Source organism: Ixodes scapularis, unplaced genomic scaffold (assembly GCF_016920785.2).
Source record: "Ixodes scapularis isolate PalLabHiFi unplaced genomic scaffold, ASM1692078v2 PGA_scaffold12__126_contigs__length_90152505, whole genome shotgun sequence".
Taxonomy (NCBI): Eukaryota; Metazoa; Arthropoda; class Arachnida; order Ixodida; family Ixodidae; genus Ixodes; species Ixodes scapularis.
In genome coordinates this window covers 75,629,512-75,701,600 of record NW_024609838.1, presented here as the reverse complement: position 1 = coordinate 75,701,600, position 72,089 = coordinate 75,629,512, and the positions used below count along the sequence as shown (strand labels likewise).

General features: G+C 47.6%; 1 protein-coding gene across 1 annotated transcript; it reads left to right on the top strand.

Annotated features, from left to right (window-relative positions):
• Positions 1-13,091: 13,091 nt before the first annotated feature.
• LOC8027855 (peptidase M20 domain-containing protein 2) lies at positions 13,092-45,876 on the top strand. The gene is made up of 6 exons (XM_040501926.2): positions 13,092-13,299; positions 22,127-22,278; positions 29,417-29,566; positions 31,837-31,978; positions 33,939-34,184; positions 45,189-45,876. The coding sequence occupies exons 1-6, from the start codon at positions 13,092-13,094 to the stop codon at positions 45,497-45,499; spliced, it is 1,209 nt and encodes a 402-aa protein (XP_040357860.2). The 3' UTR covers positions 45,500-45,876.
• Positions 45,877-72,089: the final 26,213 nt, after the last annotated feature.

Genomic DNA, 72,089 nt, shown 5'->3' with positions numbered 1-72,089 from the left:
CAAAGACAGGCGCGGTAACAACAAGGAACTGCAGTCCCTTGTCTGCTAATTACGCCAGCTCTCGGCGTCGTCTGCTCGTTCGTTGGCGGCAGTTGGCGTCGCGACCGCTTGCGCCATCTCTTGTCTCCCGTGCGAAACGGCGGCGTGTTTTTTGCAGACCGGTGGCTTCGCTGCGTTTCCATAGGAGCTAAGCCTTTTTCTTTCTTTACTTTTTTCTCAGGTAAGCTCGCTCTTTGCAAATTTTACGAAAAAAATGCACCATCTGTGAGCAACGCTGCACAAAGTCGTAGCGCGATAGGTTAAGAAACCGAATTTTCCGGTCGATTTAAAGAGCCAGGCAACTCCTTGTTTCACCCTGTAGATATTTTGAAGGCCTGAGCCTGAAACGCAGACTTGTCATTCTCCTTCCCAATTTTACTACCAATAGTCTGCGCCGCAGAGACATGATCGAGCCCAAAGGACTTAATATTTGGGCATACCTTTGGCCCGTTGGCAAGCAGATTCTCGAGATTCTCGGACAAAGAAATTCCGAGACACAAGGTTTATCGCTGCGGATGCAGCGATAAACCTTCGATTTGTGCGTGACGTGAACGCAAACGTGAACAAGGTTCACCTTTTTTTCCTTATTTTTATTTGTTACTGGAGACGCAGCTTTTGACAAAAACAATCGGTGACAACGCGAAGAAACATGCGGACGTTATTGCGCGGCGTGAAGCCATTTACAACTATTGAACTGGGCCCTAATCTTTTCACAAAGTTGTACAAAATTTGTTTATGACCTTCTTTTTTCTTTTACGTGCGTTGTAGTGTTTGCCTACCTTTTCTTGATGCGCAAGCAGCTCAATGTTTGCGGATGAGACCAAGGCTGTTAAGCGAGGCAAAAATATGGCAGTTTTAATAATCTACGCCACCAACCGTAATTGAAGATGCGTATGGTTAACAGTGGTATGGTTAGGTGCATCACAGTGGCTAAGGCTTCGATGTCGGCGGCGGCAAGAATTTACGTTCCGGACGTCGAATGAAGCAACACGGGTGGTGCCAACTTCATTTTACAACCTCCTTTTCTTTTTCTTTTTGTCGCAGCCGAGGTAAAAATTTTGTTTTGTGCAAAGAAGCTCGGGGGTCGTTTTGAGAAAGTCACTGAAGTTATTCTGTCAGGGTTGGACAAATCTTCATTAATAGTGCAACATCCGTCAACTGTGCTTGAGGTCAATGCTATCTGAAACCAATTTCAGCCCTTTGACCCGCTTGAAGAATATTGCTGAGGGCAGTTTCTTTTAGAAAAACACAAAGCATTCCACCAAAAAAACCCTCCGCCAGTAACAACTAAAAAAAAAACTAATTTTGAGTCATGTATTTGTGTGGAGCAGTATACCGCTAAACAGTACGACTTCAAGCGTATTCGCATCGAAAAAAATAATTAAGTGTTCTCAAAGATGAAAGGCATGACGGCCTAGTACTGTCGGAGGGGCCTGTGCGCACGCTGGCGACAACGAGCTTCCACAGCGAAGGCATAGGAATTGCTCCGCTGCTTCGTCAAAGTTGTTGCCAGCGTGCACAGGCCTCCAAGAGTTTTGTCAGACAGTTGCGGTAGGTTGTTTAAACTGTTCGTCCACATAATATGGTAAGAAGGCGGAAAGCAGTTGCTGCGCCATCGCACATTGCCCGTACGGCTGTCTCCGATGCCTCCACCGTGCTTTGGTACCGACAACGCTTGCCAACAATAAAATGGCAACGCTGTCAGTGTTGTCAGACCACAATGCAATTTCGCATAAGGCCTATTAGGGTGCAGTAAAGAGACCACTCAAGGTCACATTGTGAGAGTTTTGTGAATATGTAAAGCTGCCACAGTATCACATGACGTAACATCAAGTAACGTCATGGTGCCATGTGACATTATCGTATCACATTATGTAAGAGTGTCTTGTGAAATTATAATGTCAGATGATGCTGTAACATCATTGAGGCTACATGCCACAGACACAAAATCCCTGAGGCTAGTCCTATAAATGCCACTTTGGTCTACGGGGTGTTTCTAGAAACGCAAGCCAAATCGCTCCTGCAAAAAGTGGGCACTGGAAAAAGGTTGATGTCATTATAATCTCTGCCAAAGAGCCTATTCAAGGAAGATAAGAAAAACTCTGTATAATTAGGTGTTTAATTACTTTTGGGTAATTAGCTTTTTTAAGTAGTAAATTTAAAGGTATGGCTCTGTAGTAATTAAAAGAAAATGCGGACACCCGAGAAAATAAAGAAGAGCAAGGCCTGCGTGGGCCTGCGGAAAACGAGGGGTCTTACATGCCGAAGAGAGGCGATGCGGCGAGCACCGGCGGGGCCCAAGGGCGGGAACGCCCGGGAGAGGGGAGACGTCAGTCGAGCTCAGGGTCCAAACACGCACTCTTTATTTAGGGGGAAACAACCCGGGGGCACGGCCTGATGGGTGTACACTAGTGCCACCTGGCTACGGGTATTGGTGTGGCGGTTAGTGGCGCCATCTAGTAAGTGTGGCGAGTGACTTAATTGAAAAAAATTGAAATACTATACAGGCTTTAATTAGAAACTTTCTGGGCATCGTCATAAAGCACTAAATCGGAGCATTCTACATGCATACTAGTATATGGCATGCAGAGCATTTTACAGCGTCTATGAAAAATATCTGGTTTATATATGCCAACAATAAAAATGCTCGATTCATCTTAACCCTTCGGTTGAAGTTGGTGTACGCAGGATCTGTTTGTGTTGCATTCTTCTTGGTTTGCGGTGGACATTGCAATTTTGTGTGTGTGTGTGTGTTTTGGTTTATAGTGTGCTTTTTTTCTTCCAACCTTTGTTCTCTTTTATTTGACAGTGAGCACGTCTTGAATTTCCTTCTCGTGAAGTGTTTGAACGCCAAACTCCGGCATCCAGCGTTCGCGTTCGTACAGTTAGTAGATACCACCGTGGTAGAGACAAATCCAGCTAGCTTTACGTGCATTCAATAATTAGCACTAATATTTTTTTTTAACTAATTAGTTCAATGGTAGAATGTGCAGCTCACACTCGTGGCGTCATGGGTTCGATGCATTACGGGAAGTAAAGCCCTCAAAGCTCTTGAGCTCTGCGGGTCTTGTTTCCCTGCAGCTCGCAGGCACTCGGTTAGTAGCGCACTCAGCGGGGCTAACCCAGAGCTGTATACAGAGAGGGTTTGACCATTCATTGGGAAGTACGGGAGGCAAATGAGGAGGGGTGCCATTGACCGAAAGCGGGCTGAGCGTCTTCACGAATTCGAATGTGGCCAACCAGAAGCCGCGAAAAATGCCTCAACGGTGGTCGCGAGCAATGAAATTCTAATAAGTGGGTCAGAGTAACTCTCGATGACCGAAAATTTCATTGCCCAGCTGCGATCCCCTGACCGCTGTATTGTTGTTCGATGTCAGCTTGACAGGACTTGTAAGCTTCTTTGTGCTATGCGCATTTGACGGTGTCGTAGGAGTCCTTGGAATGCCCTGCTTCGGCATGCCCAAGGCAGCTCATGACTATAAAATGTGGACATTATCGAGAAATTTACTGAAGTAAGTGCCTCGTACAGAGTGGTAGTTTCTTGACACCTTTCAAACTGAAAATGAATAGAAAAAGTACTGTACAACAAAGAACACCTTAATTTTCGTTCGTCTGCCGTTTCAGAATAGATACTAAAGTTTAATCGCCAGTAGCAAAAAAAAATTTTCAGTGATACTTGAGGCATTAGATGGCACTGAATTTCTGAAAGGGTCTTTTGAGTTGAGTCAAACCTGAAAAGGTCATGTTCTGTGCAGACCCACCATGATCAAGTATGGGATCAACAACATCCGTGACCTTGTGGGACCAAAGGTGAACCTGCAAATGGTCTATGACAACCCTGTAGTATTTCAATTTTTTCATTTAGGTATTTCTCGCCACACTAACTAGATGGCGCCACTATTACAGCATTGCCCGTGTTATCAGGGGCGCGTCCCCGTGGCGCTCAACGTTGTTGACCGTTAAATAAACTAGTTACGATTCAACCACCGACTTCGTCGGACGTCTCTCTCTCTCCGTCCGGGGCTCCCGCTCCCGGCCCGCCGTTCACCTCTTCGGCATGTAAGACCCCTCGTTTTCCGCAGGCCCACGCAGGCCCTGCTCTTCTTTATTTTCACGGGTGTCCGCATTTTCTTTAATACAACATTTTGGCGACGAAGAATTACTACAAACCCCATCTGCAGGATCAACAAATAATGCCTCCCTGGACACAGCCCTAGGTACTAATAAACTGTGCAAAATGCTCATGTTTGATTATTGTTAGTGGCACACCTACAAGGTACAGACGTGTTTAACTCTTAAATGTAACCAGCGAGCGTGGTTAGGCTAGAGTAACTACCACCTGCCTTTTCCTTTTGCTACCAACTCCTCATTGGCATACGCCAAAGCATATTTGGCGCATGCCAAATATGCTTTAGACGTAGTCGAACCCGGATAAATCGAATTCAAAGGGGATCTTAAAATAGTTTGATATATGAATAATTGATATACAAAAATATGTTAAATTAAGCTTGAGATTTCTTGGCATCTCTGCTAATATTGATGGTCGGGACAATCGGGAGCTTACCAAATAGTGCATCCAAGAGCCACTATATCCAGTAGAGCGTAGTTGGCGGAGACCGCAAACACCGCCACGCTTACACGCGCACCTCAACACATCACCAACAACAAAACACTGAAATAATTTTCTTTTTAATTAAAGAAAAACGGAAAGGAGAGACGAGTAAAAAATATCTTGGCCCATAAAAAAATTTAAGCAAGCAGCAAAAAGAAAGTTTACTAAATTCAAACAACAAAAAAGAAAGGTAAACAAAAAACCACTCTGGTGAAGAAGGAAGACCAGCGAAGCTGTACGCTCGTCCCGTGTGTTTCTTCTTCGTCCTCGTCTGTTTTGCGCGCTGTTTCCTATGATGAATTCTTACCAACTCGCCCAACTATCCATTCTTCTATGATAGTGGGAAAGGTTGCCGCCATCTATGAGCGACGGTGGCAACCAGACTGGTTGTCTGGTTACCGCCGTCACTCATAGATGGCGGTAGCTGTCCAGAGTTTTGTGTCGACATTTGTTTGGTACCGGACATGAAACTGGGGAAACTAGCCCTTAGCAGCTCCGCTGTAAAAAAAAAAAAAAACAGGCAAAGCAATAACGGCGAAAGGTAAACGGGAAGGTAAACGAAGATAAGGGGTTCAAAGTGTGATTGCACAATCGTTGTCAACACACTCGACGTGCCGAACTTTTTTTTTTTTTTGCTTGTTTTTTTGGGGGCTAGGGAGTCGCGCAGCATCAGCAGTGTTTGGAGAAAGGGCGCAGTCTACCGTTCCAACAGTGGACACTCCCTGCTCTCCCTACGCGCGTGCGCGTGCCCTTCCCCTCGCTTTCGCCATTCTCCACTTTTTTTTTTCGGTTTATTGCTGCGTTTACATGAGTGCGACTTATACCCTTGTTACACGGGCAGACTTAACTGCAGTTAGGCTAAGCCGCAGTTAGCGCACAATACTTGCCGACAACATTCTGCGGCTATGCAGTCAAAGCTATGGGCGAACGTGCACTCGAGCATCTTGAGCATCTATCAAAGCAGTGCACGCGCGCTCTTCACTTCTTCTGAAATAGCTGTCAGAGAGTATAGTGCGGTAACTGTGGTGCCGCGCAAAAGCAGTTAAGCTGAGTTAACCGCGGTTAAGTGTGCCCGTGTAACAGGGGTATTAAGCGCGAAACACATGTACGACGAAACCGTCCGATCCGACGTGCGGACTGCCGGAATGACCTTGGAGGGAGAGGGTTTTCGTAGCATCGGAGAGCGTTGAAAACCCTCGCCTCCGACCGTCGTATTGCGCGGTCGGACGTTGGATCGGACGGTTTCGTCGTACATGTGTTTCGCGCTTTAGTCGCGTCGAATCTGCAGTTGTCGCACTCAATGCGGTCATGTAAATGACATAATGCGCTAGGGAAGCGCATCGCATTAAAGTCGCTAGACAGAGGTGGATCGAGATGGCGAGTGCGCAATGCGCATTCATCCAACCCATGCAAACGGAGGTCGCATCGCATTTTGGAACGGGGACGATTATGGGAAAGCGCTTGCTGCACGAGCGAGTAAACAGCTGAGAACATGGCGGCGGCCAACCTTGTCGGCGGCGGCTGTTAGCGGCCGCCCAGTTTTTCCATGCGAGCTTTTATTGTCATCGTGAGGGGAATGTCGCTGAGCTGCTCGGTGAGGGTGGCTCCTTTCAAGCCTCGCGAAGTACGACTTGTGCGTCCGAGAAAGTCCCTGTGAAGGCTTCGGTGCTAGCACGAACGACGTTGAGAGCTCCGAGCACTCCATGCAGGGTGTCTACCAACCGGGAAAACCGGGAATTCTCAGGGATTTTGAATAGTCTGGAAAATCTCAGGGAAAACTCGGAAACTTTGTGCTTCTATCAGGGATTTTTTTTTTTATTTTTAGAAGTGTTACAGGTGGACTTTCACAGTCCGAAATCCTTCAGATATCAATGGAATGGGCTAAACGTACAGTCGAGCCCGGTTATTTCGAATTATTGTTTATATGCAACAGTCCAAACATCCCCTAGAAAATCACATTGCTTTTCTGTATCGAGCGCCCATAACTCCCATGGCGGGGACACTCGATGTAGCGAACGAAGACGAAGCACGGCCAAGCGCGGCCGTCCTTCGCTTCTCCCGGGGTCGGATTGCGCCGGCGGGAAGCACATAGCTCGGGTTGCGGGGCTGGCAGACCGCCACGCCAGCATACGCGCACGCGGGGATACGCAGCAAAAAAGCAATTGTATGAAAAATAAAAAAAAGCCAATAAAAACAAAAAAAGTGGAGGATGGCAAAAGGGAAGGGCACCCGCGCCACAACAAGGTGGAAAGTTGGGCGAGTTGGTTGATGGTCATATTGAATGGGTTAAAACAGCGCAAAAAAGACGAAAGGCGGGGAAATACGTGTAGCCACGTGTCGGCTTGAGTGGAGGATGACGTGATTTCGGGCCGATTGCTTGTATGTTTGTCTCCCTTCAAGTTTACTTGCTGAATGGCGCAACAGTAAATATTTCAGTTGTAAGTCAGCGCTGTGTCTGTGTGTTTCCTTTTACTGGTCCTTCGTCTTTTTTGCGCTGTTTTAACCCATTCAATATGGGCACCCGCGCGCGTAGGGAGGGCAGGGAGTGCCCGCTTTTGGAACGGTCGCGTGCGCTCTTTTCTCCGAACCATATCCCGAACACCGCTGTCGCTGCGCAACTCCTTAGCCCCAAAATAAAGTGAACAAAAAAATAAAGCGCAGCTCTTCTTTTTTCGGGCAAGAGCGGCGTCGCCGTCGGCGTAACCGTACGGTCACGTGCCCGCCCCCCCCCCTCCCCCCCCCCCCCCCCCCCTGAGGTTACGTGACCTCGCAGGTTTCGGGGGGGGGGGGGGGGTCACGTAAACATCAGTTTACCTTTTTTATGTTCTATTCGCTATGAATTTTACTAACCACTCCGTTCTGTTTTCTTTTTGAATCTAATAAAAGTTACTCGTTACCATTAAAACTGTATTATGTCCTTTATTTTATAACATCTTTTTAGAGAGTGACAGCATCTGGCGACATGGTGTCAGCCCATCTTGACCTAAAACGAAGTTCTGTGTCACTCAGGGAATTTCACAAAAGTACTCAGGGAACTTGATGCAAACACGTTATTATCAAAACCCGGAAAACTCGGGGATTTTGAAAATGTCAACTTGGCAGACACCCTGGCATGGTAGCGCAGAACGAGCAGCTCCTACATCGGTGCCATTCCTGGCTGCGCCGGAACCTTTCGGTCTCGGGTCCGGTAGGTCGGCGAGGTTTGGCGAGGCGAAGCGCAATGGCGTCCTCAAAGCGTTTGGAAACGATCTCGCTCGTCGGGGCGTGCGCACAACGTCGCCTCTCGTAACCTCTTGCACAGCACCGAAGACAACGGGCACGATCTTCGCGCTCTCTGAAACAGTCGAAAGGCCTCCTCGTGCAATGCCTCGGGAGTAGTGGTGGAAAACTATCGATAGTATTGATAGTCGCTAGAAATCTAACTATCCATAGCAAAATAACTATCGATAGTCGACTATCGAAAAACTACCGATAGTATTATCGATAGTCGACTATCGAAAAACTATCAAAAGTCGACTATCCGAAAATTATTGTTAATTGACCATCGGGAAACTCGAGAGGTGACTACCTTAAACCTATCGAGAGTACTGTCGCCGGTTTACTATCAATATTTTTGCGACACTACTATACTCGTTTTCACCTCAAGAAAAAAGGACGTTTTGCGCATTGTTCATACGCTGGGCGAAGTAGTTCTTACAAGATTTGGTTGTCGGAGGAAGAAGCGATCCTTTTGGCGTTTGAAACGTATACGTCTTGATTAGATATCATATATCTAATCTAAGATGCACCTACGTATATATTAATTCTCCTCGTTAAAGGGAAAATTAGTAATGCTCCGCGAGGAGCCGGACTCTTTTACTTCGGTTCTTGAGGTGAAAACGGGTATAGTTTACGTTGCTCCCTCTTCTCTTTTCCTCGCTTTATTTATTTATTTTTTTTTTCAAATGGGACACCAACTAGCCCAAGCACTCACCATTCCACCTTTGGTTCAGCTTCCAGTGATGACGAAGACGGCAGTCTTGGCAAAGAGAGGGGGAAGGGAGGCGAGTGGCTGTGCGGCAACTGTGTTCGCTCTAATGGTGCAAAACCATGGAGAATAGAAGGGTAGGAGAGGGCATGACGTCAGCCGCGTAGCCTCCACGAGCCACGCTCCCTTGACGCCTCGCCTCTTTTATTGAAAACAATTTTATTTCACAGCCGTGCCTGAGTTGAGACGAAAAAAAACATCTACTAAAATTGTCTAATAGCAATGAAACGGATATAAATATTACCGTCTGAAAGTCTTATGCGGGATACCAAGGTACTTGGCGCAAACACGTTATCAAATATCAATGCGCCATGAAGTTTAGCTCGGAAGTTTGCACCTTTACGCCTTCTCCACGCACGCAAAGTATAATGGCTCGTTTCTGCTTACTTATTTTTGTTTTATCTTTATTAAAAAAATTTTCATACATTTTGGCAAAGTGCTCCCTTTACTTAGCGCCGCCACGAGATGGTTCGTTTTGGGCACTTCTGGTGCTATTCCTGGGCCTACTGGTCGAACTACGTGGTACAGAGTCTTGACTCCCCGATCACAACCCAGGCTGACGAGTTATCTACACCTAACTTCCCCGAATGAAAGCCAACTTTTCTTAACAACGTTGGCTTAATACGCGCGTGACCTTGAATCGCGATGACGTCTGCTCCCGTGGAGAAAATCTCCGTTGTGCGAATACACGCACAAGTAATTTTTTGTTGGATTTTTAGGCATCGGAAAGATAAACTGCTCCAAGAAGCGCCTGGTGTTTCCGGAGCGGGCGATAAATATAGCATGCTGGCACGATGCTCATCCAGATTGAAACGGGCGACGGCGTAATTCGAGCCCATGATTCCTGGGTTCTGCGGTGCAAGTTTTCCCTCCGCGTTCTCCTCCTGATGTGTTTAGGTTTGAAGGCAAGTGTGGCAACGAACAGGTCTGGCCTCGTTTAGCGGTTGGAAGAACCACTTCCGGGCTGTACAGGGGTTTCCCAAGAAATCGAAATTAGGGGGGCGTCCAAATTTTAGGTAGGGGGGCCTTGAGAATAGAGGAGTCGTTGCGAATTAAAGGGGTGCCTTCAGAGAAACAAGGGGGGTGTACACCCCCCCCTTGTTTCTCAGAAGGGAGGAAAGGGGGAGGGGCGTACACCCCCCCCCCCTTTCCTCCCTTAGGGGATGTGTAGAGAAATCACTCTCAGAAATTTCCAGTTTAACTAGAGACCCAGCTCATGAGGCCGCCTGCCTGTAGGGACTTGATAGGCGAAGAGACGAAGTCCTATCAAGTCCCTGTAGGGACTTGATAGGACTAAGAGACGAAGAGGTGTTCCACATCTTCGTCTCCTCAAAAAAGAGAAAAAAAAAAAAAGAAACGAGTTAAGACAGACATGCATCTAATTATTCTAAGCCAAAAAAATGTTTCAACAGTCTCTCTACAGTTGTTTCAGACAAATATATTGGAACACAATTTCAACCCCAGTGGTCCGGAAGGAGAGTCGGCGCCAGTTGTGCGCCGAATAGGACTCCAGCTGGCAAGTGGGAAACAACAGCCGTTGTAAATGACCGCCATTTGGAAAGGCGGCATAAGCTCCGACAGACAGTATAGCAATTTGCTCCAGTGCTCTCTCTACCCGAGCTCCAAGGTAAGTAACAACATCCGCAAATTCCGATTCATCGCGGGGAAAACCAATTTCGCCGATCCTCGAAGGGTTGCGTACAATATGCGTGTCCGATACGGTTTAATGACAAAAGATACTACGTGAATGTTTCGAATCGTGCTACTCCAAATAATTTGGCTGGAAGACTACTAATCAAGATGCTATCAAGTCACTCAATGTTAATCTACGAGTAATATTGCTTTGTTTATTTCCATCAACAAACATCGATGGTGGAGGACGAGGAAAAAAAGCTGTAAAAGTACAGCTTGACGAGGCCCTCGCCCCCCTACATAAGCTTAACTGCAGAGGCATAGGAACAGCTGACATAATAACAGGATGTTCAATAGAGACACCGAGCAAACTAGAAAAAAATCTTGAAGTAATAAATGAAGGACAAAAACACTGCTACTTTACCCATCAGTATTTCCGAAATATTTTTTAAAGTTGTTTCGATAATATTTTAATTAAACCCTTCTCGCAATCATCTCATTCGTCAAGTAATTTAGGCATCCTATATCCAATCATCTGAGAGTCGTAGTTTGTTCTCCACGCAACCATATACCAATGTTCCGCGTTACGAGTGGGGTACACTAGTTCTTCCACAGAAAGATGAGCCAGATTTCCAAGGAAACGCGTATTTCTATTGTTTCTTGTTATGTAAGTATTGCTAAGTCCCTCATTGAAAAGGGCCTAATATACTTCCTTGGGTAACACCAAGGAAGTGTATTAGGGAACATCAGGTACTGCTGATGGGGATCCCAGAGTTCGAAAGCATATTCGAGGATCGGCCTGATGGGAGTGAGCTATAGGGTATTTTTTACTTCACGTGGACAGTCTTTAAAATTACGTTTGATAAATCCTAGCATTCGGTTTGCTTTAGCTCCCATGTAATTTATATGGTGGTTTCAGGAGAGATTGTGTGAGAAACAGGCACGTAGCCAGGGAGCTGGCCCATCGGGCCCGCCCCCCCCCCCCCCCCCTTCCCGAAATCTTCCATCTTGCTGGGGACTCCTGTCCCCCCTCCCCCTCATAAAGCATTTTGTCATGCGCCGCCTTCCGAAACAAACTCCTGGCTACGTGCCTGGTGAGAAATATACACCTAAATAATTTACGTGCGATGACAAGCCATATCTACGTTATTGATGTATTTCTCTTTCTGACCAACCTTACTAACTAACATTTCATTTGATCGCCATTAAAGCAATTATCTTCTAAATGCTCCACTAAGGGAATAGAGGACTTCACGCACACACCGTAGTTGGGTGCTTGTAACAACAATATTCATTCTTAACATCTTTTTTTTTTTTTAACTTAGCTTAGGGATTTATTGCTGGGCAACTGGTGAAAAGACACGCCAGTAGTCTTCCCAGAGTTTGAATAGCGATTCGGAACACAACAGTAGACCATCGCAGAGCTAACCGTTCACTAGGAGGGTGGAACTGTTCAGTGGCGGCCATAACTGAGCCCCTCGCTGCTGAGCACTTGGGATGCAATAGGTAGCAGCTCGCTCTGAGCATGCGCTGTGGAGTAACCTAGAATTGGCTTGCAGCGCCTCCACGTTGATGCTGCTCCTGCTTTCTTCTGCGACTGAAAAGGCCGCAAGGGAAGAAGCGATAGCGCGTATCCAGTCCGACCGTGGGCGTACCTACTAGTCTTATCTGTTTTCAACAAAACCAAGCTCTTTTACTGCAGTCCATATTTTACCTGCTCTATTTTTTTGTATTTCGTTCCTCACATTAAGCTCAAAAGACCCATCAACCAATCTAGATATTCTGAAGGCCTCAGCCTGAAACGCAGACTTGTCGTTCTCCTTCCCAATTTTACTACCAATAGTTTGCGCCGCGGAGACATGATCGAGCCCAAAGGACTTAATATTTGGGCATACCTTTGGCCTGTTGGCACGCAGGTTCTCGAGATTCTCGGACAAAGAAATTCCGAGACACAAGCAGCGCTGTGTTTGTGTCTCTAATCTGCTTGACCCCGTGTATTTTTTTTTTAGCTCTGTTTTATTTTGTTACTCAAAGAGATGTTGGCCAGATTTACAACGACACGTTCATCCCGGAGACAAGATTCCATGTTCTCTGGATAACTCTGTCTGGTTTTGATCCAGTCTTGAGACTAATCAACCAATTTGCACGGCATGCTTTTGTGCTGATCATACTCCTTTAAAGTGTTGGGATTCCAATACAGAACGTGTCTCATACACACCATGCACGCTTATTTTTTACTTTCATATTATTTTATGTTTTGTGTTTTTACTATTTTTTCCCTCTAAACTTGGCGTAGAAATGGGATTTTTGTATTATTTCTTTTAATCATTTTGTTGACCACCTTACATCAGGCGACGTGACGTCGATTTCTTCGCTAAATTTAGCAGGGGAAATTGACGTCACTGGATTGGTATGTCGGTCACATATCGTCAACTGCCCCACTAAATTTAGCGTAGAAAATGGATTATCTTTTCGGTCACGTGACATCAGGTGACATGACGTCGATTTCCTCCGCTAAACTTAGCGGGGAAACTGCATTGGGGTTTAGGTTACGTGACGTCACCACGACGTCAATTTACGCGCTAAATTTAGGGGGGAGCTGGATTGTGTACCGCACCTAGCGTGTCTCTCGTTCATGACGCTCGTTCATGACGATTGCTCATGACGCTCGTTCACGACGCTTGTTCATGGCGATTTCTTTCATAAAAACGACACATTAAACACATTGTATGTTAAAAAAACATTGCAACATAAATATATTTATATACTTTTTTTTTTCAGATGGCTCATTACATGAAAATTGTAAGCGATATTGTGGATGACAAAGCGGATTCTCTTAATGAACTTGGCCGATACCTGTGGAACAACCCCGAGACTGCTTTGAAAGAATTCAAGGCCCACAAACGAATTTCCGATTTCTTGGAATGTGAAGGTTTTACAGTACAGAAGAATTATATCTTACCAACAGCATTTCGAGCGGAGTTCGGGGGTAAAATATTTTGCTCTTATTATAATGTTGTTTAATATATTTATTATTGTTCCAACTTTTTTATTTCCGATTAATTCAATGATAATGTGTGTATGGCTTAAAAAAATAATATATTTAGTTTCCAAAAGCTGCTAGCCTGATGTAGGAATGTTCAAAGCTTCTTTCTGAAGGCTTTAAGGCAATATCAAATTAAAAAAAAAAAAGACGGCGGTGCTTTTGTTATTTATACTGATATTGTATACTGGAATGCCTCAGACGATAGATGCGTAATCGTCTCAAGCACGAAGGCCAACAAATAAAACACATATTTTACAAAACAAAAATATGCTTTTAACGTGAAACGTTTATAGGCTAGGTTTTCAGATTAAGTGCAGCCTAAAAAAGCGTAACCGGGAATTTTCCCGCTAAATTTAGCAGAAACATTTAGAGAGGAAACTGAATTTGTGTGTACAAGACATCGTCATAATTTTCCCACCTAAATTTAGCGGGCTATCGGGTGGAGAGGACTCAATGGGGTGGAAAAGAGTGGAGAGTCCTGGAGGAAGAGCGCGAGAAGAAATGCTTGGAGGTTAGTAGCGCTAAACCAAGAACGTTTCACGTTGCAGCACGATTGCAGGCCAATTTGCAATCTTTTTTTTTTTCTTTCAATAAAACCTATGTCCTTAACAAATCAATTATCAAGTATCAGATATTAGCAAGGAGGTATAGGCTATATTACAACTATGTGTGCTGGCACTTGAATTTGAATATAGTTAAATTATTGTTGTTTTTTTTTTGTTATTATGTGTTAAAAATGAAATGCGGTTACCGCTACACAAGGACGTTCGAAACAAGATGCAAAATAACTTGTCGTCCTGTCACTTTTATTCGAATTTACATGTCAGCTCTGAAGACTACTAAAGCGGTTTACACTAAAGTATATGCTTTCCTACGCTTATTTTCCACACAAATTTCAACTAGCACTGTTCTATTTTTTTAATCCCTCGTTTTCAGTGCGCCTTATTTACGTTTTTGTGAATGTTTATATAGTTTAAACCTCATCTGTTTGATAGTCATGAATTAGTATGGGTCATTAACATTGATAGTACCATCTACGTAATAAACATTGCAATTCCAAAAAATAAATTATTTTATCGTTCCAGGTATTCAACCAAAACTAAAACCACAATTCCTGAGTTCTCTAGCTTTGTATTTAAAAATGTCGACGTATATCACATTAACAATATTTAAGAAAACAAATTTCTGAGAAGGCCCGATGCATAAAACCTTCTTGACTGCGTACTTAATAAATTGATCACAGAAATATATAAAAAAAGAAGTTAATATTGCATTGCATCGGTTCATACATTTTTGAACTTTTACCTTATAATTGACAGTGTGGATAGAGGAATCGTTACCAAGTTAGAGGAAGAGTATCACAAAGAAATATTTTAACAGTTCAAAAATGCAACGATGAGCGTAAAAAAACACAGACAAGCCGGTGCACTAAAGGGGAAGTCCAAACAGGAGACAGCAGACGACGCGCACGGCACCTACTCTGTCCTGTTTGCAGAGCGTGCGCGCATTTTCGGTGAGGACATCAACCACGCAAACGGCACGGCTTTCCTACTCGCCTTTTCTATGTCGTCTGCTCCCCTCTCTTGTTTTCTGGAGATTGGGGACCGACGACAATAACGCAGGCCTCGACCAAAGCCAGCAGGGCGTGTGAGTGGCCGTACGGACCCACGTGGTGAGCAGGCGTCTTTGGAAAGCCTCTGTACAAAGACGCAAGAAGAGCGAAACCTTCCCCACGAAAAAGAAAAGAAGAAAAAGACGTGCCAAAGCAGACGGCCTATTGGAGGAAAACCTCCACTTCGGGTACAGCAAATGCTGTGTCCGCAGAAAACGTGTCCTGATAACGAGCCCTTCACTCCATTAAAACTGGCTGGTTGTCCGTAACTGACAACTAAATATTTATTAAGAAACACCCAAGGAAAAAAACCGCGAAGTCACCATAGTGTCCAAACGTACCCAAGTAGGCTATCTCTTTTTTTTTTTGTGTGTGTGTGTGTGCAAGTAAAGAGAATTTGGGCGTACGCATCCGTTTTTACCCTGCTTATTTATCTTATATTCCTCTATGGTCGTTGGCAGGTGAAGCAATGAAACTTTGGTTGGGTGCAGGGCTGGGCAGTATCGTGATGCAAATGTATCGCGATAGTAACTTTGAGAGACTTTCGAATATCTGTATGTGTGTATAGAGATACATTTGAAAAAAATGCATTAGTATCTCAGTAGTGAAATATGTTTACAATGTATCGCTTGTATTGCGATACTTTGCCAGACTTAGGCATCTCGTTACATTTGTTGCACTTTTTAAGATAAATTTAAAACATAAAAACATCGACTTGGTGTAAGTTGCTTCAGAATTTATAATATGAACCCGCCTTATAACATTTAGGGTTCGGAGTTTTCGGTTTAAACCGATAAAAAAAAACGATAAAAGTACGCCGAATCCATTTTCGGAAATTCGGCTTTAACCGAAAAAAAAATAAGTTTGTAGGTTCGGCGTTTTCGGTTTAAACCGATGAAAAAACGACAAAAGTATGTTTTTAGGGCCTCGTCGAAGGGGGGGCGGGGGGGGGGGGGGGGGAGAGGGGGCTTTGTAAGGTTCGACATTGTGTGACGTCTTCGTGATTGCCCTCTTCCAAGGTTCAACATGCAACAAAAAAGGTCTTGGATTGGCCTTCGCGGGACATCTGTGTCCTATCTGTGATCGGGCTTAGTGTGTCAAGTTTCCGGTCCTAAATAAACAGTTCAGATGTGGGCTACTATAAGGTTTTATCGCTTCATGCACTTAAGGGGACATCGGGGAAAGTCGTTAATACCTTTCTTAGCATCCTCCCTCAAACTTCTCTGTGGTTGAGAACATAAATACAATGAATTTGTTTTGCCATTCCGCTGGTTCCTGTACGGTCATCAACTCAGACGGTCACGTCGTCAGAAGGGGAAGGAAAAAGAAGCGCGCTGAAGATTATGCCCGCGAATTCCGCGATTTTGAGGTGTGTTCTGACGGAAATCGCAGCGAAGACCATTCTTTGAGTGATCAAAAATATGAAAGCTACTAGGATCATCTGTTCCGATGATGTTTCTTTCATATTCACCGAAACAAAAACACAGTAAACTTTTCAAAAATATATATACACCGAAAGAAACCAAAACTTGAATTTTAAAATTAACACCGAAAAAAGTACGCCGAATTTTGAAAAAAAAAAAATAAAAACCGAAAGCGCAGAACCCTAAACATAATCAATCTCAGTCACCAACATAAAAAAAAGCTGTAGTGTAAAGAAGGTTACTTGCAAGAATAACAAAATCAGCTCCTCTTACAAAGCCCTCCACTCTTTCCAATTGAGCAGAGCGAACAGCGTAAAGGAGTTGATAGGAGAAAAGATATACGGCTCTGTTGTCGAATCTCCTCACACTATGGGCGACTCAGAAGCATATAAGATGACAGTTGGAGATGTTCCCTCACAGCAAAACTGGGTTCATTTCGGGCAGAAGCCTTTTGTCAAGCATGGTACGTGGTCTTTACCGTTCTGTAACTATGTGGTTCAACGGGGGTGACACGTCTTAGGCATTAACCATAAATAAAGAGTTCGAGCTAGGGGTAGTGCATAAAATAGCACAAAAAGAGGGACACAAGCATAACTTACCATTCGCAATCGCTACGAACTACACCCTGCTTACGTAACACCCTACAGGGAATAAAGGTCTGTCTATAGGTATCTGTATCCGTATTCCAGAATACTTTCTCGCTTATTTTGCGGAAGTATCTCAGGAATATCCCGTTGCATAAAAGACAAACGTATCTCAGAACCTGTATTTTGGGCCTTAAAACACATGTATCACAGGATTTGTATTCCCGAATAATTTTTGGAGTACCTCTGCGCATCCCTGGTTGGTTGTAGTTGGTTCATACCATTTCAAAGGTTAAAAGCACGAACTGAACCACGAACGAAACAAGAAACACGTACTACAAGGACAGGAGTCACTTACAAATGACTTTATTGAAAAAAAAAACATTCACTCAGCCAGATTGTCGTTCACCATACCGATAACAGGCCATAAACCGTTAACACATCGGCAATCTTATATGAAGCCATCTGAATAAGACAATTCATTATCCAGCAGAAAAACAGACGGCATGCTCGCACACTTTTCACCCGCTTTTTTAATAAAAAAATTAAGTTTCAACGATTTCTCTCTCCCAGTTTTCATTCGCTCTGTTCACAAACTTCGTGAAATCTAAAAGCGGTTCGCAACCGCAACGCTTACGGCTCGTTCACAAAGTTGCGCTCGACTACGACCGACTGAGATAAGACCGGTTTTCATGCGAAAGCATGGAGCAAGCTGACGTCATCAGCTTTGAAGGCAAACGGCAGCTAAACTCCCCTCTCCCAATGGAGCGAACTGAAGCAACACCTCCTAGAAGACAAGGCGGTAGCGCTCTTCTCGTGACGTCGCAAGGGAAGGCTATCGGGGACGCGCGTCGAAGCGAAGGCAACGCGCGTGGATCGACCGTCGTAACGCGTTTTTAGTCACATACGCGTGTCATATTAGCTAAAATGAAAGGTGCACATAGCAACGGGTCTAGAAAACATTTTATTACACGAGCAAAATATTACGCCGCTAAATAATCGGTACGAAATGGCACGAGGTATGCGTATAAGACGTCTATAGAAAAATGTGATTGAGTCATGCAATTATTGTTGTAGGAATGCATATTTTATACAGAAATACTTCGACAAAATGGCGAGACACGCAGTGATTTGGAAACAGCAAAACAGAACAGTTAAAAATCAGGTAGACGTATACAGTCAACGCGGACAAGGCAAGTGTTTCTCACGATCATGTAAGCGACGTTATTGCGTGCAGTCACTGAATTCTTGCATCATACCCCGGCCACATGGCAAAATTAATGTAATTTCGATCGAATGACATTATGGGGTCGACAAATCCGCTTGCGGCGCTGGTATAATCACTCAAGACCGCGAGCTGATTAAATCCTATATGACTGAATGAAAATATATTAACTTTTCCGTGTGGCAGGTGTACTAAACGTACTACTTAGTCTATAATTTACCTCTCCCTATGGGCTCGAGCTGCCTTAGAACAAAACATAACTTATTTTGTATATAATAATACTATTACCTTAATAGTTAAGATTCTAGTATAAACGCGGTAAAGGCAATACAATAACCTTACTATAAATAAACACAGAACCACAAACAACACACTTTCAATAATCACACAAACTTCTTGTGTGATTAAATAGACACTGTCTATTTACAAATGTCGACGCAACTGCATACGAATAACGACAAAGAACAAAATTGCAATCTATCATGCGATTTAAAACAAAAACGATTGCAGCATTTTACTTGCGTCCTACATGACCAAGAAAGCCCGTAAATAAGTTGTTTCTCACCTGTCGATCGTATCCATACGTCCCACAATATTCGTGACGAACACATTTGAACACGAAGCCAAAGAAGCCTCTCTCTGTCGAGAGAGGTCTATTGATTAATCGACCAGAGTCTTCGTTGGCTAGTTGTCATACGTCACTCAAACCGTAGCCAGGACTTGTTTCACGAATCCACGTAAATGCCGTAGTATCCAAGCGAACACAAAAAAAAAAAAAAAAAAAAAAAACCTACCCGAGACTACGGTGATGACAGAAATACGACGGGAAACAAGTCTCAAAAGTACCACACATGACAGCAGCGGCGACGAAAGGCTTAACGTTGTCGACCCATCTCTTGCTGGTGTGCGCTTCCTGCGACAACGACTGGATTTCTTTTCGGTTTGCTTCCCTTCTGAGATGTCTCAGCGTTCCTTTTCAGACAGTCAGCAGCACACACACAACGTAAATTTACCAGAATCGGAGCCATGTGGCATCGGCAGCATGCAACGTTGGCAGCATCGCAGCCGGTCCTTTCGAAAAGTGTGGGGTGCTGCGGAACTGCACGTAGTCCCGCGATTACGGGGATACTCATAAATATAAATTTGGTACTCTCAACCTTGGTAGCGCGTTGTATATTACGTTTATATTATATATATATAATAAATTGTACAAGACTGCGCCTTTAAAACGTATATTAATGGCGAATAAACGCGCATGAACGAACACCACCGCGCCGCTCGTCAAGGAACATTTTTTTTCACGTCGATAGCGTATTCTCACGTAGTTGCGCCATGGACTTCCTTCCTCCACCATTGTGACGTAACCTCTCAGAGCGCTATGGCCTTGTCTTCTAGGAGGTGTTGACTGAAGCCGCGATCTAACGGCTCTCAGCTTTGAAGCCGCGCAAAAAAAGCCGAGCCAAACGGCAGGTAAATTCCCCTCTCCGAGTGAAGCCAAAATCTGATGGATGGGGCTCCCAATGGCTGGCGCGCGTGTCACGGTTTCAAGGAACGAGGCTCCCATTGGCCGAGGCGCGTCAGTTTCAAGGAGAGCCACCCCGTGGCGCTACGAGCCCGCGCCAGAGCGCGTCGGGAAAAGGAAGCGTTTGGCTGGCGGGGCCTTCCAGAGAGGGCCGGCTCGAGCATACCCCGGAGCGCGGCGCTTCGACTTCACGGGAACGCGCGCAAGAGCGACGTTCATGCTTTTGCATTCACAACTCATAAGAAGTGCTTAGGTGGGCCTCGAGCCTTTTTAAGCCTTCTGTAACGGCATATGACCGCTCCGCATCTGGTCGTGAGCCGTCCTACGAGGCTTGAAAATCGGTCTTGTCTTAGTCGGTCGGAGTTAAACGGAAGTGTGTGAACGGGCCTTTACAATGCCCCGAGAGATGCCCCCCCCCCCCTCCCTTCAAATCGTTATGTACAGCGAGTCTGTACTCCCTCGCTCTATCATTAAAACGACGTCCCGCCTGTCCGACATAAACACGACCCGAACTGAAAGGAATTTCGTACGCTACAGTGGTCTACAAAATTCCTTTCAGTTGTGGTCGTATTTATAAAAAGTGGTCTGCGAAATTCCTTTCAGTCGGCGTCGTGTTTTTATCGGACAGACGGGACGTCGTTTTAATGGCGGGACGGGGGAGTACAGGCTTGCTGTACATAACATAGCGGGAAGGAAACGGGGGGGGGGGGGGGGGGGGGGCATTGTAAGCGTCGCAGTTGCGAACCATTTTTAGATTCTGCGAAGTTTGTTAAAAGAACGAACGAAAGGAGGGAAAGAGAAATCGTTGAAGGTCTTTTATAAACAAAAATACGGACCCTTAAGACTGCTTACGTGTAGGAATCCGAAAGCATTCGTACACGCAGCGCATTCCTACAAACAGCGCGCCCCGCTGTCCTCCGCAGAGGCAGGCCAGGGAGCAAGAGGCGTACGAAATAAATAAGCGGGGGAAAACAAACCTACTTAACCAAACTTCCATTTATTTGCACAAAAAAAAGGTAGCCTTTTTGGCCGCGTTAGTGGTAGTTTGGTAATTTACTTCGTTTTTTTTTTTCAACAAATATTTAGTTGTTTGTTCAGCGATCGTCCTGTGTACTGAACAGAATAGCTTGCTGGGCTGGTTGGTTGAACGACATATTAGAAAACAGCGCAAAAAGGACGGGACACAAAGTAGAAGAAGGACACGTATATGTGTCCTTCTACTTTGTCTCCTACTTCTACTCAGCGTATGTCCTGTGTCCTTCTTCTACTCTGTGTCCCGTTATTTTTGCGCTGTTTTTTAATAGAGAGTTTTAGCAGATCGTTCCGATACCTCCGATAGCCCCGATAACGATACTATGCATGCACAAGGGAGGCGGTGGCGGAGTATCGGGTATCGTTATCGGAGTCATGGGAACGATCTACGAAAACTCTCTAATATCTTGTCCTGTGTACTTCTTCCCTCCCGTCTTTATTGTTTTGCGCGCTGTTTATTGCTTGAAGATGGACCAACTCGCCCGCATCGACACTCTAATTCTTTAGGCATGTGTTCCTTCTGAGAGCGAAATGCGGATCCGTTGGAATGGATCTATGGTAGCTACAGTCATGTGACAGCTTAAGAAAGGCAGGGCGAGTCTTGTTATCGCTCCGCTGCGGCATTAGTCGATACGAAGAACGAAAGCATAATAAGGCGGGCCTTTTTATTAGGCGGTCACTGACCAAAATGTCCAACTAAAATGACAAGTTTATCTTTGCGTCACGTTGCTACGGCAGCGACAAAGCCAAACCTTGATTTTCGCGCCCGCGTTAATAAGCTATGAAGCGTAGAAAGCTGAAACTCCGTATGAATGTAACACTATACAGTGAGAGAACGCGAATGTTTTGGAAAATGACGTTACCTGCAAGAAACAGTAATACAACATTTCTATATGAGCCGACGCCCACCTAAGCCCAGCATTGGTCAAACCAAGAAATGACATTGTAGGTGTCTGTCGCATTTAGTTTTGCAAAAATAAAGTTACCAGAGCGAATTTTCTTTAATGCTTATGTTTTTTTTTGTTTTTTTACGGAAAACAATTAGCAGATGCTCATAATGGCATGCCACGTTTTGTACGGGGAATATGAGGTCTAGGTGGACTTCTGCTCATGAAAGTTTTGATTCACTGTTTTACCTTTCATACAGGTAACGTAATGTTCTTACATTTTCGTATTCTATACGTATAAAAACCCAAAACTCCTTGTAAATCGGCCGCTAGCGGCCGATTTATACGGAGTTTTAGATTTTTGTGATGCGTATTGTATTTACACGGGACAAAAAAAACAGGGTTTTACTTTTTCTACCGTACTTCGTGCAGTCAGTGTCGGGGGACTTCCATTTACTTTACAAGCATTTTTCCCAATGACCAGGAAAAGGACCAGTGGTCGTTTTCATGTGCGAATATGATGCCCTTCCTGAAATCGGACATGCCTGCGGCCACAACCTGATCGCCGAGTGTGCGGTGGCTGCCGGCATTGGTGTGATGCAAGTGCTTCAAGAAAATTCATCGCTCACTGGAAAAGTGCGTGCACTGTATGAAATTTTGCTTCCCCGTGTCTGACTTTGTGTTTTATTACAGCGGAGCTGTTAAGGTCTAGTTTCCCAAGGATCGTGTTTCCCGCAAAGAAATGAAGACACCAAACTCTGGACACCTACCGCCATCTGTGAGCGACGGCGGCAAGCCACGTATCTGGTTGCCGCCGTCGCTTATAGATGGAGGCAGCCTTTTTTTTGCGGCCGGCCATTACTTTCAATTGTACAACTCCGCTGGTCTTCCTTCGCCGCCAGAGTGGAAAGGCTGAACGTTTTTGAGTCTCCTAGTTAATTATAGACGTACAAAAAAAAATGTTGCATAGAAAACCGATTTATCCAGCTTAGCTACTCTTCGGCTGTCTGTTCTGAAATATCAAGCAGAAGTTAATATCTGGGTATCGTCCCTGAAGAAATTAGCTCAGAGTAGAACTGATTAGAAGTGTCCTCCACGTGCTGTCTGCGCGCCCATCGGCGTCGTTCTCGTGGTTCCTGGCACATGCCTCAGTCGCACCCACGGTGTGTTCGCACTTCTACACTACTCCATCTCAAGGAAGCGAAAGTGTGCAGGCGGGCTGGTTGGGAAACATCATAATCTAAACCCTGAAACAAGAAGAAATGAAATAAAGGACAAGGCGACACCTTTGGTGTCGTCGGTATTTTATTTCTGCTTGTCGCGGTGTTTATATTATGATGTCTCTCTCAAGGTTTCATTATTATTAATATTAGCGCTACATTTCTTATAATGCGTTCGCTCTTCTCAACAACTTCCCACGTTCCCTTAAAGCCAAGAGGTTTTTTTTTCTTATGTGGTCTAACTCGTTCTCACTTACGCACACACAAAATCCCAGCCAACGTCGCAGTTGGCTTGGATTTTATAGACCCTTTCAGGGAGTGCATTACACAAGGTAAAATCACTCGTGTTAGTGAGAAAAAAAGTAAGCGGGAACAATATAAAGAAAAGGTGACGCAAGATAGCTACATGGGCAGATAAAACCGAACAAAACCGATGTACACACTGTAAGAACACTTGTTGACTATGAAGCAGCAGGGAGCATGGTTTAGCTCAGCTGCTTTTTGAAGTGAATTTGGTTAGATAAAGAAACAACGCTGTGGGGAAGGTCATTTTACTTTTTAGCTGCGCGCGGAAAAAATGAAGCGGACGAGGTTCCTTTTTTTTTGTCTTTGGGCGCACTACACTAAATTGATGACTTGTCCGATAGCGGTTATGTGGAGATGGGCTGATATATTATGCGTTTGGTTGAAAATGATAATAGAACTTGTGAAACAGTGATAGTGTAAAAAAACCTTTGTCTAAATGATAGATCATCTAAATCTACACGCTCGTAAACCCGTGACACGTCTTTCGTATAAATAATTAAAGAACATGAACCTGACTGCGCCATTTTCAACTTCTTCTTGTTGATGACTAACGTAACTCTGGCATGGGTCGCATATATTGATCACGGCAGCATACTCTAGCTTTGGTCGAATGAACGTTTTGTAGGCTGCACGTTATAGGTTCGATGGTGCGAATCTGAGGTAATATTTAACTCAGACTGCGTTTACCGATTACATTCGGTAAACGTCATGTTTACGTAACGTTTACCGACTACATTCGAAGATGACGTGGTTAACATGAATGCCTAAGATAGGTTGCCATAGAAGTGTACCCCTGACTATTCATAACTCGATGCTGATGGAGTGATGGTCCCATTGAGAGCATTGCTATACGTCCGTGGGTTTAAAGGCCATTGAATGAAACTATAACGTACACTGATTAATTTTTAAAGACATTTGCCAGAGGTGGCCCCATGTATGAACGGTGTTGAGATCATTTTGAAGTAATGCCCGATCTGTCTTATTAGTAATGTCACGATACACATCACAATCGTCGGGAAACAGGCGGATATGGGAGGAAATAGAAGGCAAGTCACTAATATAAATCAGGAAAAGAATCGGGCCTAAGACCGTGCCCTCGAGCACGCCGGAGGAGACGGGTGCGTAATGAGAGGAGCAGTTATCAATGTGTACAAACTGTTTCCGATCTTGCAAGAAATTGCCAATCCAGGTTATTGGCCCGTTCACACTCTTGCGACCGAGTACGACTGAGAGAGAGACGAGATCTCTTAAAACTTCTTAAATGTTTTTAGAATAAGGGAACACACTGGCATGGTGGCGCCATCTATTCGGTGACCCTGGAACTGCATTTCACAAGAGCGAAGGTTTTGCGGGATTTCCGAGGTCAAATGTGCGTAATACTCATAGAAAGGCTCGTTTATAACATTGACAAAAGTTTTTCGAGCCAAAAAAGAAAGGATAATGCGCGAGAAATAAAAAAAAAAAATATATGCCGGACCGCCGAGTTTACACTGCTTCCCAATAGATGGCGCCAGTGTGTTCTCTGGTTTAAGAAGTTTTAAGGAACCAAGGTTTAAGAGGTCGCAAGAGTGTGAACGGGCCTTAAGCTAAGTTACGAATGTTTAAACATTAGATGTCGATGGGGAACCTTGTCAAATGCTTTTAGCGAAATCTAGGAAAATGACGTCTGTTTGAATATTGTTACCGAGGTTGATATGCAAATTATGGGTAAGTTGCGTTTCGCATGAAAACCCTTTCCTGGATTCATGTTGCGACAAATAACAAAAATTACTAGTTTCCAAAAAAAAACGCGCCGGATGGGAGTAGATGATATGTTCCATAATTTTGGATGATACGCAAGTTGTACTACAGGTTTGACTTGAGGTAGTTCGTGCATAATTGAATAGGATCAGCTGAACAATTACAAATTAGAAAAACCCTGAGATGAAAAGACATACACCGCGCTGACTCTCAACTTGCTTCCTTTAATATAGGGTGATCCAGGTCACCAGGCTCGATCTAAAATAGACCGTTAAAATCGACGCCTGCACGTAGCAATCTAAACTTTTCGTCAAAGGTCTATTTCCCAGGTCGGGTTTTCTTGTAAAATTACAAAACTTAGCTCTCTTTCTTTAAAAAATAAGGCTAAGAATTTTGCCATTGTCTACGGCGGGCAGCGACGCAGACGATAGGTGCCCTGTAGCGGGGTGTGTTTGGCGTTAGCATGACCTTTAGAAACGCCATACACGTTCCCCTATGGGAAACGCTGACGCTGACCTCTTCACTTTTTTCTTTAGACTTTCTCTTTTGCTTCCTCTATTTTTTGCTGCCTCTTTATGGCCTTGTTATGGGGTGAGTGTTAGCGTTTCCCAAAGCGGGTTACTTGTGTGGCGTCTTTTAAGGGTTATGCTAACGGATTCAACAAGAGTCCTCCACTGGATGCTCCTGTAATATTTGAAAACCTTTTCTGTACTCTCTGCCTGTCAGAGTGCGTCGACGCCCTTAGATACGGTCCTCCCATATCACTCGTGGAAAGAACCGCATCTATACCTGTCGGAGAAGTAACTGCAACCATACCACTCGTGGAGTGAGCCACATCCATCGCTTTAACTACACACACACACAACAGCCCATGCACCGCTACTACGGAAACCCAGAGCGAAGAACAACCGCCGACGGCAGAGCGGCAATTGTGCATGTGGGCACGGTGGTGTCACAAGGGTGGGATGTGGAGGGTGAACCGCCCCAGGTGCAGCGCTCAGGGGTGCAGCTGGGCAGGGAAAGGCGGGCCACGAGAGGGGAGGGGAGGGGGATCGAGGTGGGCTGCCGCCCACCTCGTGCCGATGACCCTAGTGAAGCCACTGTGCTCTCATTCCACCGCGCCGCGGCACAACAGCCCCTTGATAACAAAGCCGTAGTGCTGAATGAGATGGCGTCATGAGAAAAGGCAAACGCTTCCCAGATTGGACACGACGATTACGTTTACGTTTGGCTCAAACTTTGACTCAAAGCCGAGCGTAGACGCGGCACTCTTTTCCGATCTGTGTCCTGCGTTCGTTTTCTCATATGACGCGATCTTATTGAGTACTAAGGCTTTGTTATCAAGGGGGTGTTGCGCGGCGCCTCCTCCTCTCCGGCTCCGCGCCAGCTGTGCGCGTGATTGTGACGAAACCAAAGGACTCGTTTTGACGAAAACCCGGCGGTGTCTTTCAGTTTGTCAGCTACGGGGAGAGAGAGAGAAGGAAGGGGAGAGTTTGGCGTGTGCTGACGTCAGCGCTTCGGACCAATGGGAGCGTTGTACGCGTTACCCTCTCTCCCTCCTCCTCCCTCTCTCTCTGTAGCTGGTGAACGAAAGACACCGCCGGGATATCGCCAAAATGAGCGTTCTAATGCTAGCGCATTAAAAAAATAGTGTTGTATTTTTGGTATCATGTATGTAAACGTTCTCTATTTGGTGATACAAGTCCCATGATTGAGCTGATCCCGACATCGTAGCCTTCCTAATGCACGCATCTTTTTATTATTCAAGCGCTTTAGTTTGGTGTTAAACCATGTTGGAGATGAATTACTTTGTATGCCTATCGATGGTATTTGTTGCTCGACAAGTTGCCGTATTTTATTTGCGAAGATTTTACTTTTTTGTTAACAAAAAATTCCCAAAATCCTTTTCAAACAATGCAAGGAAAGTACACTCCCCCCCCCCCCCCCCCCCCCTCCATCCCATTCCGCGTTACTATAATCACAATTTTCGTAGAGTTATAGGTGGCGCGAAAGAGGAAAGTTATAGATGGAGTGAATTACTTTGTGATCAGAGTGATTTCGCGAAGAATTGTGATAGATGTTAAGCTATCAGGCTCAGATGTCAAGATCAGATCGAGTATGTTGGATGAATGCGTTGTAGTTCTAGCGGCCCATTGACGACCTGCGAGAATTGAAATTATGACAAACGTCAATGAATCCAAGACATTTTGGTTGGGTAGGCGGCTGATAGTATCGATACATCTGACCACTGAATACCTGAATGGTTCAAGTCTCCAAAGAGCAAAAACTTGGACGAAGGAAATTTGTTAGTAAAAAGTTTAGGCACTCATTGACGTATGATGGGAAGAATATGTCACTGCTAGGAGGGCGGCAGCATACCCCAACGAGGATGGCGGAAGTAGCATAGATGCAACGTAACCAGAAAATTTCAAGGAAGATGGCATATATTGATAAGGGTGCAGGCGATATGCTCTTTAACTATTAACCCCCCCCCCTCCCCTTCTCACAACCCCTACTGATTGTTCTGTCTATACGGAAAAGTTTGTTTCCGGAAGAACCCGGAAGTTCCTCTGCATCGTCAATACAAGAGAAATGCCATGTTCCTGTGAGGACGACATTGCAACAGTCTGTAGAGGAAATTAGACTACATACTTTTTCGGGTTTCGGAATAATGCTTCGAATAGTAGTAATAAGAAAAGATAGGTTGAGGGGGCTCTGGTTTGTAGTCGCCTTAACAGTAGTTGAGAATTGAGGTACTGATAATTTTTGCTATTGATTGAACTTTTTAACTTGAGTCAAAAATATAATGCGAGTTTCCAATGGCGAGGTGATTGTACCGGAGTTGAAAAGAGGTGGTGTGAGCAAGCAAAATATATGATTTGTCTGCGGGCCAGATGGGTTTTAGGTGAAAAGTTTTCACTCACGCTCTAATGAGTGCTCTTATATCTGAATCCCTTTGACGGAATATGTTTTCTTATTTTGAAGGATGCAAATAAGATGATTACAGGTCTATTATTTCCTTGACAAAGTTTGCCAATGCAATGAGAGCGCTCGATAGAGTTTGGATCAATCTGTATATCAAGAGGCCGAGAGCAGTGTTTAGCAATAAGGTGCTCCCATTCCTTCCAAGGTTCAAAGAATGATATTGTTTCGACAAGATCGATTTTCAGCATCAGCAACACGCGCCGTCAAATCTGCAAGTTTGTGTGCAGTCTTGACAGTCATCGAATTGATACTGCGAACATCATCACGGAAAGCAGGAAGGGTGCAAGGCTCTGATTTTGCTGGAGCCATCGTATTTGAGAGGTCACAGTTTCTTTCCGTTCGTCACCAATATGCCAGTTTCAATTGATTGAAGTTTTATAATCAGAGCGTCTTGTCCAGCGTCAATTTTAGCTGAAGCCGCAAGGACTTTGAAAAAAAAAAGCGCGGTACACTGGGAACTAGTACTGCGGGTCGTACGAGTTTCGCTGTAGAGTCCGAGATTTTTTTTTTTTTTTTCAAGATGATCAGGTTAGTTAATTACTTCAGAGCATTCGAAAACAATTTCAACACAGCACCCTGGGCTCGGCAGCTGTACTAAACAAACATTTTAATTTATTTTTTGCAAACAAAGTGATAGAAGTACGCACGTGCAGAGCAAAGACGAGCGGGCTGTGAGCGAACCGTATCGTAGCGCAGCCACCAAGCCCAAGCAGCGGTCCGTGCTGCGCTGCGGCTAATACGTGTTCCTGGTGTGACGTAAAAAATGACGCTCTTTTGAACGATGACTGGTAGGTGGCCGGTGCTTCAGCAGGAAACTTGGCATGTGCGTTGTCGTTCCAAAGATTGTCGCAGCATCTGGCCCTTGCTTGATGCTGAAAGACAAGGGCGTTTGTTAACTGTGCCTCCGAGCAGGAGACAGAAGCGAGTAATACCTGCAGAGCAAAGACGAGCGGGCTGTGAGCGAACCGCATGATGGTGCAGCCACCAAGCCCAAGCCAAAGTTCCTCTGCAAATAAATGCTCTCGCATTTAAAACAGGTTGTTCTTCAAACCCCCGAACGACTCCCTAAAATAATAGCAGCAATAGCGCATAAAAGACAACGACAAAAAAGGAGGAGACACACAGACGGACGGACAAGGGGGCTGACCAGTGTATAGAGATCAGTGGTGCTGACCATGCTGACTTAAAACTTATGTTTCTTCTTTCTCTCCTTTGGCTAAAGTAACAACGTTATACCGAAAAAAAAATATCCCTGAAATTTGCGCACATCCTATCGGCCATTTCGCCTAATAATCTATATCTTGCCAGACAGAAACACGAAGGGGCCGCTGACACATCAGTCATCGAACCACGCTATCCTTTCAGCCTAAAAAAAGAGATTCCTATGAGCGGATCGCCACTCCGCGCCAATATAGTGCATTTTGTGAAATATGGATGACTGTTTAAACTACGTTCTATGCAATATAGGACTATTGGAATAGAGCTCGCTGTCAAATGTTATTTACTCTCTCTCTACTATTCAGGTTGTTGTCCTCGGTACGCCAGCTGAAGAGGCGCAACAGGGAAAAGTGGACCTCCTGCGAGGAGGAGCCTTCGATGATGCGGACATCGCATTGATGGCACACCCGTCACGGACCAACTCTGCGTATGCCTCAACATATGCCCTTTTGCAGGTAATATACGGTTACACTAATTGGAGATCCCATCGGTGGATTGGGAGCGGTATCTTATCGGGCGCACAAGCGCGCGCTCGCATCTTGACTGCACTGAAGGCGCGAGCATGGAGTGCTTTTGTATCACTCCAGATCCACCAAGAGAATTCTTCTTAAGACGGGTTCGCACGTGACCAACACCACCTAGAATAGTCAAAGCCTGTGCACTAGCGTTTCGACGTCATCAAAGTGAGATCGAGCACAGACGCTGATTGGATACGACCGCTGCGTCAGTGTTCGACCGGCCCTCGTGCCCAGTCAATGCGTAGTCGGGCTCGGAGAAAATTTTTGAGTGGTCGTAATACTAGAATAATGACATTCAATCGATGAAAAGGGGGTAGTTCACAGGCCTTCCCTATATGATTCATCACACAAACATCTATAGTGCTGAAAAGATAAACTCTCCAGCCTGGCTTACTTTTGTTTTCAAGAAAGAGTTGAAATCTGGACCGATTGAACTGTTTTCGTTTGAAACAGATGACACTCATGTTAAGAAACAAACAAAAAAAAACTCATATCGTTGATAATATATTGATAATGGCTAACACATTCGACCGACATCGCTAATGGTGTTCATTCATTGTCGTGGGCGATGAACGCCACATTTTATGTTTAATAAGGAAAGCTTGAAATATAAAAAAGACAACTCAGGTTACCTATGTAAATTGTTTTTTTTTTGTTTTTTTTTAGGAATGCTTACAAGGCCGGTCACATACCGACGTCCTTCAAAACCTTTTATCTTTGTATCTTCTTTCGAAGTAAGAATTATTTGTTTATAACACACGCTTTTGGGGAGGATGAACGGAGACTTATTTGGCGCTACTTTGTAATACGAGACTACAATGAACCTCATCTCCAACACTCGCGTCTCGGAAATACAAGAAGCTGTCTGTGAGATGCTACGCAATGACAATATTGTCACCGGGTGGTGACCAAAAACAAGAAATAAACAGGTAGAAATAAACGTTTAATGTGGCGAACTTGTGCCAAAAATAAAATGGTACAAAAGATAATAACAGAGCGTCGCGGGCGTCGAAGTCGGCGTAACACCAGAGTCGACCGCTGGGGCGAGACTGACTCGACAAGGTCGCGGGCGGCCTCTTATCTAAGGCGAGTCACTAGGGAGTTTTAGTAGACCGTGTTTCCCGCTCCGCTAGCCCTCCGCTACGAGGAATCCGCCACTGCGCCTGCGCGCCGATGGCCTTGGCTGTAGAGTTCCGGGTAGCGGAGGGGCTTAGCGGAGCGGGAAACACGGTCTACTAAAACTCGCTAATATCTGGAAGATTCGGCGGAGAAAGTTCGAGCGTAGCGCACTCGGAGCGAGAATGAACACGCACTTTCTAGAACAACAAAAGCAGGGATAAACGATAGAAGTTACATCTGGTACAAGAATAAACGAGAACTTTCTAGAGGTCCGTGATCGAGCGTTGCTTTCTCAGCCCTGCGCGCGGCAATATATAGGTCCTTTTGAAACATTAGATTATTGTTATGGCCACAAAACTTTCTGGGAAATATTTTGTGGGCTCATGAATGTCACCACTGGACATTTTATCTTTTGAAGAAAAAATATGTATGCAAACCATGACAAAGTAATTTAGATGCGTGCTATACGCCAGAGGTTATTAAAAATCCTCGGAAATATTACGTTCTTTTTTTTTTATTATGATGCGCACAAATGTAATATATTGCAAAGGTGACCCGTAGAACATCTTGCAAAAATTGGTCGAAATATGCACTAAAAATATATACTGTAAACGACTTTTTTTTTGCGGGCTCAATATTTCGCAATTTCAGTAAAGCTGAAGTTTTGAAACACGACGCGGTGGGATCTTAATATAGATTCCAATGTGTTTACATTTTAGCGGAATTGTGCGCGGGACCTATTTTTCCCGAATAGTAGGCGATTCGCGAAAATTAGGTCCTCCCGAAAATGAAGTCGTTTACAGTATAGGTTTTTATTTGTGTTAAATGATATTGTAATATTGTCGGCTATAATTTTTTCGGAAAATATAATAAGTTCTGCAGTTCGCTTCAAACAAATTTTTGCAGCGTTTCGCCAAGAACTGTCCAAGAGGGCGCACAGGCTGAATGTCCCTTACGAATACAGTTTTAGAAAAGGCGTAGATATGGTTCTTATAAAAAAAAAAGTGCTCACTCTCTCTGAAAAAAAAAAATAAGCCATACAATAGACTCACAAATTATGTGACGGAAATACAATCTTCTCTTTTAAGATTGGTGTTGAATACGAAGGGCGACCGTCTCATGCCGGTATAAAGCCATGGGATGGAGTTAATGCCCTGGACGCCGCGGTTGGTGCTTACGTGAACGTTGGTTTGCTCAGGCAGCAGATGAAGCCAGACATGAGAATTTCAGGTGAGAATGGCGGCGTCAAAGTCTAAAAAAGATATACCAGTGTACCAAAACAATTATTCGCCCCTATGGTTATCTTAAGAGTTGTGTTGGCCGCACTGGTTTAACAGCGCTTTTAGTACGAAGTCGCTGTCTTTCCGGTTATAGCTGCGCAGTGCACAAAACACTGGCTGACCGACTTGTAATTTTCACAAGTGTTTCTGTGTGTGTGTGTGGGGGGGGGGGGGGGGGGGGGAGCCGTTGTCTTTGTGGTCTGAGGGTGTAACTGGGGCCGATATTTATCAAACACTTTGTGCACAATATAAAGGAACTGTTTTGTCCCAAAGAAGGATGTTCGAATGAATAGAGATATTCGAGGAAGCAGGCACAAATGTCAGCCGTAAAGAAGGAGCCGGACGCCAGTTTGCGTCGTTGACGACGACAATGGGCGTCCATGTGAATTGATTCTGTCAGATACACAAGTGAGAGTGGATGATGGGATAAATTATAAAAAAATTGCGCAAATCAACCAAGGCTTTGTCTACGCAATAATCAATTACAGGTTTGTGTTAAGACATCGTTTTGAGGAAAATAAATTCTACAACCTAAGTGCGGATCATTTTAATCACCTATATATATATGCTATAACGACGACATCACCTTTCAAAGAACTAAATCTGCTGCGGAACTTAGATGACAATATCTCGTTTGGAGACTATACGATTAACTGCAATTCACATATCCAAAACATTCGGCAGGAAGTAGATTTCAACCTGCATCGCAAGGGCCTCCTCGCATCAAAGATACATAATCACGTGTCCGAAACTCATTATGTATGATATCGTTAGATTCTTTACCGCAGAGCGGTTCAAAAACCCTAACTAGTACAACCCAGATGGTTTTAAACGTTGATTATGCTGTACCGTCAGGATACGGGTACAAACGAACGAATAAATAAAATATAATTTCAGCATCTTTAAAAAGGCATATTATATGTTTGCCTCTATACAAAACGGATATAAAATTTCAGAATGAACGAGATAAAACATGCTTGTATATTTTCTTGTTTTTAGTCAGGTTACTTGTATAAACCCACCATTTAGCATATTGCCACGCGCGATGCCAAGTGAGCGCGTGCGTGGCCGAGTGGTTAGCGTCCTTGGCTGTCGCGCGAAGGATCCGGGTTCGATTCCAATCTTTTTTTTTTTTATTTATTATTTCTACTTGGCGTTCTCGTAAGTTCGAGAACCTTCTCGTCCTATCCAGTTACGAATGTTTTACGAGCCGAGCGTTCTAGGCCGAATTTTCCAGAGAAATACGCGAGCCGGAGTCAGTCTCGCCCCAGCGTTCGACTCTGCTGTTACGCCGACCTCGACGCCAACGGCGCTCTGTTCTTATCTTCTGTTTCCTTTTTTTTTTTTGGGCACAAGTTCGCCGCATTAAACTTTCCAGATTCTTCAGTTACCAGTCAGAAGTGCAGGCTTTCAAGAGTCAGATGTTTGCTCAATTATGGTTTGCACCTAGATGAAATCGCAAGTCGAAATGTCACTATAAAGAATAGAATGGCTGGAGATGAAATATATTATAATAAAAGTTGAGAAATTAAAAGAGGTAAATGAAATGCAATCTTTATAAAATAAATAGGACTCTGAGAGGCTGCGTACGTTTTCTGCTTTCAATACAGTATCACTCTCTATCATTATCTAGAACCGATACTTCGTGAACGAAAACGAAATGCTCGAATCAACCTTTGCCAATATAAACAGTTCCATTCCTGAGTGCTTTGTTTTATAACGCTAAAAAGTTCTTATTTTATTTTTAGTTTTTTTTTTTTTTTTGGGGGGGGGGGGGATTAAGTTGGAAAGAACCGAAATCGGGATTTTTTGTCCAACATACACTCGTGACATTGGGCTTCCTGACTACATGTAACATCCCCGTGATGTCAGTCTGGTGCCTTTCAATGCTATCCCTTCTTTCCGTCCAGGTATCATAACAGACGGCGGAAAGTTGGCCAATATCTTACCAGCGGAGTCAAAAATGGAATTCGTTATCAGAGCCCCAGAAAATCACGAGCTTAAGTCGTTGAGGACAAAGCTGGAGCGTTGCCTCCGATCGTCTGCGGAAGCTACTGGCTGTTCCATTGCCATTCGAGACCAGTCGCCTTTGATCGAGGCTCTCAATCAAAACAGAACAATGGGGAAGATCTACCAAGAGTACGCGCAAAAGTTTGGTAAGTTGATCGTACTCATTCATCGACGCCACCCGTACTTCGTTTCACCTTAAGTTCAGACGCAACCGCCGATACGAGGTAATAGGACCACTCAAGCAGCGTCAAAAGCACAAGTCACTAGGCCTTCTTCGCACATCATTGGCCCAGCGATGATAAAACGAACACTATGACTTTTGAGGCTGCCTGATTGGCCCCATCAATTCGTAGCGTCGGCTGCGACTGGACTTAAAGTGAAAGAAAATATAGGCCAGCGCCTTTCCCTCCTTTCTCCCACCTCTTCCATTTCCAAACGTGGTCACTATGCGGAGACCAAGTCGTCTGCTTCTCGCACAGGAGTTTTCGATAATGTTCAGAACGCCGAACTCTTATTGGCTTATTTAAAAGCAAAAAAAAAAAAAAAAATAGTGGGTAGACCACAAGGCATTTAGCATTGAGGTCTACCCACTATACTTTCATTCAACACCAATCAGAACTCGATGTCGTTCTGACGTCACCGCAACTCCAGTGTACGAAGCAGACGACTTGCTCTCTGCATAGTCAGTGACAGGATAAGAATTCAGGGGAAACTCCTCCTACCCCTCCTTTCCACTTCAGCAGAGCGAAGGCTGGAGAACAGGCGACCTCTTCTCCAGCCTTCGCTGTGCTAAAGGGGAAAGAGGTGGGAGGAGCTTACACTTTACTCTTAACCTGTCATCGACAAGAGTGGACCCAGGCACCCCCCCCCCCCCCCCCCAGCTCTTTTTAACATGTAGAAAGAGGAGACACATAAGGGACGATGCAGACAGGACAATCTTGAAAGATTGTCCCGCTTGTATCGTCCCTTATGTGTCTCCACTTTCTACATGTTTAAAACGCACCAAGACGCTCAAATAGTACAAGTTTAAACTCTCTAGCTCGTGTCAGTGTCACCGCCAGCGCGTCTTGCAGTGTCTCACAACGAGCGCGACGCCAGCAAATCGGCGACACCAAGACGGACGCGTCTGCCGCCTTCTCTCGTCGAGCTTAAGAGGGTTTGCCGCTTGGGGGCGGGTCAGAGATCTACTAATGATGACGTCATGCGCGGGACTTGTGCTCTAGGTGGTACTGATCATAGAGTTGTTATAACGGACGCTAGAGGTGCAACTGGCGCTACTGTCTATGCGACTTCCGGGAGGCAAAAATTGAAGCAGTCAGCAACCAGTCTACTTTTGCACAGCTCTTGTGCATTCCTATGGGAAAAGGCGCGTGCATTTTGTCTCTTCGCCGGAAAATAACGTGGAACACTTTTGTTATTTTGGTTGGACCGACTAATGTGTACCTTTATTAACATAGTAAAAGTGTAATTGCTTTATGGTCTTTGTTTACCCCTGAATGATGTTAAACTTCGCTATATTTCATGCTTAAACCTCTGTTCCAAAGCGGGTATGTAGAAACGAGCGACGATTCTAAGTAAAATCACGATCGGAAGGAATGTAGAGTGTGTTCAAGGTTCGCCAGCATTCCGGTGGCGCTTATAGACTCCTAATATGCACGTCCCGTAACTCTATATCAAAATTATACCATCGTGCATCTTCACGAGCGGTTGAAAAATTATAAACGTAAAGAATAAATAATGTGGGCTATGAAAGGTCTGCTTTTTTATTACTTTCTATGTCGCCCAAATTTTATTGGGGAACTGTTTTTTTTTTGTTTTTTTTTTTTTTGTTTTAAAGGTACCGAGGGTGCGGGTGATGTTTTGAACGCAGAACAAGCATCTTCGCACATATTCATGAGCAGAAAAAAATAAAGAACTACTAATTGCAAAACGGACTATATTATGTAGCCTTCAATTTCTTGGGATCACCTGCATGCACAAGAACTTACTGATCCACTGTTACTGCGTAGGTCTTGCCGTCTCTCTTGATTTTCCCCATGTCCTTCGTTCGTTTGGAACGTACGTTCCACCCTGCTGGAAAGCGCCGACGCCGTGTTCGTGGAACAGTGTCAGACAGTACACATAAATACATGTACGAAGCCGTTTTAGCACCGTTTTAATGCCATAATTTTAAATAAAAACTTCGTAACTTACCTAATATTTGGTCTGCGTGACTGAGAAATGTTCCAATTTACCTATTACGTACGAATTATTCGTGATATTTGCTGTTATAATCGAGCGTAGGAAGAAAATGCACTCGCTTTTTCCCATAGAAATGCATTCCTGGAAGTCAATTTCGGACTGGTTGTTGTCTGCTTCAATTGGCCACGGCACACTAGCGCCAGTTGAACCTCTAGTGTTCATTATAATAACTCTCTGGTACTGAAGTTCACTTCCTTTTTAAAGCGAGTGAATATTCGTGTGGTAAATCCGGTGTCACACAACGTGAGGAACATTCTACTTGACAGATACGAAAGCATTCGTTTCAGTGATAAACTGCCTAAGTTTATCAGCCAAGATATTTGCTGTCTGATAGCTTTACGTTACGTACTAAGACAGAATATAAAAAGGAAAGTTGGCGGCGACCTCTACCTTTAAAGTGCTATAATGCATAAAATGCATCATAGGGAATTGGTATGTCACGTGACGTATATTTTCCCGCTAAATTTAGGGGGGGAAACTGAACGGTTGTACAGGTCACGATTTTCCCTGCTAAATATAGCGGGGAAACTGGATATAATTCTAGCTCACATGACTCGAATTTCCCGCTAAATTTAGCGGGTAACTGTTTTGATGTATGGTACAGGTGACGACAATGTCCCGGTAAATTTTTCGGGGAAGCTGAATTGATCTTTTGGCCACAAGACGTGAATTTTCCCGCTAAATTTAGTGCGCAAGCTGATCTGACGTATAGGTCACGTGCTGTCAATTTATTCTATGTACATAAGCCACTTTGCGTAACACCACTTTCCCGCCAAATATAGCGGGGAAATGAAAAAGGTGTATTGGTCACGCGACATCAATTTTTCTTCTAAATTTAGCGGGGAAAGTGAATTGGTCTCTATGTCCCATGACGACAGGTCACGTGAAATTAATTTTCCGCCTAAATTGAACTGAAGAACTGATTTCGAGTATAGGTCTCGTTTTATCGATTTGCTTGATAAATTTAGCGCGAAACGCACGGACGGGCGGACGGACGAGATTTTGGGATTGGGGGTAGCGTTAAAAAGCACTTCATGCTTTAATAGAGATTGCCTTATCTTATCGGTATCATGTTGCCCTTGTGCAATCCGCCACTCTGAACCCTGGTTAGGTGGCATAGCTCTCATTTTAGTTATGGCCTCCTACTAAAATTACTTATAGCATAGATTTATCCACCATCGATACAACAGCCTGTCAATCAAAAGAGTTCAAATTTTTTGTTACTTGTCAAACGAATGATAATTACATTAGAGCTTTTACCGTTGTATTTACTTTTGATACTTGCTACTGTGGTATAATTTGTTGCGTTCACCCAACACCTCTGCTATTTGTAACCTGAAAAGGGAAAATACTCATCAATTCACCAATCACTAAATGTGAAGGGGTCCTACCACGGTCGGCACTGATGAAAGAGAAATAAAAACTCAACCTCTTAAAAGAGGAAGAAACTGCTGCGGGTCAACAGTCATACCCGCTTTTAGAAGAAGCTACTCGTCAAACGGCACGTCGCCCCTGATGCAGGAACCGAGTTGTTTCCGAAACGTTGAGCCCCTTCACATTTAGGGATTGGTAGGTGAATATTCTTCATTTCTCATAACTTGATCCCCACACTCTAAAAAAAAGCCCGTGCATCCGCTTTCCCGGACAACACTCGGAGAGCCAATCACGGCGAGTTACGAAGGTAGCTCAGCGAATGACGATGCCGACACATATGTTTAGACTAAAAAACGCAGTCTGAGTTGTGACTTTAAGCAATGCAAAACGTCACGCTTGCATTGCTTAATGAAACAATTCAGACTGCGTTTTTTGGTCTAAGCATATGTTTCGGCATCGTCATTCGCTGAGCGCCGTGATCGGCTCTCCGAGTGTTGTCCGGGAAAGTGGACGCGCGGGCTTTTTTTAGAGTTCACCAGACTACTTCTGCGTAACATATTTACTTCTAAGTATTTATAACCTGTATATGTAATTCCACTTTTGCTGAAATTTATAGGGCACTGGGAACCTGCTAAGCAATTCCTACAGCTTTTAACTCCAGCCACCATAGTTATTATGAAGTTACGACCCCGTTGGCTTGGCATTTAACATAATATTGACGTCAGTGAATAATAAGGCTTTTGCGAAAAAAAAACACGGTATCTCTAGTGTACCCTTTGCAAAAACTAAAACTAATAAAGCTAATAGTAACTCAAAGTAATCAAAAGAGTAATCATAACATAAATTGAGCTTATATTGAATAATTTGTTAGAATATTACCTCAAAGCAATAAAAAAATCCTAATAATGCCAATTAGACAAAAGTAAATTCAATGGGTCGAAAGTAACTTAAGTAGTGAAAAGCGTAATAATGTGAATTGAGCTAATGATATATCAACTGGGTGCATAATAACTCGAAGTAATCAAGAGAGGCACCACAGCGTCAATTAGCTGAAATAAATTCTATTGAGTAAATAGTAACTCGAAGTAATCAAACTACTTATCATAGCATCAATTAACTTTATAACAAATCAATTATATTAATATCAGCTTAAAGTAATCAAGTCATCAAGATTTCAATTTAGGCGAAATAAAGTCTATCAAGTCAATCGTAACTCAATGTAATCAAAAGTATAATCATAATGTGACTCGTGCTCGTAATAAGTCGGTTAGTTTATAATTTGTTCAAAGTAAAGTCAAGAGTAATCATGATTTAAACTCGACCGATTTAAACTCGACCGTATTAAACTCTATCGGGTCAATAGTAAGTCCAAGTAATCAAAATAGTGATCAAAATGGTAACTGAGCTGTGAATAAATCACTCGATTGTATAAAAGGTCAGAGTAATCATGAGAGCGAGGATTCCAATATTTAACCAATATAAAGTGAAATAGTTCACAAGTTACTCAAAGTTATAATTATAATGCAATTAAATGCAAAGGTGCAAGCGAGCTGGACGAGAATGATGAAAATAATCCCTGGAGAAGGGGAATAAGAGGGACAAAGGACAAACATAAATCTCCAAACACAGCTAGGTGACTGGTGAACGTCTGAAAAAATCCGCCTGGTCCGGGTATCGAACCCGGGACCTGTCCATTACAGGTGGAGCGCTCTACCAACTGAGCGCTCTACCAACTGAGCTTTTCAGACGCTCACCAGTCACCTAGCTGTGTTTGGAGATTTATGTTTGTCCTTTGTCCCTCTTATTCCCCTTCTCCAGGGATGATTTTCATCATTCTTGTCCAGCTCGCTTGCACCTTTGCATTTAATTGCAGTATAATTATAAGCTTAAATTTGCAAACTTCACCCTTGTTGGTGTTAGACTGGTGGCAGCTGATAAAACCCGTTTGCTCTACTGACGTCTAACCCCTGATTGGCTCAGTTGGTAGAGCGCTCCACCTGTAATGGAGAGGTCCCGCGTTCGATACCCGGACCAGGCGGATTTTTTCAGACGCTCACCAGTCACCTAGCTGTGTTTGGAGATTTATGTTTGTCCTTTGTCCCTCTTATTCCCCTTCTCCAGGGATTATTTTCATCATTACTCAAAGTTATCAATATGTCAATAATGCTGATATAAACTCAGTTATGTGACTAAACTCCTGCTAAACTGCTTATGTGACTAAACTCTGTGGCACAAGCAGCTACCTTGCTCTCTGCTTGGAATACTTGCACAACAGCACTGCTAGTGCGCTGTTAGAAGCGACGCTGCGTATACCTGCCCCAAATCTCCACGCACTGCGGAAATAACAAAGAACCGCTGACAAAGTGCAATCGGTATAAGGCGCCAACATAAAGGAATGTAGCAGCGTATAATGGAACCTGCTAAAGCAGCGAGTCGAACTTGTGATTATTCCGGCTCGGGTTCGGGTTCAGTAGCATTGAGTATTGTTCCGGTTCGGTTCTGGTCCAGTGATGCTTTTGAAATACTGGTTCGGCTACCGGTTCTACCAAACGCATACCAGTTTAAATAGTTTTTTTTTTTTTTACAAATTTTATGCTGTCATTTTTTGTTGAGAAACGGTTACTTCAACACAACGTCGTCCGCATTAAAAAAAGTGAAAGCCGTTTACAAATCCCTGTAACGCCGAATTGGAGCGCAGCTCTTGAGGAGGAGGAGTGAAGGGTACTGAGGGGGGTCACGTCACCTGCGGGTAGTCACGTGACCCCGGGGGGGTCACGTGATCCCGGGGGAGGGGGGTCACGTGACCTCAGGGGGGTCACGTGATCTCGGGGGGGGGGGGGGGGTGTCACGTGACCTGGAGGGGGAGTCACGTGACCTCGGAGGGGGGGCACGTGATCTCGGGGGGGGGGGGGTCACGTGACCTCGGGAGAAGGGGGGTCACGTGACCCCCCCCCCCCCCCCCGGTTACGCCGACGCCGACGCCGACGCCGCTCAGGCTGGAAACGAGCCCCTAAGAGCTGCGCTCTAGAACATTAAGACAAGCTGTGCTGCGGAAACGAGGACAGTAAGACAAATGCATGCCTAATTTTGTCTTGTGATTTTAAATTTTTAGAGAAAACACCGTTCAATGAAAATTACTTGGTTATACATGCGCTTGCAAACAGCTTCAAAGTATAGAAAAGTATAGTAATCACGTGTGGAGTCAATCAGCCAACACGCTCAGTGACACCATACCTGTAGCACGCACCATACTCGCAAACCACCTACAAAAAACAAAACAAATTAGTCGTTGTTTAGACAGTAGGAGTAGTCTAGCTGCAAGAGTATGGCGACATTGCTACCCACTGTAGGTGATAAATTTTATCCAGTGTAGTATGAGTGCTAGCGTGGTGTTTTTAACGGATATCACGCAGTAGTGATACACGACCGCACGCCGGTGCGATGCTCATCCAGATCGAAACGGAAAACTACACTCTAAAAAAAAAGGGCGTATTCTTACACCCTTTGTTTCCTATAAGACACCCCAAAACTTCAGTTGAACGTACAGCGCACTGACGTCAATCTGACGGTACTAACTTTCATGAGGGGCTTGACAGCCATGTGGTACAACTTATTAAAATAGCTAATGTACGTGTTAATGACTACAAAATAAAAAATCGGGGGTTTTCTTGTCCCTAGTGCAAAACCTCAGTGTTTCCTTTTTGTGGTCTTTGATACGTACTTTAGCTATCTAATAAGCTATATCGCACCGCTATCAAATCCCTCGTAGAATTTGGGACCGTTTGTTCGACCACAGTGCGTTGTTCGACGAACTAAAGTTTTGGGGTGTATTATCTGGGACAAAAGGATGTGAGGTGATACTTTTTTTTTAGAGTGTACCCACACGACGCGCTTGAACGAGTTGCTTGAACGACTGAGTTGAAGAGTAGAAAGACAGGGAAGGGCCCATCGAAAGACGATTAAAACAAAGCAAAAAGGACAAAACATGCAATGGGCGACTTGCTGTTTCTGGAAAACGCACCTCACACACACACACAAAATCACTTCTAGCAGCGTAAAGGGCTTTGGGCGACTGGCGCCCCAGTGCTGCGCTAGTCGCGGCTGTGGCCATTGGTGCCTACAGATTTTTCCACAGCGGAACAAACGCGCCAACCAACGACCGTCAACTTTTAATGTGAAAGCATTAACTGTCCCATGGAGCGACCCGACCGACGTCATCAGCCGCGCAAAACGGCAGATAAATTCCCGAAGCCGCGATCTGAAGTATCCGAGTTTTGAAACGACGCAAAAAACCGCGCAAAACGGCATTAATATGAAGCCGAGGCGCATAAGTTTCACTTAGCGCCACCCCATGGCGCTAAGTGCCCGCGAAGGAGCAGAAACGGCCGATGCGCCGAGGGCACCGAGAGGATCAGAAGCAGCCGCGGCGCGAAGAACGACGTTCACGCTTTCGGATTCACAACTCATAAGAAGGGCTTAAGTGTACCTCGAGCCTTTTGTGTTTCAATTTTCACGTTTATGTTTGCTTTCTCCTTCCATGAGGTATATTTCTAAGCAGCAAAAAAACACACACAAACAAACGCGCGCGCATTAAGAATAGCTTTTTTTAGATTCTCAGCATATTTTCTTTTAATATACAAGTGTACGCCTCCACATCAACTAGCCGACGCCCATTCGTGCTGTACCTACTTGAAATGCTAATACTTTCTTGTTGCATTATAAATGAGCTGTCTCCATGTCGTCGCTCTCCTTTGTTTAGTCAAAACTGAGCTTCTGACGCCACCGTCGAGAATATTTACTTGACCTGGCGCCGCCACCCGCAAGAAGGCATGGCTAACATTTCATTACGTCGAAACGGTTCCCATGAATCGGTAACCGCCAGATGAGATTACGGTTCCGTTACGGTTCAATATTAAATGTCTGATGACGGTTACAGTCTTGTTCTGGTTCCGTTAAAAATAACGGCTTTGCTCTGGTTTTCGGTTTGGTTCGACACCCTGGTTAACAACTACATGCTAATCGAACCAGATTACAACAGCCGCGTTGTAGCGTCTTGCGGCGCCAGGAACGACACCTTGTTCGTCTACAACTATTCAATTTTGGTTGCTTCACTGAGGACGCGCCAATTTCATCCTTGAAGGAGCATAAGCTAGTGAGACAATTAAGCCGTCAGTCATCTCCAGTGCAATAATGCAGTTTCGAGAGCGCACCTACCATGCGCTAATGAATGACGCGATGAGCCCGTGGTCTAGATGAAAACCGACACAGCTGTCATAAAAACCGAGCCCATTCTCCATTCCATTCCTACTCCATTCCGGCAAAAGGCGTCGAATTCTATTCCCACTCCATTCCCATTCCATTCCCATTCCATTCCCATTCCATTCCCATTCCATTCCCATTCCATTCCCACTCCATTCCGGGGTCGCGAAAGTACAGAGTGATATCCGGAATCATTCCAACTCCGAAGTGGCGACCACGCAACACTGGTGTCAATAATAGCTATCTAACAAAAAAGTCACCAGACTGTCAAATGAGGTTCTACGAGGTTACTTTTTTGTCAATAATTCCCCGAAATAATCGAGAAAGTAATAGAAATGTGTGTTAAACTTTAAATATGTAAATCGTGTTATTAATAAGTCGAAGTAATTAGAAAGGGAAGCGGTTTTAAGTCAGCGGTGCTTATAATAACACGAAGTAATAGAAAGAGTAATTACAAATTTCAAATTGTACTTATATCATCTGAACTGTATCAATAATAAGTTGAAGTAATTATGAAGAGTAAACAAAACGTCACATCAGCTAAAGTAAAGTTGAGTGCACCACTGATAACTCGAGGTTACCAAAAAAAGTAATACACATGTCGATCGCGTGACTTGTAACTCCAAGTGATCGGAATAGTGGTCAAATCATTAGCAGTCCACAACAAACTCTAATTGTATAAATAATTACTCGAATTTATCAAAAACGCAAGCGAAACAGGACCACTGAAGATAAAAAAACGTGCATGTATATATTGCGGATTAAATTGACCGGCCCCGGGATTCAATCGGGAGCGCTGTGATTAAATTGAGTTGCGCTTGAATTAAACTGAATGGCACTTGGATTAAATTGTCCACCATAGGGATTAAGATTAGCGGGAAAACTGCATAGGCTCCCTGCGGTTCCTGCATAGGCTCCCTACGGGAGCCAAAGTTGCGGGTTCATCCCCGTAGCGCCGGCTTTCCCGCAGGGTACGGGATTCTGCTCGTCACGTGACTGAATTCCGCGACTAGCGGCGCCACGCTCCTTCTCCTCCTTTCCTGGAAAACAGGAAACGACGAGGGGGGAGGGGGGGGGGGGGGGTTAAAAGCAGGGGAACATACGCCGGTGCGCGTGCAACGTCGGCGAAGTGGCCGTGTCAGTGGCCTTCCTGCACGGCACTTTGATTTCGCTCCTCACGCGATCGAATCTCGGCGGGAAAAAAGTGTCGATGTTGTTGTTGTCAGTGGCTTTTTTAGTATCGCTTTCCAGCCAATGAGATTCCAGCATTGGCTGATAAGAAAACCGAACTAATCCCGAAGCAATGAAAACATAGCAGGCTTTTTTTCACCTGCCAGTCAGTATAGCTTACCTTGCCAAACGTCGGCGGGTTCTCTGAGCCTTCCAGAAGTACTTTACCTCCTAAAACATGTGTTGCTTAATTTTTTTTTTCTTGATAGAAATGCTTGTTGTAACTTTCTACGTCAACATTTTTAAGTTGTAAATTACTTTGGAAGTCAGTTATAAACAGTGCCTAGATATTTTCGATTAAATATCAAACCGAAGGAGAGTAAGAATTGCAGTAGAATAGGCGAACAAATTTATATGCGTGCTTATGAATTTATATGATCTGGTACGCTTGGTTTACCCTGATATACGAATAGAGTCGGTACATGCGGAATATTTTGGTTTCGCTCGCTTACCGACTCTCCTACTGCTTTTTTTTAAATATTTTATGATGGGAAATCACCGTGCCATTGTTATATTTATATACAAAAACACATTCAGTAGCAAGGAAACTATTGGATCATATGTTCTGACGGCTTGAAGCTAGACTAGCTGAGTTGGTTCATTGTATGGTGCTATCTGAACATGAAGCCAGGTTACATAGAGAAAGGGACAGAAAAACAGAAAAAGAGAAACAGAAAAGAGAGACAGAAAAAATTTAACAGTTGCTAGTCCAGTGGTGTGTTTGCCTTTTCTGTTTCTCTCTGTAACATTCCTTCATGTTCAGCATGCACCATGCACATAAGCAGTGGACCATAAATCTTGGCACAGTGGTAGAGCATCAAAATCAGAATCTTGGACCGTCGTGGGTTTGATTCTCTTTGGGCGGACGTGTAGAATTACATTTTTTCTTCTCTGTGTTTCACTATCTTCATTTTTCCCGTAATCCGTGTGGAACACTTCGTTGGGGTCTTTGCCAGCGTTCCGTCACAATTTCTTTGCGGATGTCAGCCCTGGAACATATTTTCCGTTCATAATTAATATGTATGAAACCAATTTATTCGTTCCAGGCATCGATTTCTCCGAACCAGGCAATGAAACCAAGATCGCGGCATCGACAGACGCCGGAAATGTGTCTAACGTGATCCCTGTGCTCCATCCCGGATACAAGCTGGAAGACGCGACAACATCGAACCACACCCCCGAATTCGCGAACGCAGCAGTCACACCAAAATCTTTCGATGCAACTTTAAAGGTGGCAAAAGCGCTCGCACTCACCGCTCTAGAAGTCCTCAGCTCTCCGGATCTCTTAAACAATGTCAGAATGGAGTTTGACGCCAGCATAGCGGCTTCGGGGATTAAAACCGACCCAAACCTGTAACAAGGGCGTTTTGCAAACATGGAAAAAACTGCATTCCATTATATTAACGAAACACTAATAAGCTTTTTTGATAACGTATTTTCATGCGGCTTTATATTTTTATCTATATTCCGGAATAAACCCTATTCTTATCCTTTTCATTCGAAACGATTGAATTAATCAGTAAACTGATTATTTTTTGTTTTGCACTGCTAAAGTTTACAATCTAGGACGAAGAAGAACGACACTCACATACGAAAGGCACGGAACAAAAGATAATGAAAATACCAACCAGCTCAAACCCAAGCTTTCGTAAACTGATGTTACTTGTTCATACACAATTTGATCTACAATTGTTCTCAAGGTATTTATAGATATATCAGTGGAAAAACAGTTAAAACTCCTTCATGTGAATAATTCTTTTGGTATTCTAATTTTATTTTAAACACAACGTTTTTTTTCTCAATTTAGCCACCCACAATAAATGCTTGATGCCACAGTAATTAAAATAATAAATTGTATCTCCCTCCGTCTGACATCGTCATAATACTAAAGTTTGTGCTTGAACATTTCATTTCAAATTGCCTGCCCCAAGTGGCTGGCACAAGGTGGACTCCCAAAGGGGGACCCACGGAGGTCCCACGTGGGCAGCCCACTTGTGTCCCAAGTCGGTTTTGCAACTCGGGCCCAAGGCGTCCAAACTTGGGCTGCCCACCGGGCTTCCCTCGTGGGACCCACAGTAGGCCTACTTGAGCAGCCCACAATGGCTATCTTCAAGAAGTCCACAGAGGGCCTGGAAAAAAATTCAACATGGGCCCCCTGGTGGGATTTAGAGTGGGCCTACGTGTGCAACCCACATGAGGTCGCCCCGGGAGCATCATTTTGTTCGCTTACATTTTATCATTTCCTTTCTGTGTGGGGTATTACAATGCAAACCGAACTGAGCATGCCTCACTTTCCCCGTGTGCTTACTGGAAATCTTACCATTTTTATATATTAATAAGGCGTCTTGAACAAGCCCAAAACAATTAGGCATTTGAAGTGTACAAAATAAGAAAAACTTCCGCACATTTTTATATAAAATTTAGTTTGACAGGTAGTCGGGATAGATAGCCAGCTTCAGCCGTCTACAGACACCGAATTTTGTACGACATTCCGACGAGCGTATTTTGAATTCACTCTCAAATTTAATACTCCGCGTAAAAAATTCCACCGTACGTAAAATGGCCTTCTCAACATCAGTCTTAGGTAACTTACATTTAAAAATTAATTAGTTGCAGTTACAGATAGTTTCTCAAAAATGCATTTTAGTTACATTTAGTTGCTTAGAAATAAAAGTAAGGTGTTACATGTACAGTTATATTTCGTCTTATACTTCGTTACTTTCAAAATACTTTTGTTTTTATTTGCTTTTTTTTAAATTTTAACTACTAAGGCATTGAAGACAAAACACAATCACCATGGTTTATATTGCCCCGCGCCAAGTGTGCAGCGCGGCCGCAGCCTATCGGTTATCGCGCTTGCCTCCCACGCGAAGGGCCAGGGTTCGATTCCTGGCCGCGGCTGCGCATTTTTGTTTACACTGTAATATGATGTTCTGGTGAGTTCCAGAACCGTCTAGCTGATTCGAGGTTAGAATGTTCTGCACGTCGAACCTTCTACGTCGAATGCTCCAGAAGCCAACGTGTGTACAAAAGCGGCTCCGCGGGCAAGCCGGAGTCAGTTTCGCCCCAGCGTTCGACGGTGCTGCTACGCCGACTTCGACTCCCGCGACGCTGTTATTATCTTAGCACCCTTTTATTTTTCGCACAAGTTCGCCACCATTAAACGTTTATTTCTTCCTGTTTATTTTATTTCCTGTTTCTCTGGTCACCACCCGTGACATTTTGGTGGAGGTGCGGGGAACTATACTCTACAACTGAAAATTAGTGCCTTGCTGTCGTCTGGGCAATAACAAAGTTTCGCCCATATCTGTATGGAAGTGCTTTTCGCGTGGTCACGGACCACCACTCGCTCTGCTGGCTCGCGAATCTGAAAGACCCCTCCGGACGCCTCGCCCGGTGGAGCCTACGACTGCAGGAGTTCGACATGACCGTTGTGTACAAGTCCGGCCGGAACCACAATGACGCCGACTGCCTGTCAAGAGCTCCTGTCGAGGCCGGTCCGGCCTGTATCGAAGACGACAACGATGACTGTTTCCTCGGCGCTTTGGACGTCAGCGACATGACAGCACTCCAACGAGACGACCCTGAACTGCGAGCGCTCATCGAACACTTAGAGGGACAAGTGAGTTCGGTTCCCCGTGCATACATTCTCCATGCGGAAAGGGGTGCTGTACAAGGAGAACTTCGTCAACAACAACACAGCATGGCTGTTGGTTGTTCCTGCCAGCCTTCGAGACGAAATATTCCAAGGATGCCATGACGACCCAACGGCTGGACACCTTGGCTACAGCAGGACGCTCGCCAGGATTCGAGAAAAGTACTACTGGCCGAGGCTACCGAAGACCGTTCACCTATACATTAGATCATGCCACGTGTGTCAGCGACGCAAGAAACCGCCGACGAAGCCGTCAGGACTTCTGCATCCGATTTCTCCCCCGTCTATGCCGTTCCAGCAGATCGGAATGGATTTACTTGGCCCTTTCCCGCCGTCAACGTCGGGAAACCGCTGGATTATCGTCGCCACCGGTTATCTCACACGGTACGCCGAGAAGAAAGCCCTTCCAGCAGGCACAGCTGTTGAAGTCGCCAAGTTCTTCATCGAGTCCATTGTCCTCCGGCACGGCGCCCCTGAAGTCCTCATCACAGACCGTGGATCTTCGTTCATGGCCCAGCTGACGCAAGAGATCCTTCGTCTCAGTGGCACCGGCCATCGTCGAACCACTGCATACCGCCCGCAGACCAACGGGCTGACCGAGCGCCTCAACAAGACAATCGCCGATATGATCTTTATGTACGTCGACGTAGAGCACAAGACGTGGGACGAGGTGTTGCCCTACGTCACGTTCGCCTACAATACGGCGGTTCAGGAGACCACTGGATTCATCCCTTTCCAGCTGGTACATGGTCGGAAGGTAACGACCACGCTGGACGCAATGCTGCCCCATGAGGCATCTGACAATGAGAGCGACGACGCCCAGGCGGTTGCTCAACGCGCCGAAGAAGTCCGCCAGCTCGCCCGACTCATGATTCAAGACCAGCAACGCGTCGACGCGGGCCGCTACAACCTTCGTCGCAGGGACGTTCACTTCCAGCCCGGAGACAGGGTGTGGGTGTGGACGCCCATCCGTCGCCGCGGCCTCAGTGAGAAACTGCTCAAACGGTACTTTGGACCATACAAGGTGCTTCGTTGCCTCGGCGAGCTGAACTACGAGGTGATGCCCGACGGAACAAGAACATCATCACGCCGCCCACCACGACCTGAAGTCGTCCACGTCGTGCGCCTGAAGCCGTACTACGCTCGATAGGACTGTGGATCTTATGTGTTTCAAATGACTCTTTAGTTTACCGTTCTTTTTTTGTGCTCTGTTTTGTTTTGTGTTGCATCGGGGCGATGCACTTTTTAAGGGGGGAGTAATGCCGCGCGCCAAGTATGCAGCGCGGCCTTAGCCTAACCATTCTGTTTCCGGCACTCGTATCGAGCGGACGCAGGGTCATGAGCTCCCAAGGAGCGGCGATAGCGGCCGTCGCCGGCCGTGGTATCTCGGCTAAATCATCCCCGGATCCTTATCGAGTAGTACTGCCCCCCCCCCCCCCCCCTGCCATCAGGAGATATGTTTTTGAACTCGGTGATTCTTCACGCCGACATTACAGGACGGCCGTACAAAATTGAAGATTTCAAGGGCGAACTGCAACGCTTGGGCGCCCTTCCTGCCCTAAAAGCGGGAGGGGCGTACCAAATGAATCATGTCTGGCTCTTCACGTTCCAGTCGCCGGACGTCCCGCGGAAGCTGCTCGAAGCCCGGGAGCTGCAAGTGAAGGGCAAGAAGTGCCTCGTCGTAGATCCCAACGACGGTGAGGTACGCCTAAAGCTTCACTGGCTACCGTTTCACGTGAGCGACGACTTGGTTCGACGAGCGCTCGAGCCGTACGGCAAGGTGAGCGAGGTTACCCGCGACACGTGGAGAACGGAAGGCTTTGCGGGTGTCCAATCCACAACGCGGTTCGTGAAGATGACACTCAAGAATGGCATTACCAAGGATACTCTTCCGCACCAGCTGCGTGTGCAGGGAGGTAATGCGCTCGTGTTGGTTCCCGGTAGGGCCCCCCTAAGTCTTCGTTGCAAGAGGACGGGTCACATCCGCAGAGACTGTCGCGTTCTTCGCTGCGATGAGTGCAACCGCGTCGGACACGAGAAAGAGAACTGCGCCCGCACTTACGCAGCGGTGACAGAAGTTGCCGTAGCAGGGGACTTCGACGAGCACGCCATGGACGAAGAAGAGGCTGAGGCAACCGCGGCGAGCACCACGCCGGGAGGGTCCGCTGCGGTGGTTTCGACGCCGTCCGAAGAAGTAACAGAGAAAAATGCACCGGAGAAGGGTGACCCAAGCCGCACGATGGAGGCGCCCCCGCTCATGGTACCGTGCAGCATCCAGCAGACCAGACCACCCAACAGCGAGCCTCAAGGAGACACGGACCCGGGCGACGCAGGCACTCTAACCGACGGCGAGTCGGAGATGAGTGAATCTGAGGATGCCGTTTTCAAGCAACCACCGGAGGTCCGCTCTGCAGAGGCTTCCGCCGCAGTGCGAGCAGAGCTGAAGTGGCGCACGGCGATAGCACGGAGAGAGCGATTCAACCCCAAGCCGCGAATACCTACGGAAGAGCGCCGACGGGCTGCACCCCCGTAGGTAGGTCCCCTCGGCTTTCGCTCTTCGGTACCGGTCCTTTTCTGGCAGACGCGCAACTTGCAGCCATTGTCCGCGATTGCCGGCAGAGGGTGCTTAACTTCCCAAAACACACGCGCTGGGGCGTCTAAAGCTTGCCACCCTTAACAGTGTAAGCCTGATCGCACAACAGCGGAGACAGTGGGTCCTTAACTTACTTTTGCAAAAGAAAATAGACGTTGCTTTTCTGCAAGAAACCAAACTTAGTACTGATAAGCAGGTGAAAGACATGGCTCATTTTGTGAGAAAGCACTATGACTGCTTTACCTCCAAGGCGAACGCACAGAGTGGCGGGGCGGCCATATTGATAAAATATCCAGAGGCATCACGATTTGCCCTGAATGGGAAAATGACCTTAACGGTCGGGTGTGTGCGGTAGAAGTTCTGTATCAGGGAGAGCTACACAAGCTTGTTTCGGTCTATGCCCCAAACGAGATAGCGAAGAGAAAGCAGTTTTTCTCTACTCTCCGGCAATACGTTGACACATCGTGCAAAATTGTGTTGGCTGGCGATTTTAATTGCGTATTGCATGTCGCAGACAGCTTGAAGGCTTTGCGGTCGGATAGCAGCCGCGTGGAACTTCGCAAGATATTACGGGACTTCGATTTGCAAGACGCAAATGAATTTGCTGCGGGCCCATGCTTAGAGTACACCCACTGGCAGGGTACATGCCATGCAAGGCTGGACAGAATTTACGTTTCAAGCGAACTTGCGCAACCAGCTCGGCATACGAGGTTCACCCGCTGGCTTTCTCTGACCACGCTCTCGTAACGGTTGCTGTTGGGAAGGTGGCTCCCCAGACAAAGAAGACGTCATGGTGGAGTGGATGGAAGTTGAATGAAAGCCTTTTAGAAGATGAGCTGCTGCCCGCAGAAATTAAGAACATAATCGGGGAGAAAAGCGACGGGAAGGTTGTGGACGCAGTGATCTGGGAGGAGTTGAAACAAGATATCAAACTGGCATCCTTTAGGTTCAGCCAAGAGAAAGCCGCCCGAAAAAAGGCGGTGAAGTGTTCCTTGACACACAGTTTACGCACTCTTATAGCTGAGGAAAACAAAACGCCTGGAGTGTTCACGAACGACATTAGAGAGTGCAAAGGCCGAATTCTTGAGCTCCTCGAATACGACTATAAAGTTGCCATGATTCGAAGTAGAACCCTCACCTTGGAAAGGGACGAAGAGCCCCGTAAGATATTCAAGACGCGAGAAAGACAGCGCGCAAGTCGTAACCAGATCACCAAGCTACAAGTCGGCCAGAACACCGTTACGCGGCAAGAGGATATCGAGGCTGCCTTTGTGAATGCTTACACCACTCTGTTTACAGCGGACGGAAACGAGCAAATATCTGCAATATTCAAAGGATCGTTGCCAAAGGTCTCAGAGTCTATAAGAAAGAAAATCAACCAAGAGATCACGGCAGCCGAAGTGGAGAGGGCCATCAAGGAGTTGGCCCCTCGCAAATCACCCGGTGTCGACGGCCTTGGGAGCTTCTTTTACAAAACCTTCGCTGAGCAACTGGCCCCGATTCTTCGGGACGTGTTCGCCGACATCCTGCGCCGGGGACTGCTCCCGCCTTCGATGCGTCAAGCGTTTACCGTGCTAATCCCAAAGAAGAACGTCGCAGGACCCCTTGGAGTTGGCCACTTTCGACCGATCAGTCTGTTAACCTGCGATTACAAGATCCTGGCCAAGATTCTCGCGAAGCGGCTGGAGTCAGGACTTAGCAGCGTCATTGGAGACCACCAGACCTACGGCATCAAAGGAAGAACGATTGCAACGAACCTGCATGCAGTGCGTATAGTGTGCGAAACGGCAGAGGTGCTAGTGTCCGCTGGCAGTGCTGCAGGTTGACCTGAGCAAAGCCTTTGACAGTGTGTGTCATTCTTTTCTTTTTTCTCTTCTGGAGTCGTGCGGGATTGGTGCGCGCTTGCTGCGATATGTGCAATTGTGCTACCGCGGAATCTCTACGCGTCTAATTGTGAACGGGAACAAGACCGCTCCCATTTCTGTGAGCAGATCAGTGAGGCAGGGCTGCCCACTCTCGCCAATCTTGTTCGCACTGTATACCTGGAGCCACTCTGCAGAGCAACTGTTCGCGATGCGAGCATCAGTGGTTTGGTGCTGTCCTCAGGCTCACTTAAACTCCTGGCGTACGCCGACGATGTGGAAGTAATGTGTTCGTCGGCAACTCAGGTGAAGGCTGTGGTGCAGCATATTAGGAACTTCTGTACCGTCTCCGGCGCGCAAATGAACCCGGAAACGTCGGCTGGTGGCTGGCTAGATGACTGGGACACGAAGCCAGAGCGCTTTCTTGGCATCCCGTGGACGTCCAAGGTGTCAAGTTATTTGGGAGTTTGTTTAGATGTAGAACAGCTGAGTACGGGCCGAAGCGGAGTGGACTTAAATCGCCTAAGCTTCAAAGCGGCAGATTGTCATGGCAGATATATCGTTAATGCATCGGGCACACAATTGTAACTCTGTTTTTTTTTTCGACTGCATGGTATACGGCACAAGTGGTGCCGTGCGCATCTCTTGACGTTGCAAAAGTGCATCGATTGTTTGCAACCTTTGTCTGGGAGTCGAATTTTGAGCGCATGCGACGAAATAACCTGTTCTTAAGTCAGAAGAAGGGCGGGCTCGGATTAGTAAATCTTGAGCTGAAGCTTCGAGTGCACCGCTTCTTGTTCTTTAGGGATCATAAAAGTGCTTTCATTTTGTCGGCATTCAGAGAACTTGGAGGATCATGTTTGAGTCCCTGGCTTGAAGGTGCAACAGGAGTCGCCCGTTCACGCGTGCTTAAATTTTACAAAGAAATAGCGGATGCTATACAGTTTTTCGAAGCGAGGTTTTCAAGGGAGTATATCGATAAAGATAAAAGGAAAAGATTGTACTGGGATACGCTAGAATCAATGTCGCCGACTCCATTGTATCGCATTAGTGCAGAAGGTGTGTGGAAGTCTGATGTTTTCCAGCGTCATCGACGCTATCCAGGTGAAATGGGGTCAAAGAATTTTTTCCTCCGCCTGCATTGAGAGGTACTCCCTGTGAAGACTTTGTTAGTAAAAAAAAGGGTTTTTTGAACCTTGGTCCACAAATTGTGCACTTTGTCCGGTTTCAGAAACACCGGAGCACGTATTCTTGTACTGTACGAATGCCGAGCTGTTTTGGGCCGAGCTTCGAGCGGTGTTGCGGACAGATCGCTATATGGACTGGAAAAAGGTCAAATACTTGGAATTCGGCTCAGGTCTGAAAAGCAGAGCCTGGGAAGTTCTCGCTCTTCTTGGATTGCATGCCTTATGGAACTCGCGGAATGATCACTTGTTTGTAGTGGAAGGAGCAAAGCCAGCTTGGCGCCACTTTGTCGAGGGTTTTATGTATGTCGACTCGATTATAGAGGCAACGCAACAATCAGGCTTGGAATGCTGGACAACATGGAAAGCGCGTTTGCAAAGGCGCTAGAAGGTTGCCCCTTTATTGCGAGTACAGTAGAAAATGTCACAGTGGCCTTTAAGGGTGCACTAATATTCGTAAGGAGCTGTACTGTGTTGGATTGAATGCTGCAAAGTTCCTACGCTGCCCTTCAATGTGAGGCAAACGGTCAAACAAGCGGACAGTGCCGTGATGCTTTTAACCCTGTAAATAATGTGTGTTTTAAATAAGATGAAAAAAAAGCGGCCGTAGCCTAACGGTTATCGCGCTTGCCTCCCACGCGAAGGGCCAGGGTTCGATTCCTGGCCGTCGCTACGCATATTTGTTGAATCGAACCCTGGCCCTTCGCGTGGGAGGCAAGCGCGACAACCGTTAGGCTACGGCCGCGCTGTGTACTTGGCGCGCGGCAATATTTATTACCTTCGTCTTTCTCTTAAGATCTCTCTTGTTCTCCTTTCTCAGCTGACAAGAGAGGGAGATACCGATCAACAGATGAGTTCAATGCAAAAATAGGGAGGGGAGAAGAAGGCCATTTAGAGCTGAATAAAATGGAAAAGACCGTTAATATCAAACAAGCTGAAGAAAGGAGTGAACTAAAACAACACAGATTCATCTCAGAATCCGTTCCCATTTCTTTTTAATTTCTGCTTAACTTTCCCTCTTATAGCCGAGAGGGCATTGCATGGGCGACCCAAGTTAGGCATGTCCACTCGGTGCCACCGTGGAGCCTACGCTTGTGCTAACTCTGCCCCGCATAATTAACGTGCGACCCACGAGGGCGTAGCACGGGTGGGCCAAGTTGGGCATGCCCACGCGCCCACCCCATGGAGCCCACATTTATGCTTAGGTTGCCCCCGTATAGCCGAGGGGGCATTGCATGGGCAACCCAAGTTAGGCATGCCCACTCGGTGCCACCGTGGAGCCTACGCTTGTGCTAACTCAGCCCCGCATAGTTGACGTGCGACCCACGAGGGCGTTGCACGGGTGGGCCAAGTTGGGCATGTCCACGCTTTGCCCACCCCATAGAGCCCACATCTATGCTTAAGTTGCCCCCTTATAGCCGAGGGGGCATTGCATGGGCACCCCAAGTTAGGCATGCCTACGCGGTGCCACCATGGAGCTTGCGCTTCTGCTAACTCAGCCCGCATAATTGACGTGCGACCCACGAGGGCGTTGCACGGGTGGGCCAAGTTGGGCATGCCCACGCTCTGCTCACCCCATGGAGCCCACATTTCTGCTTAAGTTTCCCCCGTATAGCCGAGGGGGCATTGCATGGGCAACCAAAGTTAGGCATGCCTACGCGGTGCCACCATGGAGCCTACGCTTGTGCTAACTCAGCCCCGCATAATTGACGTGCGACCCAAGAGGGCGTTGCACGGGTGGGCCAAGTTGGGCATGCCCACGCTCTGCCCACCCCATGGAGCCCACATTTATGCTTAAGTTGCCCCCTTATAGCCGAGGGGGCATTGCATGGGCAACCCAAGTTAGGCATGCCCACTGGGTGCCACCGTGGAGCCTACGCTTGTGCTAACTCGGCCCCGCATAATTGACGTGTGACCCAGGAGGGCGTTGCACGGGTGGGCCAAGTTGGGCATGCCACGCTCTGCCCACCCCATGGAGCCCACATCTATGCTTAAGTTGCCCCCTTATAGCCGAGGGGGCATTGCATGGGCAACCCAAGTTAGGCATGCCTACGCGGTGCCACCGTGGAGCCTACGCTTGTGCCAATTCAGCCCCGCATAATTGACGTGCGACCCACGACGGCGTTGCACGGGTGGGCCAAGTTGGGCATGCCCATGCTCTGCTCACCCCATGGAGCCCACATTTATGCTTACGTTGCCCCCTTATAGCCGATGGGGCATTGCATGGGCAACCCAAGTTAGGCATGCCTACGCGGTGCCACCGTGGAGCCTACGCTTGTGCTAACTCAGCCCCGCATAATTGACGTGCGACCAAGGAGGGCGTTGCACGGGTGGGCCAAGTTGGGCATGCCCACGCTCTGCCCACCCCATAGAGCCCACATCTATGCTTAAGTTGCCCCCTTATAGCCGAGGGGGCATTGCATGGGCAACCCAAGTTAGGCATGCCTACGCGGTGCCACCATGGAGCTTGCGCTTCTGCTAACTCAGCCCCGCATAATTGACGTGCGACCCACGAGGGCGTTGCACGGGTGGTCCAAGTTGGGCATGCCCACGCTCTGCTCACCCCATGGAGCCCACATTTATGCTTAAGTTCCCCCCGTATAGCCGAGGGGGCATTGCATGGGCAACCCAAGTTAGGCATGCCTACGCGGTGCCACCATGGAGCTTGCGCTTCTGCTAACTCAGCCCCGCATAATTGACGTGCGACCCACGAGGGCGTTGCACGGGTGGGCCAAGTTGGGCATGCCCACGCTCTGCTCACCCCATGGAGCCCACATTTATGCTTAAGTTTCCCCCGTATAGCCGAGGGGGCATTGCATGGGCAACCAAAGTTAGGCATACCTACGCGGTGCCACCATGGAGCCTACGCTTGTGCTAACTCAGCCCCGCATAATTGACGTGCGACCAAAGTGGGCGTTGCACGGGTGGGCCAAGTTGGGCATGCCCACGCTCTGCCCACCCCATGGAGCCCACATTTATACTTAAGTTGCCCCCTTATAGCCGAGGGGGCATTGCATGGGCAACCAAAGTTAGGCATGCCCACTCGGTGCCACCGTGGAGCCTACGCTTGTGCTAACTCGGCCCCGCATAATTGACGTGTGACCCAGGAGGGCGTTGCGCGGGTGGGCCAAGTTGGGCATGCCCACGCTCTGCCCACCCCATGGAGCCCACATCTATGCTTAAGTTGCCCCCTTATAGCCGAGGGGGCATTGCATGGGCAACCCAAGTTAGGCATGCCTACGCGGTGCCACCGTGGAGCCTACGAATTGTGCCAATTCAGCCCCGCATAATTGACGTGCGACCCACGACGGCGTTGCACGGGTGGGCCAAGTTGGGCATGCCCACGCTCTGCTCACCCCATGGAGCCCACATTTATGCTTAAGTTCCCCCCGTATAGCCGAGGGGGCATTGCATGGGCAACCCAAGTTAGGCATGCCTACGCGGTGCCACCATGGAGCTTGCGCTTCTGCTAATTCAGCCCCGCATAATTGACGTGCGACCCACGAGGGCGTTGCACGGGTGGGCCAAGTTGGGCATGCCCACGCTCTGCTCACCCCATGGAGCCCACATTTATGCTTAAGTTTCCCCCGTATAGCCGAGGGGGCATTGCATGGGCAACCAAAGTTAGGCATACCTACGCGGTGCCACCATGGAGCCTACGCTTGTGCTAACTCAGCCCCGCATAATTGACGTGCGACCAAAGTGGGCGTTGCACGGGTGGGCCAAGTTGGGCATGCCCACGCTCTGCCCACCCCATGGAGCCCACATTTATACTTAAGTTGCCCCCTTATAGCCGAGGGGGCATTGCATGGGCAACCAAAGTTAGGCATGCCCACTCGGTGCCACCGTGGAGCCTACGCTTGTGCTAACTCGGCCCCGCATAATTGACGTGTGACCCAGGAGGGCGTTGCGCGGGTGGGCCAAGTTGGGCATGCCCACGCTCTGCCCACCCCATGGAGCCCACATCTATGCTTAAGTTGCCCCCTTATAGCCGAGGGGGCATTGCATGGGCAACCCAAGTTAGGCATGCCTACGCGGTGCCACCGTGGAGCCTACGCTTGTGCCAATTCAGCCCCGCATAATTGACGTGCGACCCACGACGGCGTTGCACGGGTGGGCCAAGTTGGGCATGCCCACGCTCTGCTCACCCCATGGAGCCCACATTTATGCTTAAGTTCCCCCCGTATAGCCGAGGGGGCATTGCATGGGCAACCCAAGTTAGGCATGCCTACGCGGTGCCACCATGGAGCTTGCGCTTCTGCTAATTCAGCCCCGCATAATTGACGTGCGACCCACGAGGGCGTTGCACGGGTGGGCCAAGTTGGGCATGCCCACGCTCTGCCCACCCCATGGAGCCCACATTTATACTTAAGTTGCCCCCTTATAGCCGAGGGGGCATTGCATGGGCAACCAAAGTTAGGCATGCCTACTCGGTGCCACCATGGAGCCTACGCTTGTGCTAACTCGGCCCCGCATAATTGACGTGTGACCCAGGAGGGCGTTGCACGGGTGGGCCAAGTTGGGCATGCCCACGCTCTGCCCACCCCATAGAGCCCACATCTATGCTTAAGTTGCCCCCTTATAGCCGAGGGGGCATTGCATGGGCAACCCAAGTTAGGCATGCCTACTCGGTGCCACCATGGAGCTTGCGCTTCTGCTAACTCAGCCCCGCATAATTGACGTGCGACCCAAGAGGGCGTTGCACGGGTGGGCCAAGTTGGGCATGCCCACGCTCTGCTCACCCCATGGAGCCCACATTTATGCTTAAGTTCCCCCCGTATAGCCGAGGGGGCATTGCATGGGCAACCCAAGTTAGGCATGCCTACGCGGTGCCACCATGGAGCTTGCGCTTCTGCTAACTCAGCCCCGCATAATTGACGTGCGACCCACGAGGGCGTTGCACGGGTGGGCCAAGTTGGGCATGCCCACGCTCTGCCCACCCCATGGAGCCCACATTTATACTTAAGTTGCCCCCTTATAGCCGAGGGGGCATTGCATGGGCAACCAAAGTTAGGCATGCCCACTCGGTGCCACCGTGGAGCCTACGCTTGTGCTAACTCGGCCCCGCATAATTGACGTGTGACCCAGGAGGGCGTTGCACGGGTGGGCCAAGTTGGGCATGCCCACGCTCTGCCCACCCCATGGAGCCCACATTTATGCTTAAGTTGCCCCCTTATAGCAGAGGGGGCATTGCATGGGCAACCAAAGTTAGGCATGCCCACTCGGTGCCACCATGGAGCCTACGCTTGTGCTAACTCAGCCCCGCATAATTGACGTGCGACCAAGGAGGGCGTTGCCCGGGTGGGCCAAGGTGGGCATGCCCACGCTCTGCCCACCCCATAGAGCCCACATCTATGCTTAAGTTGCCCCCTTATAGCCGAGGGTGCATTGCATGGGCAACCCAAGTTAGGCATGCCTACGCGGTGCCACCATGGAGCCTACGCTTGTGCTAACTCAGCCCCGCAGAATTGACGTGCGACCCACGAGGGCGTTGCACGGGTGGGCCAAGTTGGGCACGCCCACGCTCTGCTCACCCCATGGAGCCCACATTTATGCTTAAGTTGCCTCCTTATAGCCGAGGGGGCATTGCATGGGCAACCCAAGTTAGGCATGCCTACGCGGTGCCACCACGGAGCCTACGCTTGTGCTAACTCAGCCCCGCATAATTGACGTGCGACCCACGAGGGCGTTGCACGGGTGGGCCAAGTTGGGCACGCCCACGCTCTGCCCACCCCATGGAGCCCACATTTATGCTTAAGTTGCCCCCTTATAGCCGAGGGGGCATTGCATGGGCAACCCAAGTTAGGCATGCCTACGCGGTGCCACCATGGAGCCTACGCTTGTGCTAACTCAGCCCCGCATAATTGACGTGCGACCCACGAGGGTGTTGCACGGGTGGGCCAAGTTGGGCACGCCCACGCTCTGCCCACCCCATGGAGCCCACATTTATGCATAACTTGCCCCCTTATAGCCGAGGGGGCATTGCATGGGCGATCCAAGTTAGGCATGCCTACGCGGTGCCACCATGGAGCCTACGCTTGTGCTAACTCAGCCCCGCATAATTGACGTGCGACCCACGAGGGCGTTGCACGGGTGGGCCAAGTTGGGCATGCCCACGCTCTGCCCACCCCATGGAGCCCACATTCATGCTTAAGTTGCCCCCTTACAGCCGAGGGGGCATTGCATGGGCAACCCAAGTTAGGCATGCCCACTCGGTGCCACCGTGGAGCCTACGTTTGTGCTATCTCTGCCTCGCAAAATTGACATGCGACTCACGAGGGCGTGGCACGGGTGGGCCAAGTTGGGCACTCCTACGCTTTGCCACCGTGGAGCCCGCACCAATGCTAACATTGCTCCATTGCCACGAACAGCCTATGGCGCGTGATTTACTCGCTTTCCGAAGCTACGAACATGCGCGTACTGGGCTGAGGGGACCGCACGCTGGGCTGAGGATTAGAATGGTGTACACACCGTTTCAATGCTTACAAATCCACAGTCTAGCGCGGGAAGATCAGAGCCGAGTACGCGCGTGGGCCATACGCACTTCGGAAAGGGAACGAAACACGGGCCACAGCACGAAACCTGAAAACGGCACCTTCCAGAAACTCGTTTTTGGAATGGTCTGTATCAGCGATGTCTTGAAAGCTCGCTCTCATTTATTAGAGCGCAGCTCTTAGGGGCCCGTTCCCGGCTTGAGCGGCGTCGGCGTCGGCGTCGGCGTAACCAAGGTCATCCCAAGGTTACGTGACCCCTCCAGGTCACGTGACCCCTCCCAAGGTCATCTCAAGGTCACGTAACCCCCTGAAGGTCACGTGACCCTTAAGGTCACGTGACCTTGAGGGTCACGCGGGGTCATCTTGGGGTCACGTGACCCCTCCAGGTCACGTGACCCCTCCCAAGGTCATCTCAAGGTCACGTGACCCCAAGACCCCACGTGACCCTTTGAAGGTCACGTGACCCCCAGGGCACGTGACCCCCGAGGTCACGTGACCCCTCCAGGTCACGTGACCCCCAATGTCACGTGACCCCCAAGGTCACGTGACCCCCTGAGGACACCGGACCCTCCCAAGGTCATCTCAAGGTCACGTGACCCCAAGGTCACCCCCACGTGACCCCCAGGTCACGTGACCGTGACCCCCACGTGACCCCCAGGTCACGTGACCGTGACCCCCGAGGTCACGTGGTCTCTTCCCCAGGGTCACGTGACCCCCCCCCCCCGAGGTCACGTGACCCCTCCAGGTCACGGGACCCCCAAGGTCACGTGGGGGTCACCTTGGGGGTCACGTGACCTTGAGGTGACCCCCACGTGACACCCAAGGTCACGTGACCCCCAGGTCACGCCTCCCCGAGGTCACGTGACCCCCTCCCCGAAGTCACGTGACACCCCCCCCCCGAGGTCACGTGACCCCCCCCCCCGGAGCATATTAAAGAATGAGGGGAGGAGGAGGAGAAGGAGGAGGGGTCTACCCTCCCCTCAGTACCCTTCACTCCTCGTCCTCAAGAGCTGCGCTCCGATTCGGCGTTACAGGGATTTGTAAACGGCTTTCACTTTTTTCACTGGATGCTCGAAAAGTAGCGCCAAGCTCTCCATATGGTCACCATTTCGGTCCATGGAATGATCACTTTCTCCTCTACTTCTCCATTCTTGTCGAGCTGATCTAAATTTGCTGGTTACGATTAGCTTTACAGAAACGTTTCTTGAATACCGAAATATTGTTATCCACACACGGGCGAAACAAGCGCACATCTTCGCACAGTCGCCACAAGCGGCACGAATGCTTAGTGGCAATGTAAAAAAAGGGTCCAGGACGACCCTTTCGAAACTTCAAAGATTTGAATTTACCGAAATGACGATTGCCGTGGCAGCTGAGACCGATCAACTAATCACCTCGCTAGGTTTGGCCCTCTGTATATTAGTATCTGTTTGTGGGCCGGCTAGCAGGCAGCGAAGGAGAGGGCGCTACTTTCCCAGGATCCAGTGACATTCCACTTTTAGAAGAAAAAGGTGTATTTTTACACGCCTTGTCCCGTATAAAACACTCCAAATATCAGTTCGGCGTACAGCGTGCTGACGTCGAACCGACAGTACCAACTTTCACGTGAGGCTTGTAGCCGAGTGGTACAACTTATTAAAATGGCCAATGTACGTGTTACTGACTACAAAAAAATATTGAAGTTTCTTCTTTATGTTTTTTTTTTTTCTTTTTTTCTGCAGTCTTCGATACGTACTTTCGCTGTTTGAAAAATTATATCGCACCATTATCAAGCCCCTCGTAAAAGCTGGGACCGCCAGTTCGACGCCAGTGGGCTGTACGTCAAACTGAAGTTTTGGGGTACATTAAATGAAACAAAAAGATGTAAGACGACTTTTTTTTTTTCGTTCAGAAAGTAGCTTTTATCAATCGTGCTTCTTTCTTTTTTTGTCAGATTTGAAAGAGAAAAAAATAGTTGCACATAGCAAGCATATTCATAATTTCCGCGATTAAGATTAAGATAGCTGTGAAGTTGCTTATATGTTGCAGGTAATAAATATCGTTACCATGTATATTAAAAAAAGTGAAAGCCGTTTACAAATCCCTGTAACGCCGAATGGGAGCGCAGCTCTTGAGGAGGAGGAGTGAAGGGTACTGAGGGGAGGGTAGACCCCTCCCCCTTCTCCTCCTCCTCCCCTCATTCTTTAATATGCTCCGGGGGGGGGTGTCACGTGACTTCGGGGAGGGGGTCACGTGACCTCGGGGAGGCGTGACCTGGGGGTGACCTCAAGGCCACGTGACCCCAAAGGTGACCCCCACGTGACGTTGGGGTCACGTGACCTGGAGGGGTCACGTGACCTCGGGGGTCACGTGACCTCAGAGGGGTCACGTGACCTGGGGGTCACGTGGGGTCACGTGACCTTGAGATGACCTTGGAAGGGGTCACGTGACCTTGGGGGTCACGGTCACGTGACCTCAGAGGGGTCACGTGACTTGGGGGTCACGTGACCTTCAAAGGGTCACGTGGGGTCATCTTGGGGTCACGTGACCTTGAGATGACCTTGGAAGGGGTCACGTGACCTCGAGGGGTCACGTGACCTTCAGGGGGTCACGTGACCTTGAGATGACCTTGGGAGGGGTCACGTGACCTTGGGATGACCTTGGTTACGCCGACGCCGACGCCGACGGCGACGGCGACGCCAACGCCGACGGCGACGCCGCTCAAGCCGGGAACGGGCCCCTAAGAGCTGCGCTCTAAAATAACCGAGCTTAGAAAACGACGAGTGGAAGGTTGGAAACAAGAAAAGAAGCGTTGGCATGCAAGAGAACGCGTCCCAACAAGCTCGACTAAGAACATTTTTCTCAACCCTTTTCCGGCACCTCTTCTGTAGTATAGAGTTTCTGCTAAGAATCGGAAGGTTCCAAGACGTCGCGCGATTTTTGAAAATCGGGTGAGCGACCTTCGATTTGTCGACCACGAATTACGGACAGCGGTGACGGTGGAAGGCCGTTTGTGTGACCGCCTGATAGGCCTAACCGGCGGAGGCGAGGCATTGTCCACGAGGCCGGCAAGCAACGGCATCATGACATCGCGCCGAGGCAACGGAACATTTGCAGCTGCCGTCAACGGCGGTTTACCGAACGGCCAGGAGGAAACTCCGAGAGTAGAAACAAAAATCGCAACGCCGCTAGGGTAACGGCAGTGAAGCCCGTGGAATGAGGGAATCTCTGTGCCAAACAAGCGCAAAGGAGGAGTCCTGACCAAGGAAGACGTCGTTCGTGCGAAACAATACGTGCAAATGGAAGAAAACGGCTGCAACGGCGGTGATGGCAACACCAGCGACGAGTGGGAAATTCCCAGTTATATCACTAGAAAAAGACTGAGCGCGGGCGCCGGCCCGTTCGGCCGAAAGAACGGCAGGACGGACCAAGGTACACGGTCATCGTTCAGCCTACCACTGCTGTAAAAATCGCCAGCGTCGACTCGTGGCTCCTGTGCAGCACGTTTTGAGAGTTTCTAAGTTCGCCGTGCGAGAACGACTAGATCGGCTACGCTGTCAGCAACCAGAAAAACTTCACCGCAGTTACCATGCGGACGGAATAACATGCCCAAGACCTCATGGCACTCATGGAGATGCCCACATAAAAATTTAATAAGAATATTTAAGTCACTGTGTACAGGTTGACAACCGGCAGCCAGCCGTAAGGAGTGATACATGGCGTTTCTCCCGGCGACGAAGTACGCGGTATCGTGAAGAACGCCGTAGCGGACTACCATGGCCTAGTCCACTCACGGCTTATAAGTAAAAATGTGACGTATTTGATCACATTCGAACAGCAGGGACTCCCGAGGAGCTTAAGACTTTTCCGAAGATACCATAACGTTTTTGCTTACAAGCCAACCGTGGTCATCTGCGTCCAGTGCCATGGACTGGGGCACAACGCCACAGTGTCCACAGACGACGGTGCAAAACGTGCGGCTAGGTCCACTCGGATACTTGGACAACCAACCTTGCCAGGGCAAATACTGCCCCAACTGCAAGAGAACGGGTCACATGGTTTTCGATACCGAAGCGTGTCGTGCGAGGAACCGGGCGGACGACAAACTCCAGAAAAGAGCGGCTGCCGGTCGACGCAACCATGGCAACGGCACGGCAGCAACCACTGCGAAGTGCGGACCGACCCTCCGCCCGGGCGGTATTCAACCAGGACGATTCCTCCCCACCTCCCTCCCTTTACAACGCAAAAGCAGCGCAACAGCAGCATTAACAACCGTTGGCCAATCAACAGATTATACCCAGCCAAGTATTGGCTCAGAAATCCATGAATCATTCTGGCACGCCCAGTGACTCCAGCAACAGACTGGCTACGGAACTTGCCCAAGCGAACTGATCGGAATTTTTTTTTCCCAGTCAAACCTTTATGGAAGGATACCCTTTTCGCGTATTTGTGACTGAAAGGGATCTTGGTAGGGTGACATGTTGGGTTACCTTCTGCGTCATGCGTCCGTCTTCCAACTTGATGGCCCCTTCTTGCTGTTCAACTCAGAAGTAGTAATTCAGTACCCGAAAGATAATTCAACCCAAACACGCTATTGGTTTTCCCTAGATGTTGAAGATTTATTTTATTCAATACCGCACAGAGAATTGCTTGACACCGTCAGTGAATTCATTGACTCTAATTAAGCCCTATGTTTTCAGAACACCTGTGCAATACTGGTTGCGTCTTTCCTAGAGCTTTTGAAGTTTTATTTATCCTCAACATTTGTCACGTTTACAAAAAAGACATACAGAAGAAAGGAATCTGCATTGGGTCAAGCGTAGCTCAATTCTTGTGTGACGTTTTTTTTTCAAAGTGTGCCATGGGCATATTCCAGGGTTTGACCTCCTACCCAATTGTGCGCGTATTCAGATACGTTGACGACTATCTTATGCTCATGACAAAAGTACCTGACGCCAACGATATCAACACTATCAAAAACATATTTATAAATCAGGCCCAAGGACTGAACTTCACCCACAAAACTCCGAGTAACGACAACCTCCAATGTCTTGATATTCAACTTATCTTTCGAAATGACCAGGTCTGTTGGATGTATTCACCTAGATCTTAGAACCGAATACTTCAGTATGAATCCGCGCACACAAAACTTGTCAAAAGAGGCATTGTTTATAATTGTTTTAGCGCTGCCCTGAAAAAGTCTTGTATTCAGTCAACAAGGGAGAGCTTTGACGCGTAAACACCACGGCTCAAGGCGCCATGCCACCTCACTTTCATCCTGTCTGACGTTGTTAAATGTATGATAAAACGAAACGGAACAAGCAAGAGAAATAGAGAAAAAAGAAGTCGACCGGAGGCCGGCCCTCATATCCATCGTAGCTCTCATAACTTCAAGAGAAGTGCCTCCAAATACGATGTGCCGGTTGTGTTTTCAGCCCCCGACAAGCCAAAAAAGCTCTGCCCCAGAGTCAACACCCCGCGCACAAACCCTAAAGAATGCGGCGTTAGGCATTGCCACAGATACGCCAACTGTTGCAGCAGAGTAGTGTATTTGATCGCATTGAGCTGTGAGAAGGTTTATATAGGACAATCGGGAAGATGTATCAGCGCAAGTCTCAGAGAACATGCGCTATCTCTAAAATTCTTTCTGTCGGGGCATCTTGCTCTACATGTAAGGGACTGTGGACGCACCCCGCTGCTGCCCAGGGAAAAGATTCTGAGGATGTGTACTGATAAATTAACTCGCGTGATTTTTGAGGCAGAAGTTATTGCGACCCAAGGGGACGCCTGCAGTGCTCATCGGTGACTTTGAAATCAAAATAATTCGAGTACATGAATTATTTTCCTTAATTTTTCTTAAATTTGGTTTACCTTTCTCTTTCTCTTACTTTTTAAATTTTTCTCTCTGTTACTTAATCATGCCTACCATTTCCTTTTGTGTCTACTAAATTTATGTTTTACCTTTCTTTAATTTTAAGTCTTTTCGGATCCTTTCGCTCCTTTTTCAAAAATATTCGTAGCTTTTAACGTAAGGGTTTTTTATGTTTTCGTTCCTCCAAATTAAAACGTCAATTGTGAGTAAGCGCTTTTCCTGTGTAGTCTTCCTCTTGTCCTTGTCTTTCGCGCTTTTTATTTTCACAACAGAGTATTGTCCCTGTGGCGCAAGAGGACCTGCGGCGCTGCCGCCGCACCCGCAAGTAAAGGGACATCCGTAAGGTCAACAAGTTCGCGAAGAGGCGCAGCGGTACGTCACCAGGCTGTGCAGGGACGACTGGGCTAAGCTGTGCGATTGATTCAATGAACGGACGTCGCTAAGACGTATATGTGGACCGTCTGCCACGCGATGCTGAGCAAGAGCAAGGGACGCCAAAAAAATACTGGTGGAGATCGGAGACATTTTTTTTTTCCGTAGCCGGTCGCTAGCCCGGACTCGAAAACCTACGAACCAGAAGAATCTAAAAGCGAAGAGTACGAAGTTGACTTCACACCGCGGGACATGCAAGCAGCCATTGAGCTGGGCAATGAACGGAGCTCGGCGGGTCTTGACGGGATCACTAACTCCATGCTCAAAAACCTCCGGGAGGCGGCCAAGCCAAGCGTGCTGAAACTGATCAATGACGCCTGACACGAGGGCAACATCCAAGATGTTGAAAACTGTCCTGGGTGTGCCCCGTTCCTAAGTCAGGGAACAAGCCGGATTGCGCGAGTAACGTACGCCCCATTTCGCTCACTACCATCGTATGCAAACTGATGGATCGCATGGTGCTCGCGCGCATCGACCGGATCATTAAGCAAAGGCGAGGTGTTTCACCCCGCTCAGACGGAATTTCGCAAGAACCTGGGCACGCAGGACAGCCTTGACCTTATTCGCGGGTACTTGGCGAACCGACCGACGCAGTGCCACCGCCAAATCTTGGTGGCAGTGGACTTCAGGAATGCATTCGATACCCTGCCTCACGCCACGGTTATCGACACGGCCCGCAAGCTGGGCGTTCAAGGCAGGCCCCTGAACTTCGTCAAGGCTCTCCTGAACGGACGCAAATATCTGGTCAAGACCGGCAGGCACGGCGGCAGTGCGGAAAAGGCGAACGAGATTGGAGTGCCGCAGGGGGCAGTATTGTCGCCGGTGCGCTTTAACCTGGCAATGGCGCCACTCCTATGGCGGCCCGCAGTCGTTCCGGACCTGGCATTCACTAGTCTACGCGCACGACATCACCGCGTGTGCCATGAGAAGCGACAATGCACCCTTTTCCGAGAAGACGATACAACGCGCACTTGACGTAGTGAGCGACATTCTGAAGGAAGCCGGCCTGCGCACGTCGCTTGAAAAGACAAAGTACACAGCTTTTGGGAAGGAATGGTAGAAAGTCGATGCGGACCCGCGCTTCGACGGCCAGAAGGTCGACAAGGTGGCCGAGCACTCTATCTTAGGGTGAGCGGCCGCTCACGCGGCGACGCGACCGGCTGGATCGAGCGGATGTTTGGCACCTGAAAGAAGGGGCTTTTAATCGTCTGGCGCCTGGCAACGTGGGCTGGGGGTCCCGAAGAGGGGTTGGCGAGGACCGTGGTCTAAGCCATTCAGGTATCCAAGATCTCGTACGGCCAACGCTTTTATACACCCAACGCCGCTCAGCGGACCAAACTGGGAACACTGATGAACGACGCGCGACGCTGCATCTAGGGTCTGCCAAGGTGCACGTCTGAACCTACAGCACACAGCCGTGTGAACCTACTGCACGAAGATATTGAAAGGAACCAAGAGGGAATGTGCGGTGCCAATCTGGCGCCCACCCGACAGGGCAGGGCCCTGGCAGAACTCATGGTCCCGTGGAGCTTTCTGCACGCGCAGACAATGATGTCACCGATTCCGGACTCCTTCCCACTATGGCAAAAGACGACGGTCATCCCGGCTACGCCAATCTCGAAGAGGATGAACTCGAAGACCAACGCCGGCAGAACGCGCACGTTTGCCAGGCGGCACGAACAGAGTAACATTGGTGACGGCGAGCTTCGAGTGTACGTCGACGCCGCGTTCAAGGTTGGTGTGGCGGCCACGGTGGCGTGGCATAACGGGAGCAAAACCAAGAGCAAGGCAATGCAGCAACGCGGATCTGCGCAGGAAGCTAAAGTCAGGGCAGTACTCGAAGCCATCAAGGACCTGACTGCGTCATCGAGCGAAGAATTTGGGAAAATACGCGTCTTCGCGGACTTCCAGGCAACCGCGAGCGCGCTCAGGAGGCAAGTCGAGGCACAGGCCGCAGTTGGAGAGATATTCCGGCTGGCGCATGAACTAGAACGACGCGACCCGAACCCACTCTTCGTCAGCGTGCAGTGAATTCCGGGTCACGCGGGCATCGACGGCAATGAGAAGGCGTACCAGGCGGCGATTGAAGAGCTTAATCGTATAAGGATGGCTAGTTGGGCTAGTTGGTTTTGCGTCATGGGGTAATACGTCAAAACAACAGGGACAAAAAACGAAGGGAGAACTAGACAGGACGCGGCGTAACTTTCAACTGAATTGTTTATTTGGAAGACAGAACTAAAAAAAAAAAATATAAAAGCAGGCACACTTGGCAGAACACCAAAGATGTGGTCTAAAAACACCCCCCCCCCCCTCAAATTCCAGCGTCATTGGTTCATCAAATAGTAGAATTCTTTATCATTCAAGGACAAATAGGGAGCGCTTATACAAGTATTGTCGTGGTGGGACCTAATCAGGAAGGCTTCGTGAATTTCTCTTGCCGTTTTTGTTTTGTAATGGCCCATGACACAGGTGTCACCAAAGATGGGGCTGCACTTTTCAGAGTTGGGCCCGCAATCGCAACGGTCACAGTGGACCGCTAAGTGGCCAGACGTGGACTGCCTGATCGCCAACGCATGCTCTCTGACCCTATCATTAATGCACCTCCTCATCTGGCCAACGTACACCTTACCAGATGACAGGGGGATTTTGTACGTGACGCTAGTGGCGCACTCGCAGAACTTAGTGACATGTCGTTTTCTGCACGACTCTTGTGGCACATCCGATTCCTCTCCTAATTTGCTTATCCTTTTACATAGTGACGATAGTTTATTCGGTGCTGAAAAAACGACTGGTATGTCAAAGCGATGGGCCACCTTCTTCAGATTGTGGGACATCGTGTGAATGTAAGGCAAGACAACAGGCCTACCTACCCTCTTGGGAGCCCTTTCGCACACTGCGCTGTTGTCTTTTTTCATCTTTTTTGCTAATGTCTCTGAAACATCTCGAAGAACATGACGGGGGTACCCCGAGTATGCTGAGTTGAGAATGAAAACTGTTTTTCATCCGGTGGGGGCACGATTTCTTTAGCGCGGCCCTTAGGCAAGATGAAGCAATGCCCCTCTTCACTAACTTGGAATGCGCCGAGCTGAATGGCAACATTCCTTTCTTGGAACGGGGCTCATACGCCCAGCAGGTATGCTCCGCACCGAAATATAACCCAAGATCCAAAAATTGCAGCCGACCACAGACCGATGTCTCGTGGGTGAATTTTAAGCCGAAAGCGCAGCTTGCGAACAGTTTTAAAAAACCGGCGATCGCTTGATTATCCGCAATTACAGGGCGGGAAACACACACCAAATAATCGTATACGTAACGAAAAATTTTAGCATGTTCCTTTTGTTGAATTTTTTCAGATATACGCTTGTCGCAATTTGCAAGAAAAATGTCACACAGTACCGCTGCTACAGCGGAACCGATGCAGATGCCACGTTTCTGCACAAACAGCTCTCCCTCGAAGGAAACGACAGTGGAGTTGAGGTAGTGGTTCAGCAGCTCCAAAAAAACCTTCGACTGTGAGACCATAGTCCTTCGCCAGACACTCCTCACCCGCCCCCCACAAGAAGCAACCAGCTGGCCCGTGACCTACCTTTCCGGGCACAAGGTAACAGCGACTTTTGCGGGACGGACACTACAATTCCCGCTACTTTCGCACCGGCTCTAGCAGCAGCTGTGTCATCTGCAACAGTCGTTATGCCGTCGACATGTCGCTGGCCACTCCACCCTGCGGCAATCGAACCAGCCTACTACAGGGACCAGCTTTCAGGACCACCCAGAACGTCAGGGGGAGTTGCAGATTCAGTTCAGCCGATGTCTCAGTGGCATCAGCGCCAACAAGGAGTCGACCGTTGCCAGAGATGTGGAGGAATAGGTCACTCCGCTCGCACCTGTGCCACGGGTCGGCGTTTGGGTCCAGGTCTCTGTAAAACATATAAAATAGCGCAACAGAAACAAGGACAAGAAGTAAACAGGACAGGTCTCTGCTTCAGGTGCCAACAGCCTGGCCATTTTCAAGCACAGTGTCCGGGAAACGGACACTGGTAGATGCTGTCCCGGTGAGCATCTACGACAGACCGCTGCAAGTGGCGACTACTGTGGGGGGAAAGGAGCCTCTCCTTGACGTTACCATTGGGGCATCAACGTTCAAGGCGCTGCTCGACACAGACTCCAGCGTCAGTCTCTTGGGTCGGCCGGCCATCGCAGCTGCTCAAGCCACAGGTGCCACTCAAAAAAGGGAAGTGCGCACGCTGCGACTGGCAACAGGGTGGTCCCAGTCCACTGCATCTCTTCGGTGCAAGATCCGGTGGGCGGCCGGTTCCCGGAGAAAAAGTTTTCTGTGTATGCCCGACCTCTGCAGAGACATTGTTTTAGGAAGGGATTTCCTTACAGTGACAGATATCTCCTTGCATGTGGCGCTTGGGGGATGGACAATTAAAACAGAGCCCCAGCGCATTGTTCCATTTGTGAAGGCCGTAGAGCAAGCAGCGAGCTCGTGGCGGAAGAATATTCGTACTCCCTGGAGAACCCCTTCAAAGAGGAGTCAACTTGCGCCACCACATCCAGCCATAGTGCTACCGAAGGCGATGGAGACTCTGCAAAGACACCGGGAGTGTATACTCCCGGTTTGTACTGAAGGCGCCACCAGGCACGCTCCATGAGGCAGTCCGCTGCCTTGGCAAGCTCGCTCAAATTCGCGTACTGCGTCCCTTCCGCCAAATCTTGGAGATGGGGATGCATTTGGCGTAGCACGCGGTCGACCTTTTCTGAGTCGGGCACCTCTTCCCCGATTCTTTCGTAAAATTCGGCGATGGTGTAAATGAATTCCTTGAGGTTCTCCTCGGGGTGTTGAGTGCGGTGTCTCAACTCGACCTTTAGACGTCGCTTGGCGTCGGTTGAGGCAAACTCGGCACGAAACGCCGTCTTGAAATCATCCCAACTGCTGAAGTCACCGATAAAACGCCACCATAATTTGGCGCTCCCATTCAGTGCAGCCGGAACGACCTGGCTGAGACGGTTTTCAGTGGTGACTCCCGTAATCAAGCAAAAGTTGTCTAGCCTCTCGATAAATTCTTCGGGCGACTGTCGATCACTGAAGCTTGTAAACTTCGGCAACTGCGCCGCAATTCTTGGCAGAGGGCCGCCAGACGGGTGGACTGCAGCCGCGGTCACCTCGGGTTCGTTGGCTGGGGGCATTGCAGCAGTCAGTAGCAGTTGGCGCACTTGAACAGAAACTCGCTCCCGCTGCATCGCGGATCCGTCGGTTTGTCTTAAAAAGCGGGCTATCAGTTCATCTGGCACCTCCAGGTTGTCCATCTTCGATCCCGGACGAGCCCCCACTTGTTAGGATGGAACCTTTACTATCCGTTTCTAATCCCAGAACCTAACTGCACGTTCCCCCCGGTCCGTCGTCGTCGTCTTTCGCATCCCGTGTTCGTCCTCTCGCGGCACGTGCGCGGCACATGCGCCCGGCATAGTCCTTCGCCAGACACTCCTTACAACGCATTGCGAAATAGGACCTCTCCATTTTCCTGAATACAAAGTCTGACAGGCCCAAAAGGTGTTCATGGGGGACCGAATAAAAAAGGTCTTCCACGTCAATTGAGAAACCTGTTGTCCCCTTAAGGACTCTTTCCTGTAGGAACTCTAAAATTTCTTCAGAATTCCTGACCAGGAAAGAATCCCCCAGCTCCAACGCAGACAAGTGTTTACGTGGAAAACCCCCACTTCCACCTGCCACGAATCCCTCTCCGTGACTATAACCCTGAAAGGACACCCACTCTTGTGGGTTTTAGCTGTGAAAAAAACTTCCAGGTTAACATTCTTTGACGAAAGCACTTTCTTTCCTAAGCTGGATAGATCCAACTTCTGGCATAAGGCTC

Coding starts and splice junctions, on each gene's coding strand:
- LOC8027855 (XM_040501926.2), top strand. CDS start 13,092: ATGGCTCATTACATGAAAATTGTAAGCGATATTGTGGATGACAAAGCG. Junction 29,567..31,836: donor CAACATATGCCCTTTTGCAG/GTAATATACGGT, acceptor TTCTCTTTTAAG/ATTGGTGTTGAATACGAAGG. Junction 31,979..33,938: donor GCCAGACATGAGAATTTCAG/GTGAGAATGGCG, acceptor CTTTCCGTCCAG/GTATCATAACAGACGGCGGA.